This window comes from Peromyscus maniculatus, chromosome 21 (genome assembly GCF_049852395.1).
Source record: "Peromyscus maniculatus bairdii isolate BWxNUB_F1_BW_parent chromosome 21, HU_Pman_BW_mat_3.1, whole genome shotgun sequence".
Classification (NCBI taxonomy): Eukaryota; Metazoa; Chordata; class Mammalia; order Rodentia; family Cricetidae; genus Peromyscus; species Peromyscus maniculatus.
In genome coordinates, this window is record NC_134872.1 from 54939516 (window position 1) to 55011604 (window position 72089).

The 72089-nt window shown below is 37.5% G+C and overlaps 1 protein-coding gene across 3 annotated transcripts; it reads left to right on the forward strand.

The window, feature by feature from the left end:
* Positions 1–1422: 1422 nt before the first annotated feature.
* LOC102923699 (cysteine-rich secretory protein 1-like) lies at positions 1423–28607 on the forward strand. Of its 3 annotated transcripts, XM_076557869.1 has the most exons (9): positions 1434–1621; positions 12441–12495; positions 14022–14095; positions 16514–16630; positions 17750–17837; positions 20892–21037; positions 22591–22685; positions 25504–25592; positions 27845–28607. In XM_076557869.1, exons 3-9 carry the CDS (start codon positions 14024–14026, stop codon positions 27970–27972), a joined length of 735 nt encoding a protein of 244 aa, XP_076413984.1. In that variant the 5' UTR covers positions 1434–1621; positions 12441–12495; positions 14022–14023; the 3' UTR covers positions 27973–28607. The 3 variants fall into 3 exon arrangements, with proteins under 3 accessions (XP_076413983.1, XP_076413984.1, XP_076413985.1); XM_076557868.1 differs by lacking the exon at positions 12441–12495 and having other exon boundaries at positions 1423–1621; XM_076557870.1 differs by lacking the exon at positions 12441–12495 and having other exon boundaries at positions 1434–1641.
* The last annotated feature ends 43482 nt before the right edge of the window (positions 28608–72089 follow it).

Consider the following 72089-nt stretch of genomic DNA (forward strand, 5'->3'; position numbering starts at 1 on the left):
GAAATTTGAAGGACTGTTCTGTCTAATGGCAAAATTGATCCCTTGTTTTTCTCTGTGGCCTACAGAATATCTGGCTGTTTCTTTTGTGAAGCAGAAACCTGAAGGGCCATATCACCTTGTTTTGGCAAAGTTAAGTGGTCACCTTCCTATGTCCAGTTTACCAAGCAGTCCAGGCAAGAGCAGTTCCTTACCCAAACAGCTAGTTTTCCACATTGTAAGCGAACTTCATAATGGGTTTTTTTCAATACACCTCATCCTTTCTGAAATAATTGGTGCTGCCAAAAGGAGACATGTCTCAGTATCCAGAAAAGTCTAAGTTCTTAAAACATTTTAAATGTCATATTCTGTAGATCTTTGAAATGTTTGAAGATTGCCTGCTGAATTAAAATATTTCTTTGTATACTTAGAAACCTAACAAAATTATATGTTTGATTGTGATATATGATTAATTATTAATCTGTATTTCTTAATTATACATTGAATTTTAAATAAATTACATAAACATAATACCTTAAACAAGAATAGGAATATACATACAGTTTAACAAATTTGACTTTAAATTTATAACTATAAACCATTCCATATCAATGTCAAGTATTTTGGGACTAATAGTTGAGTGGATACAGCCCCACTTTCTCCTTTAGTTTTATTACTTAAAACATAAAATCATTTGTATAGTGGTTTTAGGATTCACTGACTTGTTCCATTATGCCCTCAAAATATTGATGGTCTCTGATGGTCTGGAAAAGGAAATAAGATGAATAAATTTTTTGAAAAAAGTAATATAAAACCTATGCATTTGAAAGTATTAATATTGATGAAATTGCTGAACAGAATGTTCTAACTAGACCATGGAGATGGAGAAGATGATGAAGATTGGGAAAGTACAGAAAAACCCACAAATGAGTTTGGGAACATTTTCTGCTCATTTTGTAGTGAATATATTAGTGCTTTTATAGGTATAAAATGCAAATTTGAAAATTAAGAATCAAGAAAAAGAATATAATTTCATATTATGGGTTAATCATTAGAGAATTATAAAAATAAGAAAGACAGGAATGTTGCAGAAATTATGTAGATATATAAATTAGGATATATACAAAGGTTTAAAATAGATTATAATATAATTTGATAAGAAATTTGGTTTTGCATATTATAAATTAAGAATTGCCCTTTTAGATCCTAATAGTCTGGCAACAGTGACCATGAGGAAGCATTCAAGGCCTCTCCTCCCCCGCCTAGTTAAACTTTGTCCACTTGCTCCAGGAGCTGTGATCATTGACTTTTATGATTATGACTTTTTAAGGACATTTTGGTTCATGTTGAGAAAACAGTCACGTATTTGACATTTTTTGAAGTGCAAATATAGACTGATGTAATCATTGTTGTATGATATAAAAATAAACTTTTTTCCTTGGAAAGAGAGAGAGAGGTATATTTTTTTCCATACACTGCTTCCCGAGCACACTATCAAATAACATATTCTTAGAGGCTCAGAAAAGATTCAAACAGCTGTCCGGCACAAGTTCTTTACATCGCCTGCTCCATCCACCCTTCTCCCATCCTGATCTCTGCTGCAGCTGGTGCCCAGCATAGGTGGTGCCTGAACAGGAGACCTGAAGTAGGATAAGTATTAATAAGGTGTTTCTGGTGTAGCGAGAATCCCACAAGGGTGCTGCAGACCACCTGTCAAAGAGTTGGGCTGGGTAAGAGTAGTTAATAAGAAAGAATTAATAAAGATCCCCTGGTCATTTAATAGGGCTGAAGAGAGTATATAAGAAAAAAGAAAAATTAATACAATGGGACAGGTGGAGTCTAAGGAAAGGAAGCTTTTTGCTGATATTTCAAAACATAATTGAAATAGAAAAGAATAAAAGCAGAGGACAGTCAAGTTTGTGAGTTTTTACAGTTTGTGCATGAGCTTAGTCCTTGTTTTCCTGATCAAGGCTCCCTAGATATTGATAATTGGGATAAAGTAGAAGAAGATATTAGATATTGGTATTAATCCAATGGATCACAGGCATGTTGTAGATGCTTTAGCTTATTGATCATTAAACAAGCAGGCTTTGGCTCCAATGGAACTTGGGGATTTACCTAAGTGTAAAAAAAAAATCTACAGAAACTTCTTCTCAAAATAAATCAATTGTTCTTCTCCTTTTTTTTTGTGAATGAAACTTTTATTTACACACTGTATCTAGAAGCAGATACATAATTTTTTATACAATTGATTTCCCAAAAATGTGCAAGAAATTACTATAATTTGCTTACAAACCAAAACACTTATTAAATCAATGGACTTTGGATAGTTCATTCTGTGGTGTTCTCAGTACAAACAGTACACACCTGATTTGAAACGTACAAAGTGTAAACTACAGCAATCTGGATTGCAGGTATTAATTTCATAGCACACCAACTATGAGACTTCTTTACCGCAACATGAATACATACTGTTAGGAAATTCTAAGACCTCTTCATCCTCTCTGGTTGGAGAATTTGGGTCTCTTTTCAAAAAAAGTACATATTTGCCTTGTTATATAATGACTGATCAATAAAAAGGATGTCATAAAAACTTTATATGATTAAAAAAGTATTAAAAGGAATCAAATTTTTTATTATTAACGTACCAATACCTTTATAATTTTAAAGTTATTTTTGGAAGTGGCAACTGTTCTTCATTAAAGAATATTCAACAAAACTGTCTATTGCTGGTAATGTCATTTCATTTTCTAATTAACACTTCACATTCAATGAAAGAAATTCAGATTTAAATCAAAATATATTATTTTGAATCATTCATAAGTTTCTTTCATTTATAACATGAAATGTACAGTAAGTAAAGTTGGCATTCCTGAAAGCAGTTAGAGATACTTAGCACTAGGAGAGAAACTGCATAAACAGGTAGGATTTCAATAACTGCCATCCTATTTCAGTAATACTGGCTCAGAAACTATGATATATACTTTGTTTTATCTTCTTAATTCCAATGAGTTAGCCTTTATGGCACATGATTTTATTCAACAGCAAGACGGTTGCCCTCTGTAGCTGGTTTTCTTAAAATTATTTTTTAGTTCTATGGTTATTTACTATGATATGTTACCTAAATTTTCAGATTATTGCACCATGTAGAAAGAAAACAGTCTTCCTTAGAGAAAACAAGGTACTTTTCAAGTACTTTCTGTAGTTCTCATATTTATAAAAATATGTTAAGTGTCTTAGGAAGCCCCAAAGTAACTTCCAGCCTTCAGCAAGTTTAGTGGTGAAATATTTGAGTAAAAAAACTGAATTACTTGTTACAAATGGATGCAGCTTTCCTGCTTGCTATTTTCTTGCCTTAACCTAGGAATTTTAAATGTGCAGATTTAAGAACGGCTTACAGGTTGTGTTTGTATCATCTAAGTTCAAAGAAACCCAGAGAGTTAACCAACTTCTATCTAAGCCAAGATACAAGACAAGGACCTACTCTTTCTCTTTCCATTTTTAACAGACACCATCCTACAAAGCCATTATTTCCCACTGTTTCTTATTTCTGTCAAATGGATGTCTTGGCTACAAAAAAAAAATACTGATAATACACCTTTCTGTGAATCTGATTTCTCAATAAATGCTGATTTTTATTAATAAACTATCAGAACCTGATGATTTCAAATTGAATTAGGACAGGTCATATGAAAAGTTGGTTTTTTGTAATATTAAGTAACAAAAGTTGTTTTTTGTAATAAAGATTGCCCTAAAAATAACACAAAATTTATTATTAGAAAGATTTAGATGAAAATCAGAATACTCTTGACATTTAATGGGTAGATCCAAAACATGGGGCACCATGAGAAAGAGTAGGAAACAAGCTATGTTCATGTGAGACGTGTTGGGGACAGTCCAGAGACTTTTGTGAGCCATGATCTTGAGAACATGTGCATGTTTCTCAGATATGAATCTATCTTGACATTCACCATCAATACGGTGACTATGTGACACCTGCCATCTGATGTAGATGCAGGGACTGTTCTTCTCTTTTTAAAGATCCATTAGGAAAGGAGGTTAGTAATGAGTAGAAAAGAGATAAGAAGAATCTGAGTAACTGAGAGGAAGAAGAAATTAAAATTTTAAGGAGGATTGGCCACCTGAGTATCTCCTTTTCAAAAGAAACCTAAAAAGAGGCCAAAAATGGACAAGGAGCCTGTAGGTTTTGCTGCTGCAGTTAGAGAAGGTGGCAGAGCAGGGGACCTTTGGTTAGGTGTTATCCAGTAATGTTTGATACAAATGATCAAGAGATGCCTGTGTTAGAGCTCCTTGTGCAATTTTACATAGTGAATCCATTGGTTCTTTATATGTTTTTGAGAGTAACAGTGGTTCATTTAAAAAATTTGCAAGCATTGTGTTCTTTCTAATTGAATTTCTTTATTATTATTATGATTATTAAAATTATTTTATTCACTTTTTATACCAACCACAGATGCCCCCTCCTCCCCTTTTCTGCCACCCAGCCGTCCCTCTGTAACCATCCCCCAATCCCACCTCCTCCAAGTCAAGGTCTCCCATGGAGAGTCAGCAGAGCCTGGGACATTCAGTAAGGCAGGACCCAATTGTATTACTTCTAATGTAACAGATGAGGCTTTTGATACATCAGGCCAACCATGTCGTATTTTACTTCCTGTTAATAATACTGGCAATTGGTATGCTAATCCTGCTTTACAGTTTATGAATAATGTTGTATATGCTTTTTGCAGAGGTAAACGTTGTGTGGCAACTTTAATTTTAGAAGTTACTGCATTAGTTGCTATTGCAGCTAGTTTTGTTTTTTTCTACTGCTGCTTTGGTTAAACAAATTCATTCAGCTCAACGTGTGAATTAATTATCAAAAAATGTTTCTATTGCCCTTATGATTCAGGAACACATGGATAGAAGTATGTAGGAAAGACAATGCTTTGGAAGAAGTAGTGCTTTATATAGAAATCAAATTCAAAATATTAAGGTTAGATTATCAATAGAATGTCACTCGCAATTCCACTGGATTTGTGTTACTCATTTATCACACAATGCTTCAGAACATTCTTGGGACAGGATTCAACTTCACCTTAAGGGAGTTTGGGATTATTCAAATTTACTTTGGATTTTCATAATCTACCTGAAAAAATTTCTACTATAAGTAAAACTCATATTGATTCTTTCAAAGTGGAAAAAGTGTCAACTTCTTTAGTTAAGGCTATTAGGAAATATATAGGTTCCACTACTGTTTGATCATTTTTTTTTATTAATTTGGAATTGATAATTTTTATTTTTTTACTTATTATTTTTCTTTTTCCAGTCATCTTACAATGATTGGTATGAGGCATCAGAACACTGTCAGTGGAATTTCAAATAGATCAACTAAAAAATAAAAAAGTGGAAGATGGTGGCGCCACTCACCATTTAGCTCAGTAGAATGTATGACAGTTGTGTGGCTAAGGAGACTGTGTAACAAAGCTCCAGTTCTCGTCACTTAGCTAAGGAGACTGTAGGACTGTTGTTTGGCTAAGGAAACTGTGTGACAAAGTCCGGTTTCTGGTTGAGTGGATACAGCCCCACTTTCTCCTTTATTTTATTACTTAAAAATTAAATCATTGGTATAGTGGTTTTAGGATTCACTGACTTTTTCCCTTTTGCCCTCAAAATGTTGATGGTCTGAGATGGTCTGGGAAAGGAAATTAGATGAATAAAATTCATTGAAATAAGTAATATAAAACCTATGCATTTGAAAGTATTAATATTGATGAGACGACTGACCAGTATGTCCTAACTAAACTGTGGAAATGGAGATGAAGAACAAAAATGGGAAAGTACAAAAAAAACCAACAAATAAGTTTGGGAACATTTTTTTGCCTATTTTGTAGTGAAGATATTAATGCTTTTATAGATATAAAATGCAAATTTGAAAACTAAGAATCAAGAAAAATATGATTTTACATTATGAGTTAATCATTAGAAGATTATAAAAATAAGAAAGATAGGAATGTAGTAGAAATGATATAGATGTGTAAATTGGGATATATATATATATATATATATATATATATATATATATATATGTGTGTGTGTGTGTGTGTGTGTGTTTAAAACAGATTATAGTATAATTTGATAAGAATTTTTGTTTGGCTTATTATAAGTTAAGAATTAGCCTTTAAGATTTAATTGTTTGGCAATAGTGACCATAAGGAAACATTAAGGGCCTCTCCTCCACCGCCTACTTAAACTCTGTCTACTTGCTCCAGGAACTGTGATCATTGAATTTTATGATTATGTCTTTTAAAGAATGTTTTGGTTCATGTTGGAAAAATAGACCTGTATTAGGTATTTTTTGAAATGCCAGTACTGAATGATGTAATCATTGTTGTAGGATATAAAAATAATCTCTGTGGCTCTGGGATAGATATAAACAAGTATTCTCTTCTATATACTGCCTCCTGAGCACAGTATCAAATAAAATATTCCTAGAGGCTCAGAAAAAATTCAAACTGTTGTCTTGTGCAACTTTTTTTTTTTTTACTGCTGCATCCACCCTTTTCAAGTCTGATCTCTGCTGAAGCTGGTCCCCAGAAAGGCAGGGATAAGCCTTACTCATACCACAGCAGTTCTGAACAATGTGTACAGTTGGTGTTTTTTCAAAGTAGGAAATATACTTGTCTAGTAAAGTGATGGTAAATTCTCTTCTAAGACCCATGACCTAACTAGCCCTAAGTTTCTAACTAGGCTAGGTTTCTAGTACCAAGCATAATTTACCCCTTATAGAGGGGTCTTTAAGTACAATTAGATGTTGGTTACAGCCTACAGAAGACTGCTACTACGAACCTTTGAGGATAACTTACCATGCTTGTCATTATTGTGGTTTATAGGCATAACAGCTGATTAGGACTACGGATTGCTATTCTCCACTGTCACCTTGCACAGCAACTTCTAGAAGGAAGCTTTCAGATGAGAGCCAGTGAGACAGAGCCCTGTATCTGAAGTGTGTGGTGTCTTCAGAAACAGGGACTTGTACAACCACTTTGGAAATCAATATGGCACTTTCTTAGAAAATTGGGAATCAAACTCCCCCAAGATCCAGCTATACCACTCTTGGGCATATACCCAAGGAATGCTTAATCATACCACAAGAGCACTTGCTCAGCTATGTTTATATCAGCATTGTTTGTAATAGCCAAAACCTGGAAACAACCTATATGCCCTTCAACTGAAGAATGGATAAATGAAATATGGTACATATACACAATGGAATACTACTCAGCAGAGAAAAACAATGACATCATGAGGTTTGTAGGCAAATGGATGGATCTAGAAAAAATCATCCTGAGTGAGGTAACCCAGACTCAGAAAGACAAACATGGTATGTACTAACTCATAGGAGGATACTAGATGTGGAACAAGGATGACTGGACTGCTACTCATATCACCAGGGAGGCTACCTGGAAAACAGGACCCCAAGAAAGACACAGGAATCACCCAATGATGGAGAAATGGATGAGATCTACATGAACAGCCTGGATATGAGTGGAGTTAATGAAGGGTGAGGGTCGAGGGAAAGAGAGCTTGGGGGAGCGGGAGATCCCAGCTGGATCAAAAACAGAGAGGGTGAACAAGGAATAGAAGACCATGGTAAATGAAGACCACATGAGAATAGGAAGAAGCAAAGTGCCGAGAGACTACTCTGGTGATGGGATGACCAAACACTCTAACTGTCGTGCTATAAACCCCATCCAATGACTGAGAGATCTGGATGCAGAGATCCATGGCTAGGCCCCTGGTGGAGCGCCGGGAGTCTAATTAGTGAGAAAGAGGAGGGTTTATATGAGCGAGAATTGTTGAAACCAAGGTTGGATAAAGCATAGGGACAAATAGCCAAATGAATGGAAACACATGAATTATAATAGTTTTAAAAATGTTTTTTCTCATCATAGATGAGAAAAATACCAATATGGCATGATTTAGTCATTCAGGTATGTATTTCTTAATGAACATATGAGTTATGCTTACATAGTTTCAATAAACAGCCCATTGATTGGAGCTTATCTATCTAGAAAGTAGTATTTGTTTTCTTCAGTGTTCTTGATGTTCTTCCTGACAGTTTTAAAACTAGCACAAAATAGATTTTAAAGCCATAAAAGTTAAGGGCAAAGATTAAGAAACAAGTTACAAAATGCATAAACCCATGGGCCTTTATATTCTCTAAATAATTAAAAGCAATCATCTATGTTCTAAAATATACAGAAAAAAGAAATATTTGTACAGTGGTTTTCTCTACAGATTTGCAAACTGAGGAAATTATAGAAGGTGATTTAGTGGTATAGACACTTAAGCCAATCTTGTATCTTGAATCAGTTATCATCCACCAAGAGAAAGGACTTATTTCTCAGTCTGGTTAATGAGCATAATTTGATAAATTAAAAAACGGTAAATATGAAAATTATTTTTTCTTTATTTAGATTACATGTTTAACCCAATACCTGAAATTTCTCTGACTCACTGTAACTCAATGATTCTTAATGCACAAAATGAGAAATGTGGTGAAACTGTGGAAGAAATTCCACTGAATATTTATGTATAAAGACAAATGCTATTATTCCCAGATACTACATGTTACATTGCCCTGCTGGACACTTCCTAGCTGCTGAGTAAGAGAAATTGGAAATAATTCATGTCATTTAATTATCTATTTTACTTAGTAGTGAGATTGTCTTTTGTTATAATTTTGTCTCAGCATACAAGTTATTTATTGCAATGTCACAGAATCTCTGTTTAAATATATTTATTAAATGTATAATACTTTGAATAATGGAAAAAGCAATTTTAATTTGAACCAACTGTCAAAGGCAATGGTGTAATGTAGAAGAAGTTTAAGGAGCATGTCCTAAAACACAGACAAAAATAATAAGCTCTGATATCTTATGGCATACAGAGGGATCACAATGATGACTTGCTATAGATATTAAAATAACTAGGAGTTGAAATAAAATAACTACACATTGAAAGCATAAAGTCATAATGATAAAGACAAAATTGCTGACTACTTTGATTTTATTATCTCACATTGTACACATTAATTGAGTTATCATACATTATCCCATAGACCTGTAAATCTAGAAGATATTTTTAAGGGGTTGTCTACAACCTTAACCATTTTGATTGGAGTAAACTAGACTTCACCTAAATGCATATTGTTTTCTAAATTTTTGACATTCCATGAATAGATTTATTCCCTTCATTATAGCTTTTTGCTGAATTATGATTCCTCAACAATCACATGCACTCAGTTACAAGTTTTATTATGACACTAATCCAAATACATATAGTGTAGACAAAGAATCAGTTTACTTATTTAACTTTCCGACTAAACAGTAAGCTGTAAGTTGTAGATTTTCTGGGGTCTACATTTAGGAAACGTGTTATGAAAAATTATCATTTGCTATAATATATTTCAACAAAGAAAAGGTCACAAAAATAAGTGAGAAATTAGAAAACAAAATCGACAAGTAACAACCCAATTGAAAAACTAATATCACTTTGATGCTTGAATTCATGTGTGTTATTTCATGAACCACAGCAACATTATATATTGTAGCATATTTAATGATCATAAAGTAATAAGTTTATGAAGAATTGTAAAGCAGGAATCATAAGCCAGAAGATATTTGCCTTTCAAGCCATTTTCATTCACTTTTTTGGGAATTTCTCATGGAAACAGTTACTCCATATTAGTTACTAAAGTCAACTTATTCTCATGTAATTCACAGATGTATAGCATACTTTTATTCAGGTAAAAAAGAAAAGAAGCATTGCATACACAAAGAAAGGCCTTGAAATTACATGAACATGGCAATGGATGATACGTACTATATCATCTAATCACAAGTAAACTAAACAGTATTTCCCCATGTATATATCAAAGTGGACATCATTATAAAAATTTCACCAATATTCATGAGAACCGAAATCTCAAGCTTATGAGAATTTGCTCACCATTAAGCAGCCTTCAGGGTGAGGATGGAGACTGTTCTGATCATGCTCTTGCCACATTCTTCCATTGAAAGCTGTAGGTAGAGACAGCATATCTGAAGGTAATGTGATTCAGGAATGTTATTTACTTACTTAGAGCTCATATTTCACTTGTATATCTATCTATCTGTCTGTCTGTCTGTCTGTCTGTCTGTCTGTCTGTCTATCTATCTGTTTGTTTTGACCGGAAAGGGTTTCTCTGTGTGTAGCTCTGGCTGTCACTGAACTCACTCTGTAGACCTGGCTGGCCTCAAATTCACAGAGATCTACCTGCCTCTAACTCCTGAGTGCTTGGATTATAGTTGTGTGCCATCACCACCCAGCTCTCACTTGTATATTTAAAAAATACACATCAGGGAGTAATGAAAGACAGGTAAGCAACCTGTGAGCCTTTAATTTCTTATGGTCAAGTCCACCCTGAGCTTTAAAGATTGTCTTAAACAGTGTCTAATATGTAAGCCTATTATTATATACAATTAAAGCATTTATTGAGTAGATTATCTTCTCTGGTATGTCTTTTTCACATAAATCAGTGAACTTAAAGATAAATAAGAAAATAAGAATCGATTATTGAATTATGTATGATATATTTCAATATATATGGCAGAATGTGCCCCACAAATGCCTCTCAGTGTTATGTATGTACTACTTGTGATTGTGTTAGTTATTCTTGCTTATTTATCAAAAAAGATTTCTTAACATCATTGCCTAGGAAACTTTCTGTTAGTCTATCCTGCTTCATTTTTATGTTGTCATCATAAGCTTATAAATCACAAAACTTTGTGTGGATCTTCACACTCAAATGATAAAAGTTTGATATGTTGCTCAATATTGTGTTCAACTTCATTTGACCAGAAAATAAAAGCTAATACTAGGGACCTTAAAAATACCAGAGAGCTCTGGGTTTCTTTACCAATATACTGTGTAAAGCACTATCACATTGAATTTACAAAGGTAAAGGACACAATTATTTTCTAAATCAAATTGGTCCAACAACTAATCAGAGATGTTTTAGATTTCTGTGTAGACATCTTGAATTCTCTAGAGATCATGAAAAGTATAATCTAACACTTATTCTCAAAAGAATTATTTTTTTAAAATTATGCATATTTATGTATATATTTGCTTCTGTGTAGAGGTATCTGCATGCGAATAAAGTGTTCAGGGAGACTAGAAGGTGTCAGGTCACTGGAGCTGGAGTTACAAGCAGTAGTGAGACAAATGACATGGGTGGAAGTGAACTCAATGTTGTCTGTAAGAGCATAAGTTACTCTTAACCACTGAGTCGCCTCAGCAGCCCCCTTAAAAGAGAGAAATACAGCTCTGATAAGATGAAAGTGACTTGGTTAGGAGCATCTACTGACAAATATATAGATACATTATAACATTAGATGAGCACTCAAGAGCTAGTAAACTTCTCTAATAATTTGTTTCTGATAGCCATATACAGAGTCACCATATGATACCAAAATTTCAGTTAGATGACAGCTATAAAATCTACCATGACAGATCTTGTGTCATACCTTGTTATCCAAGATGTGCTTGCACAACCAGATTGTGTCAAAGCAGGAAATAGGTAGAGTACATAGAGACAGTTCCAACTCTTGTCTGTCACCACCTTTCTCCTTCCAGCAGAACAAACATTTCATTTTGCTCGGACATCAGCAGTAAGTAGTACTATTTTTTTTTAAGATGAATTGCCTGATGCCAGTGCATTTATAACTTATCGGTAGCAAAATGTTATAGTTGGTTCTTGCACATCTGGACTGTTGACAGTCCTTGTCGATAATTTTATTGAATACATTTTTTAATTTAATCTCTAAAGCTAAGTATACATGATTTCAGTTTTATTTTTAATCTGGAAATGCTTTTGTACAGAGATGTGAGAATGAATTTCTTTATTCTAAAATATCTGTGACTTTCTAAAGTAGTTATATTAGAGGTACTTTTATTAGAACTACGATTTAGAGGTACAGGCATTTTTCTGTGCACTAATGCAAATATTATTAGATTATGGATGAGAAGGTAGCCTTGTTAATGATTTTAAATTGTCCAAATCAACCTTATAGCTATGAACTTGAAATAAATGTGTTATTGATGATCACCAGAATATATAACTGGTCCATAAAATACAATTAAAACAAGCAGAAAATAAAACATTTCATTTTTCTGATTCTAGGTGAATATACTCAGGTAGCTTGTAGGTTCTTTACATGTATAAATGGTGTATAAATTCTATATGAAAAAGCAGTTTCCCTCATAGATATTTGTGTTTGGGGCAGAAAGGAAATGACTGGAGAATATTAGGATATTATGATACTACTTAATATCATTTAAAAGGGAATTATATGACTTTGGGGAAGATTGTAATTCCAAAGGATATTTATTCATACTTTTTTTTTTTCATTTTTTCCGAGACAGGGTTTCTTTGTGTAGCTTTGCACCTTTCCTGGAACTCATTTGGTAGCCCAGGTAGGCCTAGAACTCACAGAGATCCGCCTGCCTCTGCCTCCCGAGTGCTGGGATTAAAGGCATGCGCCACCACTGCTCAGCTTATTCATACTTTTCTTCATGTGTTTAAATGATATACTAGACTAGTCAACATCTGAACCTACAGAGTCTGCCAATCCAGCTAAACTTGTGATGTTGGATTCAAAAGCAGTGAAAGTTATGATGAGTGTCAATCCCTAGGGCTATTTGATACTAGACTGCCATGTGGTAAATCTCAATCCTTGAGGTGAGACAGCTCATTACAAAAGACAGAGGTAAGTTGCTTAAGTGAATGTCAGAAATTTCAAGTGGTGTAGATCAGGTACAGCTCAGAATTCCAGTGCCACTCCTTAGCAAATTCAAGGAAACAGAGGTATTCACTCTTGGAAAATGAAAAAAAAAAAAAGAAAAGAAAAGAAAAGAGAATGCTTTTCAGGAATTGACAAGGCTGTTTTTCTTACAGGATATTTGTCCAGATTGTGTCCATAATGACTTCTATCTGTTCTATAGAATTTATGTTCTGTGCTGACTGCTTCCTAGCTCAGAGAAACGTGACAAAGCAAACTGAGTGATGATTTAATATGACATTGGAATTTAGAAAATATTACAGTAGATACTCAGGAGAATGTGACTAGCTATCATGTGATTCTTCCAGTAATGCACTCACCCCAGGCACCTCTGCTGGGGTTTGATTGACATATTTCCTTGTTTACATAATATTCTAAATCACCGGAGCCTCTGGCTCTCAGAACTGAAGGCTATGATGCCACACAGCCGGTACTGAGATTTCATTTTGCTCCCAAAATTTTTATGACGCGTCAGTATGAAATCTCTAACACTGATATTATTCATGTGTAAAGTGGGATATTGAGTCACAGTTTTAACTGCTAGGTTTTTATGAGTTTTAAACCAAGCCCAAAGAGAGTCACATAACAAGTGACACCAAACATAGTCTATGCTATTTTGTGTGTCTACATTGGGTCAAAGGGTACCTTGGAAAGTTTTATGAACTATACCTATTTATGCATTATATCCATCTATATATATGTCTGTATTAATTGTAGAGTAAGAAAAACTTCTATCTGGTTAGGAGAAATTATTAAAAGCCCGCTGTAGATGCTGGCAGTATGACTCAGTAGAGAATGCACTTGTTATGCAAGCATGGGCACCAGAGATTAAGTCACCAGAAGCAATGTAAAAGCCAGGTGGATGTGGCTGCATGCTAATAACTTCAATGCAGGCAGAAGGTAGAGACAAACAATACCCAGAGCAAGCTGTGTAGCCAGACTAACTGAAATGGCGAGTTTGGGGCTCCCTCACAAATTCTGTCTCAACTTATAAGGTAGGGAGCAATTGGGAACATCTAATGTCTGCCTCAGGTTCTCCTTGTTATATTGCTAGCAAATCCAGGAAATTAGTCTCATTACTTCCCCCTGCCTTCTGTGTTACTCAGAACTCCTTGTACTAAACATTTAATGCAGATCTTTTTTCTCTTCTTTGTTTTCTAGACATGACATTATTCCCATTGTTGTTGGTCCTGGCTGCTGTATTGGCCCCATCCATTCTTCAAGAACACTGTAAGGTATGGGTCAAGTTTAGTATCTTATCAGAAAAATCTAGGCAACCATGAAGGCTAGGAAGCTATAGGATCACTATTCAAATTCTGGAAGGCCAGAGTGTGGAGTAAGTCACTTAGATCCTTAGCAACACACACACACACACACACACACACACACACACACACGCACGCACGCACGCACACACACACACACACACACACACACACATCCCAGAGTGGTTAAGTATATCTACTATGCAAACAATAAGTATGTACATGAGCCAAATATTTGTTATTTATAATATGTTCTTATGCTTAGACAATTCCAGATGAGGCTCAGTCACCTTTTTAATGATGGAATGTGTAGTACCAGAAAAATAACTCTCCTCTTAGTTAGAAAGCTACTAAAAATTAGAAGCACTGGGGGTTGCTGTAGCCTTCATTCTCTTCTCTTGGCGCCTACATTGAAGACTACTATAATTGCTCAAGAGTACCGAGTGCCAATAACTGGTTAAACCTGTTTTGGAATATACATTATATGTCTTTTGTTACCATAATCAAATTAGTAACTGGAGATTATTGTCTAGGTGTTCTTTCAATTTGTTTGCATTCCCAGTTTCCTTCTTAAATTGATTGTATTTTACAGAACTTTTGAACCATCTATTCTCTTTCCCTTCATCCCTTCCCCCTCCCGTCTCTCTTTGATCCATTGATACTTCTTTATAAATTTTCAAGATTTAATAGCAGAGAGATTCAAGCCATGTTTTATGAATGAGGGCTTCTTTGAGAGTTACCATGGAGAACTGATTCATCTCTCTGAGTCACTTATTGTTTTTTCTCTTGGTTTTACTTTGTGGTGTTGTAATTATTAGGTCACATTTCTATCCAAAACAAACCTTTTAACATTATAAACTCACATTTCCGTGTTTCTGGTATGTGTTCTTTAAATCTGTACAACTTTCTGCTAAGAAAATGGAAACACGTGTATTGTTTCATGGAATTTTTAGCTACCAGGGAAGGTAGCATAACAAGCAGAAAATAATAATGGCTTTCTCAGAAGCCATATATATTGTCTTTGGAAACAAAACCTCTTTAGGTAGATTTTTCAGGTTTAAATGAAAAGTCTGGGGGTTGGGGGTTGGAGAGATGGCTTCGTCAATAAGAGCATTTACTGAACTTGAAGAGGACCCTTTGGTTTCTAGCGTCCACCTCAGGAGGCTTACATCAACTTGAAACTCACACTCCAGGGAATCTGATACTCTCTTAAGGCTTCCACTGGCGCTGCACTCATTACACAAACCCATATTCTACTCAAACATATACACTTAAGTATAAATGTTTTAGAAAATGATGCCATTCCCTTAATAAATAAACATCTGGGGATATTGTTACTTTATATTAAAATAAAATGTGAGGATTTTCAAGCAATGACTTTAACATGTACATCCTTTCTGCCATAGAAATCACTAGCTGTGAGAGATCGTTTCACACAAGGCTGTCATTAGTGCTTTCAGAACATAAATCATTAGGGAAAAATGGACATGTCGCAGCCCCTGACAATGCAATGTGTTTAGATCTGTGGGTGCAATATCTGCAAAATCTTGAGGGAAGTAAGACTGCAGAAAGGAGAAAAAACAGATTCCAGCACTAAGAAATGAATGTGAGAGTCAGTCCATCAATAGTTATGCTGTAACATTTTGCTCTACACTATAAAACAGCACATTTTGGAGTATGTTTATATCAGCAAGTGGCTCTTATATCTCTGCCAATTCACATAATATCACTCCATCCACCTGTGCCACACAAATGAAAAAGGTAAATTTAAACATCAACATCTGAGCTAACTTATCAGGGTTATTACTGTCCAGTGAAATGTAAAGTCAGTAATGCTCAACTATTTTCAAGAACCCATTGTCTCCAAATTGACTTGGATGTTCTATTAGATAAAGCTCTCTTCGGAGTGATCACAAAACCCCGTTTCATATAAAATTCTACAATGCACACATGTATTGGCTAAGGACCTACACATTATCTCACAAGCTTTCAAACTCCTGGTCAGATGGCTATTGCCTCTTAAGGTCTATAGTAAATTATATTTCTTCATCCTTAGCACTTCCTTGCTACAGCCTAACTGAGTGTGAATGACTTAAGGTTCTCTACGGTTCATCGCTATTATTATAGATCTCTCTTAAATCAAAATTGACATTTGTAGCCTCAGAAGAGTTTTTATTTGATATGCCATAAATTCTATTTATTCTCAAAATTTATATATAAAGTACTTTTCATGAAAAGTCATAGATTGTCTTAAATTTATTATCAAGGCTTAATGACTAACATTGGCCCGAGTACTTTAAAATGACTTTCATTCACCTTAGACAACTTATTCACTTTTTAATGCAACCTTAACATACACTAACATGACTTTAATTTTTAATTTTTCAGGATACGAATTTTGAGGATTTGATAACCTCTAAAGAGTCAGTCCAAGAAGAGATTGTAAACAAGCACAACCAACTGAGAAGAATGGTTTCTCCACCTGGTAGTGACTTACTAAAGATGGTGAGGGCTCACAACAGGAAAGTGCATTTGGAGAGCTGTGTTTAGAGCCTGTGGATAGCATCTAGCTTCTCCTGTGTGCTTCAAGAGGGTCTGCCTCTATTGTAGATTCTATTTAAAAACGAAATGTATTCATTGTTTTGTTGGTGTGCATGTGTGTGGGTATGTATCCATGTGCTATAACATGCATGTAGAGACTTAGTTGGTTCTCTACATCTCTACTGTGTTTAGTTGTGCAATGATCAGAGTAGAATTCATTAAATTTCTTTTATAACAGTGACTCATTGGTATTATGGAGCTATATCAATTATAGTTACTGAACTAAAATCACATCTTTTGAGTTTGATCTCCATTGAAAAGCCACGATGTTATTTTGGCTCACTCTTTTCTCCTAAGGTCAGAAGATTTCTCCTTTAAGGTCCAATGACCTTTCATCTAAATAGTCTACTCTCTGGATCCAGATCCAAAGTCCATGTGTCTCTTAAATTTATTCAGTGAGGTAAAAAATGAAGCTAGGATTTATGAGGCAACTTCTTACAGCTGTAAAAATAGTCTTAGTACTTCAACATGGTTAGTGATACTCACTCTATAGCAATTACCCAGTCTTTAATGATTGATGTTGTGATTTCAGTAATTTTAGACCATTAATGGTTTTAGTACTTTTTTGTGGCCTTGGGAAGACAGACTACTTGTATTTATTTGGTACAGAACAGTCCATAGATAAGAGGGAGTATCTTTGGACATAGGTTATGAAACTACTAAGAAGATCAATGTGGGGGGTTGAGAAGGACTATAGAAGGCATGGGAAATGGAAGGAAAGAGAACCTGTGTGACATCAAATGGAGGCTGTGGGTGAGAGGGCATGCATGGGAGGATGGGCAGGATCAGGAAGATGGGGGGAGGAAAACATGAAAAATAAACTTATTTATAAATGCCACCATGAAAGCTGATAATATACATGCTAAAATAAAATTTTAGACATATACTAAATTATATATTGATTATGATGAAAATCAGAAGGCTCCTACAGAAATTTTGCAATGATATCAGCCTGTGTGCAAAGATCATGTGACTCTGCTGTTTGAGTGATTCCATGGATATCTTCCTTTTTTTCCTCTTTAGCATTGGAGTTATGATTCCCAAGCGAATGCACAGATTTGGGCAAGCCAGTGCAGTTACCAACACAGTCCTGCAGATTCCAGGACCACCAGTATGTAAACTAAAAATCACTTAAGTTTTCATGGAGAGTCACACAGGAAAGCCCATTTTCTCATATTGTGCTAACAAAAAATTGTAAATAAACACCCACTCTGATGCTGCCTGTTTTAAAAATTAAATATTTCTGGGCCAGAGTTGGCTCTGAAAGTCTGAAGTTTGTGCTTATTGAATGTCTTATATTTTACACAGTCTTTCCTGAGGCCAGTTTTGTGCCTTGCAACCAGTTTACAATTGAAACAAGATATGGATCATCTCTTTCTCTGCTTTGAAGATTAGAAACTGATATCTGGATGAAAATAATTACTAATTATGGCCTTATAAAGGAAATGTGAAATTAGAATCTCTTTTTAATTTTTATCCTATTATGGTTTTGTTTATGTGTATGTGGGTCATGTATATTTATGCATGTGTGCATGTATGTAAGAATGCTTCTAGAGGGCAGAAGAATGCACCAGACCCTCTGGAGCTTACAGGTTACAGGTGGTTGTCACAGTGCTGTTGTCACAGGCGGTGGTAAGCTACACTGTATGGATATTAGGAGTTGGATTCAAGTCTGCTGAAATAGGGAGGTATACTCTTACATGCTCAGCCATTTCTCTAGCACTCTGAAATTAGAGTTTCTGTTTTTAACCCAATTTTTAATGATATGGCTTTTTGTGTTTCCAAGATATCTTTTTAATTATAAAAACTATATTTAATTTGATCAACTAATTCTTCATTTTTCTCAAGAAATATCAAATATCTTAGTATTCAAATTTACTATTTCCTTCATTATTTTTGATGGGGAGGAGACAGGTCTCACTGTATGTCCCTGCATATCTTCAAATTTCTGTTCTTTCAACATTCGCTTCCTAAGTACTGGGATTTTGTGTGAAAGTCCCAATATGTGCACACCCAGCACTTCCTTCATTTTGTGTGAGCTCAACTTATGAAAGCCTAAAAGGACACATTATGTTAAATTAAAAATAAACTACGATTCCATCCTGCCCCCGACTTCCCTTCTGGACCAGAGGTGAGTATCTGAGCCCAACCCGGACGCCATCCCTGGGCACCAGCCACTCTGGGAAGACCTGCCCAACTTGGCCACAGGTTCTGGCCACCGGGCAGGTCCCCGTCTAGCCCCACCGAGAGGGATCCCCTTCACCAAGTCCACCAGCAGCCCCTGTAATCTCCACGCCCTGCCCCCACGCCCATCTGCCCGAGACCCCAGACACCTCCTGAGACTTAGAGACCGGCCCCCATCTCCCATCCTGCTCCTGATTTCCCTTCTGGACCAGAGACTTCCGGTCCAGATAAGAGCTTCCATCCTGCCCCGGAGTTCCCATTTGGACAAGAGAACTCCCTTCTGGACAAGAGAGAGAGACTTCCTGAATCTGTCAGCTCTTTCTGAACCAAGTACATTGATAAGACCAAGAAGGAACCACAAGGAGATGGGCAGACGTCAAGGCAGAAGTACATACAACAAAATGAAGAGCAATACAGGATCACCAGAACCTAGCCCGCCTCCAACATCTAGACCTGAACATCAAAAAATGGAAGAAGCAGAAGAAAGTAGCCTTATGAGTAATATCATGAAGAAGGTAGAGGCTTGTGTAGAGGAAAAACAAGAAAATTGGAAGAACGCTGTAAAAAAAAATAAACTGCGAAACAATATTTATATAAGGAAGTGCAAAAATGATAACAAAATTAATAAATGGACCATGATATATTTCTTAAAACATTAAAAATGATCACCTTTGGCCCAATTTAAACTTAATAAATTAATAATCTCTTTTAAAGGTTTTACTTCTTAGACATTTCTAATTTAATAATATAATGAGTAAAAGATAACTTAAAAGGTTATAATATTCAGTTAAATTTAAAGTATTTTTTTATTTACAGACCTTATAAAAAATACTAAGCTATTTTTGGAGGTTAAAAGATTTTTTCCCCATTTTTTAAAGAAAATCTGGCCCATGAAGTTTTAATATTCTAGTTAAGACATGACTGTAACATGAATTGCTAAACAGTCTTATTAATAAAAAACCTGGAGCTATGAATTGGGGTAAAAGCTGAAAGATCAGAGAGCAAGCCAGCCAAGTCTTACTTCTAGGAAATCATCAGCCAAAGAGACAACTACTTCCTGTACACTCATACCTATATACCTTTCTGAGCTCTGTCATCTTTCTTCTTCTCTCCACCCAGCTGTATCACTTCCTCTTCCCTTCAGGTTCTATCACTTCCTGTCTGTCTGTATAGACCTCCAGACTTCTATGGTCAACTAGTGCTGGGTTTAAAGGCATGTGTCACCATGCCAGGCTCTGTTCTCAATGTGATCTTGAACTCACAGAGATCCAGATGACTCTCTGCCTCCTAAATGCTAGGATTAAAGGCATGGGCTACCACTGCCCAGTCTCTATGCTTAACATAGTTTCTAGCTTTTTCCTCTGATCTCCATGCAAGCTTTGTTTATTAGAGCACAAATAAAATATCACCAGAGATGACCATATATACTTTGAAAATATAATCCTTTCTTTTTTTTTGCTTTGTACTTGTAGTTTTTTAAAGAATGACTGTAATGAAGGCTCACACAGAGCAATAATCCTAAATACATAAAATTGTTATAAAAAATCTCTAGCTACTCAGGAGAGAAATGAAAGGAGTTAATCTTGGTTTTTTCAAGACTGCAAAACCACATTTGGTACACTTGAGGCACAGGCATGCACACACACATACACATTGCACACAGGTGTGGAGAATTTAATGTGTGGATGAATGAGTTTGAGGGCAGAAGCTACTGAAGAAAAGATTTTTCTATCTACTTAGTGCTCATGGTGTTTAGCACACACATCTTGAATACATATGGCTACTGTTCAGCTAAAGGTTCCTCAGGTCTGAATGATGTTTCTTAAGCAATATTCAAAAGGAACTGTGAGTAATAACATTAAAAAGCAGGGATTCTGTGCGCGTGCAAGTGTGCGTGCGTGCGTGCATGCATGCGTGCGTGTTTGTGTTCCTCTTTTTTTCTTTATTGCTGTCTTTGTGAGTGGTCTGTCTTTTTCCTTAGAAATAAGATGTGGTGAGAATATCTTCATGTCAACTTATCCAGCATCATGGTCTCATGTAATCCAAAGCTGGTTTGATGAAGGCAAATATTTCAACTTTGATTCAGGCCCAAATCCACCTGATGCAATAGTTGGAAATTATACTCAGGTAAGAAAAATATTCTCTGTAAGTGCTAGGCAAGGGAATATTTTTAATTACTTGACTGATTTCAATAAAGAATTTCGGGGCAGAGAGTTTTTATTTTCTTTTTGAGACACGGTCTCACTCTGTAGCCCAGAATGGCTTTGAACTTCCTGTCATCCTATCACATTCTCCCAATTTCAGGGCGTATAGAGAGAGTGCACACCATCTGTACACCTTGGGGAAGATCTTGAGTGGTTTGTTGTTCATTGGTCTTGACATTCATTTGCTATTTGAGCTGCCAGCTTTTAATGGCTTATCTAATCTTTGTAAGGGAACATACTTGATTATTTTCCTAACCATAATTTCTTGACTCAAGTCCCCAAACAGGGGTAATGGCCTATATTCTAAGGCACCTCCCCAGACTTTAACAGGACTGTATATCAGTTGTGTATGGCTCCTGAGTGAAAAAGGGAAAGTCTCCTGGACTTTTATTACCAGAAAACCTGAACAGCTACCTTCCTGCTGGATCTAAAGGCCAGGGCCTTGGGCCCTTTCCTATCAAATAAAATGACTCTTTTAGCAAGAATTATAAGATTGTGGCTCCTTCCTGTCCACTGTCAAAGAAGGCCTTCCATAACTAGGAAGTAGGTGATATGGGGATCCTGATTGGCTGGGTAAAGGAAAGATCCAGTTGTGATACAGGCATGGGTCAACTCCCAATCTCTGACCTGATCAGATCCTGTAGGCTGACAGACTTGAGCTTAAACAGAGTTTTAGGAGGAAACTAGGATATTCAATGCCAGAGCTCCACAAAAGAGCATCTACCACATACAACGTCTGGGAAATATGCTGAGTGCTGGCCTTCCATCACGATGAACCAGAAAGGTTTGCAAGCCACTCATGATCCCTGTCCACACAGATAAGAAGATACTCATGATCACAGCTTAGAGTATCAAACTGAACAATCTCTTCTATGATACTGGGAGAAAGTTCTGGTTCATCTTCCAAGGCCAGGGTTCTATGGACATAGGACACTTGTTTTTGCAAAGGCACTTCAGAGTAGTCACCAGCAACATCTTGGTCAGTTTGGTGTCTGACCAGGAGTTGACCTGATATCCAGATTACCCTTTAGCTGTTTATGGTCACATGCCTGTAGAGCTGAAACTAGTGTCAGAGGAGTTAAACATCACACCAGTGTCTTCCTAGTGTCCATAGATTCTTTGATGCCTTTCATTTTGACACAACGCTCTTTGGCCTCATCCCAGCTTTCTGTATCCTCATCATCATGGAAACTGTCAAAGATGACAAAGAAGAAGAAAGCTTCTCTGAGATGGAGCTGAAGCCACTCTCAGCCTTCATAAACTCCACTGAGTGCTTCCCGAAAGTTCTGCCGGACTAGCTGACCAACAGCAGCTCCTTTGGGAGGTTCTCACATCTGTAGTTTGATTCAATCACTTAACTATGTCTATAAGGCATATAGAAACAAAGTATACCAATGGTGTTTCTAATTTTGTATTTGTTGTTCTGCATTATTTTTCTATCTGACCTGTTCCTTGTCTTTGTCTCTGGGTGTATAGGTTGTTTGGAATTCATCTTTCCAAGTGGCATGTGGAGTTGCTAAGTGTTCTCACCAATTATTGCCATTCTTATATGTTTGTCACTATTGTCCTCCGTAAGTATCCACTTCAAAGTTTATTTTCAGCAATGTCAAATGCAATTTGACATTTTTAAATTATCATAGTATAAAAACAAATTAAAGATGTATTTTTACATGGAGAGGGAAATATAAACTTCTAAATATTTCCTAGAGTTGAAACTTATTTAACTAAATCTTTGAAATGTCCATCTCATCACTTCCATAAATCAAACTCAGAAGCATTTTACTTATCTTTAAAAATAATCTCTCTTCCCTCCTCAATTGCTGTTTTCTAGACTAATGGTGACCTTATGAGTACCCAAGTATGAGGATTGTAAATTGCTATTGTCAGTTCATGCTATGTTTGTAGGCTACAAAGCAAGCTTTTAATAGTAGACCAGGAGTGAACATGAGTGAATTACACAGGTTAGTGATTGTGGTGCTTCTAATTAATTGATCCTACCCCTGATTATATAGGTTGTTGTATCTGTTTTTAAAATTTAATTGTTGAGGTGTGGTAGTGTTTCACACTTTTAATCCTAGGACTTGGGAGGCAGAGTCAGGCAATCTTTGTGAGTTTGAGGCCAGGCAGGACAACACAGTGAATAGTTTCCCAAAATTCCAAAAAAAAAAAGTTTGTTTTATTTTTTGTGAATTTCATATAGGAGTACTGTATTTCCTTCATTTCCATACTTCCCTCTGCTTGAAATCTTCTTATCCCACACGTCCTCACAAATTCATGATCTCATCTTTGTTATTGTACTCGCACAAAGCCTAAAATGGACAACCATAGATGCAGATGTAATTAAAGTATTTTTTTTAAAAATTCAGTTAACATTCAGATTATGAATATATATTCATTGTTTTCATGGGAATTTTTTTAAGAGTTCAAACAGCATAGAAGGGAAGTAAATTTCTAGTTTTAAAATCAAGATATAATAAATGAGTTTTTCAGAATTTTTTAGTAAATTCTAAGGAAAAAGTGTTAATATTTTAGCGTTCTTAACTATTTGAAATATATGAAGGACCTCTCAACCAGTCTTTGATGTTTAAGACTTAGTATATTCTTACAGGTATAAGGTAGCAACATTAGGGCTATAGAGATGACTCAGTAGTGGAGAATTATTGCTGTTCTTTCAGAGAATCAAGGTTTGATACCAACAACTATGTCAAGTAGGTCATACCTATTTTTAACTTTAGGACTAAGGGCCTATTCTGGCCTTTGTGGGTGTATGGGTGTTCACATGCATAAATAAAGCAACGGAAATTAATCTTGGAAAAATAGCAAGCAGGCTAGTCATTGTTACAGTTTTGCAGAAAGATAAAACTATTGGTTATTTTCTCCCATGGCAGCTTATATAGCATCTTCTAATCCTATGAGAGCTAATCTGCAGGAAAGAGGCTTCCAGGTCAATTCCAGCTCATTTTCTCCAATTCCTGTGTCTGAAGTTGGTGATGTTTTTAACAATAGGCTCTTATCTTTGAGTTCATGGAGGCAACCAAGTGTGTTAACAAAAGATTATATTAACCTGGATAAGGAACTATAGGTAATCTATGGGTGTTAAGAAAGGATCAGTTTTCTTCATGGAGGAGACTCCTGATAAGTTATCCAAGTCCCAGGTTGTCAACCCTAAACACTTGTGAGGACCAAAGTCATCATTTCCCCTGGAACTGGAGTTACAGACATCTGCAAGCCACCTGAAGTGGAAGCTGGGAACCAAACCCAAGTCTATTAAAGGGGAATGTCCTCTTAAGTCCTGAGGCATCTCTCTAGCTCTACTATTCTTTTAATACAAGAAACTTATACAACAAGAGGCTGAGGGTCTTCAAATCAAGTCTTTCAAATCATTCCTTTCTAATCTGTTTGTGGGTTGAATAGTAGGATCCTCAAAGAATTTTCAAGCATGATTCTGTTGGCATTAATTAATACAAAGAAGGAAGCCACTGGACTCCATCCAGCTGCCTGGTCAAGTAAGCATCTAGAGCCTGGTACCTAGAAGTGTTAGATGGGTAATGAGGAGGAGCAAGTGAAAGATCTTGTACAATGCTTCCTGACTTTTTCATTTTTAACATTGCTTGTACACCTAGAGCAGTGTTCTGCATATAGAGGAGAGGTTCTGCTGAAAGCCCTTGGTCATTGCACACACACCCTGCCACCCTTAGTTCAATGGAGAATCTGACTTTTCTAATTTCCTGTGATGATCAGCTAAGTGATGCTCCGACTGAGGCATTGGTTGGCACTTTCAGAATACTGCACACTTCAGATAGTTTATACAAATAGTTTTTTCTCATTAATATTCTCATTTTGATAAGCATAGAAGTCTCAAACCCACACGCTACCTTTAGGAAACCATAAACATTCCTAAGACTTAGGACTTTAACAATTACACACTAAATACTTGAAACTCAGCACATCATTGGTACCTCCTCCACACTATAGGAACCACAGCATTTTCTTGTATCTAACTTTCTCTATAGGAAATATCTTTTATACTTAAGCAGCATTCCTGTCTTATGTATTTTCCAGGTTTATCAGGAAAGAAGAGAGTGTTTTAGCAATAAAACATTTCTAAACCTTTAGATTCTTATTTATTCTATTTCAATTGCTCAGGTTCTGACATGATGGTTGAGGGAAAATGTGAATGGATTAATTATCCCATTATTTCACATTTATATCTGAATACTCTCAGGAAATGTTAGTTGTTTTTGTATGGCATAACTAAAGCTTTTAATAGGATTCCATATATATATATATATATATATATATATATATATATACACATGTGTGTGTGTGTGTGTATTTGAGTATACAGGAAAAATTAAAAGTATTTGATGTTTTCTATTTCAATTTCAGTGGTAATATTGAAAGATGGCAATACATCCCTTACACAATAGGGAAACCGTGTGCCCTTTGTCCTGATCACTGTGAAGATGGACTCTGCAGTAAGTTTTATTAACATATTAATATAATAATATCAAATCTGTTTTAAGATTTAATAGCATGGCCTTATTTTCAAAGAGGATTTAGAATTACAAATTTTCCTGTTTAGGATGTATGTACTTTTGACATTGAAAAACAGGATACTCTATGTTGTCTAAGGAAACATCTAAATCAGTGCAAACTTGCAACTGTATTGGTATTATTGCTATTGGAGTCTACAGAAATATTCCTGTGGCTATAATTCCACAAATTTCAAGTGAATTTTCATATCCTCAATAATAGTAGGATCTTAAGGTTGGCATTTTAAGAAGACAAAGCAGTATAAATCTAAGTGGTTGAGATAATAGTACACAGATCAGCCCAGAGAAGGAAGAAATATACAATTCTTTGCCCACCAAGGAGCTTAATACAATAAATTCTTAAGCTCCTCCAGAGCATCATTTGAATTTTGTGTTGCATTTTTATTTATTTGTGAAAGGGTATTTGTGTCACTCTGTATATGTACAGACACATGCATGTGTGAAATGTCTTCTGTGTGTGATTGTGTGTTGAGGTTAGAGGACAACTTGTGTGAATTAATTCTCTCCTTCCATAATAAAGGTATGAGAGATTTCATCACAGGAAGGAAGTTAAATGAATGTCATAGTATCTAATTTTCAGTATTATTATGAATATAAATACAAAGAATTAATGTAACCCCAACATTCTGTGGGCAGAGGAAGGAGAATCAGGAGTTCAAACCCAGGTTGGAATATTGATCAAACTACGGGTAAGCCCAGGCTACATAAAGGAAATGTAACAGCAATAAGGTATTTATAAACATGGAAAATAACATCAAATTTAATGTAGAAAATTTTGGTGGCAATTTCTGGGATTTTTGTGCATTCTCCAGTGAATTACAGAATTCTTTATTGTGCATTTGTTTAAATAAAGTTCATAGTACTAATGATATGAAAACATGTCTTCAATTGCTGTGTACTTGGAACTGAATTAATTGTTATCAGATAACATTTTCCCCCAAAAATTGTGCTGGACTTAAACATGGCTAATATAAAATGATCTCAGCCAGACTCTAGAAGTCCTGAACCAGCACTGTTACCCTAAAGTCAGGCTGACTTTCATTCTTATCTCTTCATGGATCATGTTTTTTTTTTTCCTCCTGCTGGCTGTAAAGCCTGCAGTGAACCACCACACAAAGTGAAAGAGGACTAGCCATGTGGCTGTAGTGCTGCTTCTCTGGAGGTGGAATTAGCAGAGGTATATGATTGTATGGGCTAGATTCTAGCCTAGGCAACAAATAAGTATCTCAATGAAAGGTACCAAAAGTACAGGGTATAAACAAGTTATTTTGAATGATTTGGTAATTATGAGTTTCCAATTCTCTGAGACTGTGTAAGTTGAACGGAGGTTCATGAGCTCTCGAAATACATCAAAGACATGACAAAGACTGTAGGATGAATTTCAAATGAGTTTGCTGGGTTTCTGGTCACTACTGTACATTTGAATATAAATATTTAATAATCAGGAGAAAATTTTCCACTACCTACTATTCCAAGCCTCTGTTTTCACAAAATTAGCTCCTCTTGTATGAAAAACAGAATCAAAGTCTAGGGCAATCATGGACAACAGAACATTCTGGAATGACTTAATGGTCAGTATTTTTACATAAAGAGACTGCTAGGAACAGTAGCTATAAAACATATTTATGAAACTTGTTTTGCTAAGAATATAGAGTTTAAATATGAACCATTCACAAGTTTAGAAATTACTTGCATAATGACTGACATTATAAATAGTGGGGTTCTTTTTTAGTATTTATCTTTATCTTATGTTTATAAATGTTTGCGTGCATTATGTATTTATGCACACACATTTGAACCCAGTGACCACGGAGGACAGAAGAGAGCATTGGGTCCCATGGAACTGAAGTTACAGGTGGTCCTAAGCCCTGATGTGGATTCTGAAAATCAAAACCAGGTTCTCTGCAAGAAGAGCAAGGACTCCTAATCACTGAGCCATCTTTCTAACCTCTAGATAGCTTAGTTCCTCAAAGAACCACTGAAGTTAAATTTCTCCAGCATTTTGTGAGTGAAGAAATACATTAATTCATATCAAAGAGATGTCATAAAGCTCTAATTTTAAAGGACATCCATTCATTTGCTCAATCCCCTTCTCGCAATTTATGTGTTTTATTTTGTCTCTGTTAATAGAGGAAAATAATAACAAAATAATGGATTCCTTTGTTTTTTTTCAGCAAATAGTTGTGAATATGAAGACAAGTTTTCTATCTGTGAAGAATTGAAGGCTTCACTAACCTGTGACTATCCAATGGTTAACCAAGTGTGCAAAGCTACATGTAACTGTAAACGCAAAATTCATTAAATTTCTAGTACAAATGAACAGGGCCATGTGAAGAAAGAGCACCTCCTCTACTTGGGCTGGTCACATTCCACTAGAAAATCTGAGGTATAGATACATTGAAATGATTCCAAACAGTAAATATTCTTTTCTTCTCTATTGTTCTATTTAGTAGAAATATTTTACATCCAAAGATTTTGAAATAACATAATCAATAATCCCTTTGTACTTTAACCTCTGAATTCTGTGACACATTTATGGAGTTAAGTCAAGCCCAAGGTTATACTCTTTGTCTGTATGACTAAGGTCACTGAAACTCCATCCTGAAAAAAAGAATCAGGTTCCCAGAGCACAACAGAGTAAAGGAACAGCCTATACTTGAACTGTAACTGTCAGTCATCTTTCCTAGCTCTGCCTAGCTATTATATCTGAAAACAAATCCCCATTAGCTTTCTTTGATTTCTTTCCACCATTTGCTCTTCTTCACATGCGCTGGAATTAGTGGTTCAAATTCTAAACTTCAATTTACATTTTAGTTGTTGAGTTTTTCAAGCACCTTATAAAAATGAAATGTAATGAACAGAATTTGCATATTCAGGTGCCTGTGTTGACCTTGATTGTTTGAAGAAATTTAAATAAATCTTACTATTTGCATATTACTCCTCTCCTAGGATTTGTTTGAATTTCTGATTTGGAGTTTGTTTATTCCAGTATGGTATTATAATGTTTATGATACAGTTATTTAATTTTTATTTACATTAAGGTTCTTAGTCTTCACAAGTGTTTACACTAATTAGTACACACTTCAATTAATATGCAAGAGTGGAGCTGAGTTTGATAAATATTCCTGATCCTACTCCTGGCGTATCTAACTTTCAGTCCTAACCCAGATCTTATATCCACTGTGCCCCCACAGACAGTGAGTCCAGTGGACCCTAGAACACCTGAATAATCCCAACTGTAAGACATCCTGTGCACTGGGATAACTCTGATGCACCATAGAATCTAATAACAGACATACAATCAATGAAAGAAATCCACATTTGCTGGTCAAATTACTAAATAGTTTTTATTTACATTAAGGTTCTTAGTCTTCACAAGAGTTTACACTAATCAGTACACACTTCAATTAATATGCAATAGCGGAGCCGTGTCTGATAAATTCCTGATCCTACCCCTGGCATATCCAACTTTGAGGCCTAACCCAGATCTATATCTGCTATGTCCCCACAGACGGTGAGTCCAATGGACCCTAGAACACCTGAGTTCATCCCAACCTTAAGACATCCTGTGCACTGGTAGAACTCTGATGCACCATAGAATGTAACATCAGACATACAACCAATGAAAGAAATCCACATTTCCTCATCAAATTGCTAAAACATAATATTTACAGCCCCAACAGTGTGACCCCATTCCACCAAATCCTCTAATTTAACAGAAATATTTTACAATGAGAATGAGCCTCAGGGCACAAAATCTTTAAAACATCACAAAATTTTATCGAAGAATTTGAAGATTTAAGGAAGACATTGTGCCTGAAGGTTTTCCTATGCTCTGCCCAGAGGGCAGTTGGGAAAAGTCTTTCTCACTCATATCCCTCAAGTAAGCACACAGAGGCTTATATTAATTAAAACTGCTCAGTCATTCGCTCAGGCCTAGCACTGACTAGCTCTTACACTTAAACTCAGCCCATTTTTGTTAATCTATGTTTTGCCATGCATTCCATGGCTTTACCTTTGTGCCATTGCATGCTGTTCTCTGGCTGGTGGGCTGATGTTTCCTTACTCACCCTTCCTCTTTCCAGAATTATCCTTGTCTGCTTATCCTGCCTATACTTCCTGCTTGGCTACTGGCTAATGAGCGTTTTATTAAACCAGTATACAAAAGCATTATCCCACAGCAAGACATTAACAAATATCTCAAATAACATAAAGATAGTGCCTGAGTGATGTCTAGTGTGTGTGTGTGTGTGTGTGTGTGTGTGTGTGTGTGTATACATGTGTGTGTATAATATATATATATATATATATGCAAAATGATGAAGACAATTCAGAATTTGAAAACTATATTCAGGAAGAGACAGAAATATTAAAGGTAACTCCAGATGAAAGAATGGTGGAGTTGAAAAAGTCACCAAAGCTCAGGGGAAGGAGATCAAGTAGATGGATGGAGTAGATGATAGAATATCAAGACTTAAAGAAAAGTCCAAAGAACTGGTCCATTCTAGTAAAGAATTTAAAAGAATAAACAGGCACATATAGGAAAGCAACATGCAAAAGTGTGGTGTGCCATGGAAACATCAAATCTTGAACTTCTAGGCGTAGAAGAATGAAAATATTTTATTCTCCTTCAGTTATTCAGATAGTTTTGCTGGGAACAATAGTCTAGGTTAGCATTCATGGTCTTTCAGAATGTGAAATACATTGCTCCATGCTATTCTTGTTTTTACATTTTACATTGAGAAATCAGCTGTTAATCTGGTTTGCTTTCTTCTATATTGACCTGTGGATTTATTTTGCAGTTCTCAGGATCCTCACTTTGTTCTTTTTATTTGATGTTTTAAATATAACATTTTATGAGTGTCTCTTTTCTAGTCTTGTCTATTTGGAATTCTTTGTGTTTCTTCTGTCTGTTTGAGTAAGTCTGTTCTCAATTTGGAGAAATTTTTTCTATGATCTTTTTGGAAATATGTTCTATGTTATTGAACTGCAATTATTTTTTCTTCCCTCACCCCCAACCAAGTCCCTCCTATGTGCAGTCTACTTGCTTGTTCTCAAAAATAAAATAAGTAAAATCTCTTCAGAACAGGCTCTTTTTTTATGGATGACCTTATACTTAAGACATAAGAAAATTATACTGAATGTATGTTTAGGCCACTTTGATGAAGAGCTAAATCCCCTTTTTTTCTGAAACTTGAGTCACTGTTTTGAAATTACTTTCTACTAGAAAAATGCTCAAACCCCCATTGTGTCTATATTTTAAATAAGTTTTTATTAAAGCATCAACAATAACAATTGGTTAATAATAATGATAAAGAAGTTATATAAATTCTTTTTAAAATGTACTACTAGAAATGAAGGCACCGACCGATTATCACTAATAATAACCTAATAATAAAGAGGTGATTTTAATACCACACTTTCTCCAATAGAAGTCACGTAGAAACATCAGAATTACATAGCAAGAAATATCAAGTAGACCTAAAGTATTTCTGAGGAATATTTCACTAAACACAAAAATATGTACATATTTTATTTAGCTTCTCTACAAGTGACATCACAGTGGGACACAAAACAAATTTTAACAGATTCAGACGAACTGAAAGAACTTAATGTATTATACATAACTCATGCATTAGAAGATTAAATTCAACAGCAAGCAATGCTTTATTAATTACATAAACTCATGGATATTAAATAACACAATATTGTCTTATTCCTAATGATATTCTGCTACACTCATAGACTGATTCATAGTCCAATGATTATCAGAGAGACTTCACCCAGCACCTGATGGAAACGATGCAGACCCAAAGCCAACATTATGGGGAGATCATGGACTCCTGTGGAAGAGGGAGAAGAAAGATTGTAGTAGCCAGAGGGGTCAAGGACACCATGAGAAAACCCATAGAAACCATTAACCTGGGCTCATAGGTGCTCACAGAGACTGAACTGCCAACCCTTATATACCCTCTGCATGTATGTTACAGTTGTGTAGTTTGATCTTCTTGTGGACTCATTACAGTGTGAACAGCAGCTGTCTCTGATACTTTTGCCTGCTTTTCTGACCTTTTTCCTCCTATCAGATCACCTCATGCTGCCTTAATACAAAGGTAGGTGTCTAGACTTACTGCAACTTGATATGCCATGTTTGGTTGACATCCATGAAAAATCTGCCCTCTTTTAGAGATAAATTGAGGAGTAGTGGATATTGGAGCAGAAAAGACGTGGGGAAGGATTGGGAGAAGATGAAGAAGGAGCAACTTTGGTCAGGATGTAAAAATTAATAATAAAATAATAAGAACAGAAACTTCACCAACAAACTTAATCTACAAAGCTGGTATTACCTAAAACAGAAACCAGGCAAAGTAACAACAGCAAGAGGAGGAAGATGAATAGGAGAAAGTGAAAGAGAAGTAGAGGGAGGGAGAAAGTGAAAGAAAAGGAGAATGATATTGATGATTATGATAATTCTGGCCAATATCCCTAATACACATAGGGGCAAATAACACCAATAACTACTTGTAAACTAAATATAGGCATATATAAAAAAATTAATCCACATGGAATCCAAAAGGTAGGATTCGTTTAGGAGATTCACAGGAGGTTTATCATACATAAGTCAATATATACAATAATTACAAAAAAAAACATAATATCTTCTCAATAGATGCAGAAAAGACCTTTGACAAAATGCAGCATTGTTGCAGGATAAACCTTTGCTGTCATTGTTAATAAAAAGCTGACTGGCCAATGGCTAGGCAGGATTTTTGGGGCAGAGTGTATACTGGGGAATAGAAGGGTAGAGTTTGAGGAATCATGACGAGTTGCCATGACATGCAGAGAGCAGGATGGGATGTATGTATGTGAGGTAAATAATACTCAGGGCAGCACATAGAATAATAAAATTGGATTAATTTAAGTTATAAGTGCTAGATAAAAATTAGTCTAAGCTATCAACCAAGCACTTATAATCAATAATAAGTCTCTATGTGGTTATTTGGCAAATGGCTGGTGAAACAGAAAAGTCTGCCTATATATGGCCCCCAAAGAGAGGCACCTACATCCACATAAGACCTGAAAAAAGCTTTAAAATTGGTCCTAAACACACAAAAATAGAGCCAAACATGGCTTCCTTGTGTCATATCTCTCATGCTAACTACAATACAGAGATACATCTCCCAGCTGCTGCCTTCTGCCTTGAGCTGCCAGTGTGAGTACTGCCAGAGAGAACTCCATCAGAACACTATGAACTAAAATGCCTGGTGAATTTAAGTTTTGCTCATGCAGACAGAAAAGTTTATAGATATGCAGTAAGGATATATGCAGACAGAAAAAAAAATCTCTAAGTGGTTTACAGTGTGTTTAAATATGTACATAGACATGGGAGAGAAAAGAAAAATGGCATATGCAGTCATAAAATAAATAGTTCAAAGATAATAAAGTAAAGTCTTTAAAGAAAGAAGAAAGTAATACAATGGAAAAAAACCATGCGAAGATAGAAAACAAACAGGAAGTCTGGATCTTATATGCTATTGTGTTGTCTTTAAATTTTTTTGACTACTGATAAAGAAGCAATAGCTACTAAGAGACATTTGATTATGAAAGCATCCAGATTAAACCAACCAATATATTTAAAAAATATCTTGACCTCAAAATGAAGGTCAAAAATATGTTACATTGGAAAAGTGGTTATGCTTTTATTTTCTCAGGAAATGAGAGGCTGTGGATTCATTCCAGGTTGATATGGACCAGGTTTGATAGGGGCAGATCCCCTTGAAAATCCTCATTCCATACATAAAGAAGCAAACCTAGAAAACTACAAAACAGGTAACATATATTTGACGTGCAAACACACAGGTGCATGCACACATACACACAAGTTATGAAGAAGAGTCTAGGTTACCTCACTCATGATGATATTTCCTAGTTCTATCCATTTGCCTGCAAATTTCATGATGTCATTGTTTTTTGGTTCTGAGTAGTACTCCACTGTGTATATGTACAACATTTTCTTTATCCATTCTTTGGTTGAGGGGCATTTAAGTTGTTTCCAGGTTCTGGTTATTATGAATAATGCAGCTATGAACATATTTGAGCATGTGTCCTTGTGGTATGAATGAGCATTCCTTGGGTATATAGCCAAGAGTGGTATAACTGGGTCTTGAGGTAGATTGATTCCCACTTTCCTGAGAAACTGCCACACTGATTTCAAAAGTGGTTGTACAAGTTTTCATTCACACCAACAGTGTAGGAGTGTTCCCCTTGCTCTACACCCTCTCCAACATAAGCTGTTATTAGTGTTTGTGACATCTAGGTGTAAGATGGTGTCTCAGAGTTGTTTTGATTTTCATTTGCCTGATGACTAAGGATGTTGAGCATTTCCTTAAATGTCTTTCGGCCATTTGAGATTCTTCTGTTGAGAATTCTCTGTTTAGCTCTGTAGCCCATTTTTTTAACTGGATTGTTCAGCATTTGATGTTTAGTTTCTTATATTCTTTATATATTTTGGAGATCTTCCCTCTGTCAGATGTGGGGTTGGTGAAGATCTTTTCCCATTCTGCATGCTGTCAGTTTTTCCTATTGACTAATGTCCTTTGCCTTACAGAAGCTTCTCAGTTTCAGGAGGTCCCTTGTATTAATTGTTGCTCTCAATGTCTGTGCTAATGGTCTTACATTTAGGAAGTAGTCTCCTGTGCCAATGCATTCAAGACTACTTCCTGCTTTCTCTTCTATCAAGTTTAGTGAAACTGGTTTTATATTGAGGTCTTTGACCACTGGCACTTGAGTTTTGTGCATGGTGACAGATATGGGTCTATTTATAATCTTCTACATGTTGACATCCAGTTATGCCAACACCATTTGTTGAAGATGCTTTCTTTTTTCCATTGTACAGTTTTGGCTTCTTTGTCAAAAATCAGTTGTTTATTGGTATGTGGGTTAATGTCAGGGTCTTCAATTCAATTCCATTTGTTCACATGTCGGTTCTTCTGCCAATACCAAGCTGTTTTTATTACTATACCTCTATAGTAGAGCTTGAGGTCAGGAATGGTGGGGCCTCCAGAGGTGGCTTTATTGTTCAGGATTGTTTTAGCTACCCTGGGTTTTTGTTTTTCCATATGAAGTTGAGTATTGTTCTTTCCATCTCTGTGAAGAATTGTGTTGGTATTTTGATGGGGACTACATTGAATCTGTAGATTGCTTTTGGTAAGATTGCCATTTTTACTATGTTAATCCTACCTATCCATGAGCATGGGAGATCTTTCCATTTTCTGATATCTTTTCAATTTCTTTCTTCATGGATTTAAAGTTCTTGTCATACAGGTCTTTCATTTCCTTAGTGAGAGTTACTACAAGATATTTAGTATTATTTGTGAGTATTGTAAAGGGTAATGTTTCTCTGATTTCTTTCTCAGCCCATATATCATTTTTATACAGGAGGGATACTGATTTTTAAATTAATCTTGTTTCCTGCCCCATTATTGAAGGTATTTATCAGTTATAGAGGTTCCCTGGTAGCCTTTTTGGGGTCACTAATGTATACTATCAATCAAATCATCTTCAAATAGTGAAAGTTTGACTTCTTCCTTTCCAATTTGTATCCCCTTGATCTCCTTTTGTTATCTTATAGCTCTAGCTAGGACTTCAAGTACTATATTGAATATACATGGGGAGAGTGGACAGTCTTGTCTTGTTTCTGATTTTAGTGGAATCACTTTGAGTTTCTCTCTATTTAATTTGATGTTGGCTGTTGGCTTGCTGTAATTTGCCTTCATTATGTTTAAGTATGCTCTTGTATTCCTGTTCTCTCAAGACCTTTATCATGAAGGGGTGTTGGATTTTGTCAATGGCATTTACAGCATCTTATGAGATTATCATGTTTTGCTTCAGTTTGTTTATATGGTGTATTACAATGACAGATTTTCATATGTTGAACCATCCTTGCATCTCTGGGATGAAGCCTCATTGGTTATGGTGGATAAATTTTTTGATATGTTGTTGGATGATATGTTTTGTGAATATTTTCTTGAGTATTTTTGCATCAATGTTCACAAGAGAGATTGGTCTATAGTTCTTTTTCTTTGTTGCATCTTTGTGTCGTGTGAGTATCACAGTAACTATAGCCTCATAAAAGGAGTTTGGTTATGTTCCTTCTGTTTCTATTATGTGGAACTATTTGAAGAGTATTGGTATTTTCAAAGAGTATCTTCTTTGAGAATCTGGTAGAATTCTGTGCTGAAACCATCTGGTCCTGGCCTTTCTTTTTTTGGTTGGGAGGCTTTTAATAACTGTTCCTATTTCCCTAGGGGTTATTGGTTTATTTAAATTGCTTATCTAGTCTTGATTTAACTGTAGTATGTGGTACCTATTATCCATTTCTTTTAGATTTTCCAATTTTGTGGAGTACAGGTTTTTGAAATATGACCTGATGATTCTCTGTATTTCCTCATTGTCTGTTGCTATGTCTCCTTTTTAATTTCTGATTTTATTAATTTGGAAATTCTCTCTGTTTTTTGGTTAATTTGGATAAGAGCTTGTCTATAATGTTGATATTCTCAGAGAACCAATACTTTGTTTCAATGATTCTTTGTGTTGTTCTCTTTATTTCTATTTTATTGATTTCAGCTCTCAATTTGATTATTTCTTGGCATCTATTCCTTCTGGGTAAATTTGCTTCTTTTTTTTCTAGAGCTTTCAGGTATGCTGTTAAGTCACTAGTGTGAGATTTCTCCAACTTCTTTATATGGGCATTTTCCCCTTAACACTGCTTTCATAGTCTCCCAGAAATTTGGGTATGTACTATATTCATTTTCATTGAATTCTAGAATGTCTTTATTTTTTATTTCTTCCTTGTTCCATTGGCAATTCATTTGAGCATTATTCAGTTTCCAGGAGAGTGTAGACTTTCTGTAATTTTTGTTGTTGAAATTTAAATTTAAGTCATTATGGTCTGATAAAGTACAGGAAGTTATTACAAATGTTTATATCTGTTGAGATATGCTTTGTGACTGAGTATATGGTCAGTTTTAGAGAAGGTTCCATGGCATGCTGAGAAGAAGGTGTATCTTTTTTTTTGTGAGGATGGAATGTTCTGTACAGATCTGAGTTATAACATTTGTTAGTTCCTTTATTTCTCTGTTAAGTTTCACTCTGGTCTATCCATTGGTGAGAGTGGGGTTTTGAAGTCTTCCATTATTAATGTGGGCAATTTGATGCATGATTTAAGGTTTAGTAATATTTCTTTTACATATGTGGTACCCTTGTATTTGAGAGCGTCAGTACTAGAGAGACAAAGCCAGGTGCATCTCTGTGAGGTCGAGGCCAGCCAGGTCAGAACCCAAAAACGATATCAAGAATCAGGCCAAATATGTATGCAGGCATGCTGAAAGAGTCATCCAAGTCAGCTTTGGTCAGGGGTTGGTTCTGGACGCGATGCAACATCTTTTCACTTAGGGAGAGAAAGTGGAACACTGGTAAAGTGAAGCTCAGGACTGGGATCCAAGAATCCCTTGGGGACAGGATAGGGGAAGAATACAGACAAGCCCAGGCCCGATCAACCAGTCATCTATCCATACCTCCCCAGGATCTTAGAGACCTCAGGAAATGAAAATGGCTGTAACCTAAAACTGTTTCCCTTAGAATGGACTTGGAGGAGCATCTGGATTCCCACAGTCCTGAGAGACTCAATCAGAATCTATGGTGCCATACAACTATTATCTGTCAGGCAGTCAACCCTCAAGGGCATATCTGTCAAAGTCACCTACCTCGGGCCTGGTGGTAAGCTTGCTGGCTCCCCACACTCCGAATCATATCCATCAACCACCGCTTTGCTCTGAGTGGTCCAACCACAGTGACTCGAGTCTGGCCTGAGACTGTAAACCACCTCTCCAGTTGAATGAGGGTGTTGCTGTGTAGCTCGATGCTTCTGAGGTATAAGTCCTCATGGCCTGAACACACAAGATACAATAAAAGGATTTATAAGCCACTAACACTATGTGAGGAGGCTGGAATTGGGTGGCCGTTACCTCCAATATTAAAACCTGTTCTGAGTGAAGCTGTAAATAAAGACAGTGGATGTTTAAGAAGAGATAGAAGAATAGGGTGTGGTGGTCATTGTGGTGCACTCCTTTAATGCTGGCACCCAGAGCACACAGACAGACACATCCTTGTGAGGTCAAGGGCACCCTGGATTATAAAGCTAGTTCCAGGCCACACGGGGCTATATAGAGGGACACTATCTCAAAAAGCAAAAGCAAAAATCCAGTAAAATGTTTAAGAACCGGGCAAGGTACACACTCCATCCTGAAGGAAAGCCCCTTAAGACAGAAGAAATAAGCAAGTTCTGGAAGCCCCTCAAAATAGATCAGACCTCACCAAGTGCACTTAAGCTGACTGGGAGGTGATCAAACACACCTTTAATCCCGGCACTCTGGACGCAGAGGCAGGGGATATCTTGATCTACAGAGCAGATTCCAGGACAGCCAAGGCCACACACAGATACCTTGTCTCAAAATGACAAAACAAAAAGGGTAGGTAAGCAGTAAAGACTGTCAGAAGTCAGGCTGAGGTAGACAGAGCTGGGGAGAAACACAGTCCAACAAGTCTGAAAGAAGAAGAGACCAGCTGAGCCCCTAGGAAAGATCACACAATGGCATGTTGAGTTGCTTGTGAGCTGTCACTCATGCTGTGTAGGTTCAGTGACACAGCTGTCTTGGAGTCATTTCTGCTCCTGTGGGTAACCCCTCACTACTACCCCTAAGGAGCCCCAATAATTCTCATTGGTTCACCAATTTCTACTGATGGCTTCCTTTGCTGTTATGGGTTCCCTCTCAGGGGTGAGTACATACTTGCCCACATCTCCCCAGGAATGGTGTCACACAACAACTAGGAATCTGGGACAGACTGCATAAAAGGAGAAGATTGGAAAACCATGAGGGAAGGGAAGAGGACATAGGAAAGGCCACCTACCAAATATGTGCTCTCCCTGGGCTTCATCTATGAATGTCACAAGTGGGACATCAAAGTTTTCAGGCAATGACCACCATCGTTGAAGCCATCTATATCCATCAAAAGATCCATTTCTCCCACTTCAGAATAAGGCAACTCCAAGCAGATGACTGTCCAATGTAGTTGTGAAGAATGGCCCAGGTTCTGGCTTATATACTCCCTCCTAAAACCCAGCCCTTGACCCACCTTAGGGTAAAGGATTCATCTCTAAGTTTCCCCTATTAATCCAACCAATCAGCACTTGGCTTACTCTTTTAATACAGTGAGGTCATCACTAGTCCCAAGAATACTAATTTTCTTCTAGGTAATCTTAAAGGTGCGTGAGGAAGTCTCCGGAGTATCAACTAGAAAAGTAGATGAGGTCCAAGTGGTGTTGGTGCACGCCTGTAATCCCAGCACTTGGGAGGCAGAGGCAGATCCATCTCTGTGAGTTCCAGGCCACCCTGTGCTAAAGAGTGAGTTCCAGGGCAGGCTCCAAAGCTACACAGAGAAACCCTGTCTCAAAAAACCAAAAAGAAAAAATGGATGAGGGACAAATGTGCAGGAGCACGAAGGTCCTTGGTGGGTGCTACCTCTGTTTATTTCTTTTTTGTTTTATCTTGTTTGCTTGGAGACCAGGTCTCTCTACATAGCTCTGGCTGTCCTGGAACTTACTATGTACATCAGGTTGGTCTCATTCTCACCCATCTCTTCCTCCACAGTGCAGGGATTAAGGACCTGAGGCACCATGACAGCACCCTAACTGCCCTTCTTATAAAAACAGTGTTTGTGGGTTAGTCTAGGCTACATCCCTAGTTCCTATAGGGTGGTGGCAATTATTATTTATTTGATAATTTCATAGTTTAGAGCTTAGGGGATAGAGGAAAAATGCTGAGCTCGTACATACATACATACATACATACAAATATATATGCCTGTGAAGACAGCTAATAAAATCGGCCAGAATTTGAAAGAGGTCAAAGAGGGGTATGTGACTGGGTTGGAATGGATGAAAGGGAAGAGATAAAATGATGTAATTATATAATACTCCCCAAAATAAGAGAAGTAAAGTCAGAAATGGGGGTACATGGCTTTAATCCCAACACTGCGGAGGCAGAGATAGGCAGTCCTGTGAGTTTGAGCCCAGCCTGCAGAAATTCAAGATGCAGACAAGGTATTTCTCCTTCAGTGAAGTTTCACACCAACCATTATCAAGTCAACATTTTTTTCTCCAGGCTGCAGTGCAGGTCTCTAAATTCCAGTCTGAATGTTGTGTTATGTCAGCATCTAGATGCATGGATGTTTGAAGCAACATTGTAAAAATGGCCTGCTTATTATAGTGCAGCTTTTTCTGATGCTTGGTCATCTCTGGCAAGTTACTGATTTCTTAGGGCTCAAGATTTATCAGGCATGAGTTATATCAATGGTAACCACCTTGGCCACGATAATTTCCTTTTTTCTCTTTAACTCTCTTTGTTTCTTTGTTTGTTTCATGTCATATAAGACTGGGTCTCTCTAATGTAGGTCTGGCTGTCCTGGAACTCACAGGGTACCTCCTGACTCTGCCTCCCCAGTGCTAGGATTAAAGGTGTGCGTCTCCACCAGCCCTTCAAGAAATGTTTGTGTTTGATAGAAAAATTTAGTGACGACAAGCTCTTGGGGAATATTGTCATTGTTCACATCTAATTTCAATTTTTCATTTTATTATTAAGTGTTTGTTTGTTTGTTTTATTTACTTAATATTTTGGTTTTTGAGAAAGAATTGCTCTGTGTAGCTTAGTGCCATTGCTGGATCTTGCACTGTAGACCATGCTGGCCTCAAAGTCACAAAGATCTGCCTGCATCTGCTTCCTGAGGCCTGTGATTAATTGTGTGCAGGACCACCCACTGCCACGCTGATTTTATTTATTTATTTATTTTTTATTTATTTATAATTACAATCATGATAATAATTACATTCGTGGTATTTATGGATTACATTCACAGTATTCATTCAATAATTATATTTATGATATTCATGAATTACATTAATTTATTGATTTAATACATTCATGATATTATTTCTTGATTCTACTCTCCATTTATGGGACTTTTCCCTCACACAAAACAGACATTCTGTCCTTAGGAAATCATTGCTCTTTATTTCTTTCTTCTACATCTTGAGATAATGTCTAATTTTTCTGTCTCCATGATTTGTATATTCTATATGTTACTTTAAACAATTCAATAGTGTTTGTCCTTTTTTTTGAAGGTAAAAAAGATTTTATGTACAACAGTAGGAGAAATAATACAGATAGTGTGAACATAAAAACAGGTTATTCTTGAAAAGTCCAGGATTGTTTTCAACAGTACAGTATTTTCTCGGTAGAATATAGTAAATATGAGCCTGGCAGTGGTGAACACCTTTAATCCCGGTACTCAGGAGACAAAGCCAGGTGTATCTCTGTGAGGTCGAGTCCAGGCAGGTCAGAACCCAAAAATGATATCAAGAATCAGGCCAAATATGTATGCAGGCATGCTGAAAGAGTCATCCAAGTCAGCTTTGGTCAGGGGTTGGTTCTGGACGCGATGCAACATCTTTTCACCTAGGGAGAGAAAGTGGAACACTGGTAAAGTGAAGCTCAGGACTGGGATCCAAGACTCCCTTGGGGACAGGATAGGGGAAGAATACAGACAAGCCCAGGCCCATCCACCCAAGTCATCTATTCAAACCTCCCCAGGATCTTAGAGACCTCAGGAAATGAAAATGGCTGTAACCTAAAACTGTTTCCCTTAGAATGGACTTGGAGGAGCATCTGGATTCCCACAGTCCTGAGAGACTCAATCAGAATCTATGGTGCCATACAACTATTATCTGTCAGGCAGTCAACCCTCAAGGGCATATCTGTCAAAGTCACCTACCTCGGGCCTGGTGGTAAGCTTGCTGGCTCCCCACACTCCGAATCATATCCATCAACCACCGCTTTGCTCTGAGTGGTCCAACCACAGTGACTCGAGTCTGGCCTGAGACTGTAAACCACCTCTCCAGTTGAATGAGGGTGTTGCTGTGTAGCTCGATGCTTCTGAGGTATAAGTCTTCATGGCCTGAACACACAAGATACAACAAAAGGACTTATAAGCCACTAGCACTATGTGAGGAGGCTGGAATTGGGTGGCAGTTACCTCCAAGATTAAAACCTGTCCTGAGTAAAGTTGTAAATAAAGACAGTGGATGTTTAAGAAGAGATAGAACAGGGTGTGGCAGAAGAACAGGGTGTGGCAGAAGAACAGGGTGTGGCAGAAGAACAGGGTGTGGCAGAAGAACAGGGTGTGGCAGAAAAACAGGGTGTGGCAGAAGTCCAGGGTGTGGCAGAAGTCCAGGGTGTGGCAGAAGAACATTGTGTGGCTGTCATGGTGGTGCACTCATTTAATGCTTGCACTCAGAGCACAGAGACAGACACATCCTTGTGAGGTCAAGGGCAGCCTGGATTATAGATGAAGAACAACAGATAATTAAGGCTATGGAGAGAGAGAGAGAGACAGAATCAGTCTTTCCCAAGGATATGCCTCCAAGTGCTTATCCAATGCCAAATTGTCAGCTCTACAAAGTTATAGAATCACATATGAACTTAGTGGTTTGTATATATATATATATATATATATATATATATATATATATATATGTCTATGTCTATATGCACACCGTAATAATAATAAGTTAGAAAAAGAAAAAAAAGACAAAAGGGATAATTCATGAAAGTAATTAGAGTTTGAAAGTAAAGGAATGCAAACAGTGGAAGGGATACAGGATATGATGACAATTGGGGATTGAAGGTGATCAAGCAGCAGCATGTGAGATGTCACAATGAAACCCATTATTCTGTTCAATTAATAATTGCTAATAAGTCAGGCTAATTGATATGTGCCTTTATTTCCATCATTTGGAAAGCAGAAGCTGGTGGATCTCTGTGACTTTAAGGGTGTCCTGCCATACACAGAGTTCAAGAATAGCCAAGACTTTGTAGAGAGATTTTTGTCTGAAAAAGCCAATAAATAAATAAAACAAAAATAGTAAATAATGGATGCTAATGAAATAATAGAATAAAGAAGTAGAAACCAAATATTTCATTAATATTAACATCCATTTTTCATACGTACTGTACTAATTTGAAATTGATTTGTATGATGTGCTTAATTATTATTGTACCTTCAAACTAAGGAAGTTCTACTAGTTCTTTTAATTTTTTTTTTGTAAATTGATATATGGCAAGACTGTAAAATCTTCTGGTGAATGAAATAAAATCTCAGAAATAAATACTTCAGATTTAACTAGACTAGAAAATAAAATAAGAATGTAAATTAAAAAATAGTATATGGTGTTAAGATACCTGGTAAAGGTAAAAAAAAAAAGAAAAGAAAAGAAAAGAAATTGAGGAAAGATAAGACATTCCAAGACAAAACCAGATTTAAACAATATCTATCCACAATCCAGCCCTACAGAAAGCAATAGAAGGAAAATCCCAACCTCAAGAAATCAGATGCATGCACAAAAGCACAGGCAGTAGATAACTACATAGCAGTAAATCCCAAAGAAGGGAAATACACACACACTACCACCAAAAGATAAAAGGAATTAACAATCATTGGCCATTAATATCCCTTAATATAAATGACTCAGTTTGCCTACTAAAAGATACACGCTAACTAATGAATCCAAAATCAGGATCCATCTGTCTGGGGCAAAGAAGAAACACACCTCTACTTCAAAGACAGACACTACCTCAGAGTAAAACGGTATGAGAAGACTTTCCAATCAAATGGACTTAAGAAGCAAACACGTTTAGCTATCATTATTTCTAAAAAAAAAAAAAAAAAAAAAAAAAAAAAAAAAAAAAAACCTAAAATCAGTCAAAAGAGATTTGTGGTGGTATTCTAATTGTACTGAAATGTGATTTTGATTGTATGTTAATAAATAAAGTTGCCTGGGGATCAGAGCTATTAGAGCCATAGACAGAGTGTGGCAGTGGTGGCTCACACCTTTAATCCCATAGATCTCTGTGTGTTCAGGGATACAGCCAGAATTGGAGACATATGCCTTTAAGACCTAGGGGGATGTACATACAGACAGTGATGAGGCAGTCACGTGTTTGGGTTTACAACCAATGAGAAGGCAGAATGACTATGAAACGACTTACACACATGGAAATAGCTCTCTTTTGGGAAGCTGGGACCACCGCAGGAGGAAGGGTGAGATTTTAGCTCTGAGCTCTGACCTCTTGGCTTTCTCTTTTACATTGCTTCTGCATTACTTATTTAATAAGATGGTTGGTTACATCTTCATCTGGCGCCCAACGTGACAAGAATCCATTAAAAACCGCTTGGCTTGGCGGCAGGTCCGCTTTCCCGCAGGGGCTGCAGGCTGGGCGGTTGGCTTCCTAGCCCGGGCCTAGGTCTGCTTGACCTCAGGCCGGACTAACTGTGAGCTGCTTGCTTAAAGCCTGCTTGCTTAAAGCCAGTGCTACAAACAACTCAGACCTGCCCTGCCGAACAGGGCCCCACCTGTAAAGCCAACGCACTTGGTCAGAGCTTAAGGAAGGCAGAGCCAAGCCTTGACTCGGCTCAAGAGGGAACACGTGGCTGGATTTAAGCTTTAGCCAGCTACACTTTCTTGCGTGCTTTCTTTCTTTCTTTCTTTCTTTCTTTCTTTCTTTCTTTCTTTCTTTCTTTCTTTCTTTCTTTCTTTCTTTCTTTCTTTCTCTCTCGCTCTCGCTCTCGCTCTCGCTCTCGCTCTCGCTCTCGCTCTCGCTCTCTTTCTCTGGATTTACAACTCGGACACTAGGTGGCTGTTTTGAAAATCCCCTTGGATTTCTACTGTTCTACACAGATTTGGTAAGTCACAATATATCAGATATTTTAAAGGAAACTATTTAAAAGAGAATTTTTTCCACATTAAAAAAATGGGTTTTATGTGTACGTTGGAAGAAAATTGGGTTTTGTTCGAAATTTTAGGCAGTCTGACAATGGAACAACTATATGAGAAGATTAGTATTGTTGGAATTATGCAGTTTATCACTATGCTTATCCTCCTTTTGCAGTTTAAAAACATAATCAATTTAAGTGCCAGGATGACAGCTTTAGAAAAACTTGTTAAACCTGTAAAAATTCAGACAGAAGAAATTAACAGCAAAGTTGTTTCAAGTCTGGATCATAAGGTTACAGAAAGCAAGCCTGTTTTCACACAGTCACCCTTAATTTATCCTGTAACCGTACAGCAGATGCCTGATCAAATGGCTACACAAAATATTTGGGCTCCAATTGAAATGCTGGATTTAAAAAGGTTTAAGGAAGCAATAGTATCTTATAGCATGCATTCCCCATATGTAAAGCAAATGTTAAACTATTGGTCAACATATAATAGGATTGTACCACAGGACTGGCAGGACTTTGCACAAGCTGTTCTGGAACCCAGCCAGCGATTTCAATTTCTAACGTGGTTTAAGGATGAGGCTAAAAACAGAAAAACAATGGAGGGATAAAGGAATACAAGTTTGCCAGGATCAGCTTATTGGAGAAGGCCAATATGCTTCAGTACAAACACAATGTTTATATGATGTCCAAACCCTAATTTTATGCCTTGAATGCATGGGACAAAGTTGAGGAACTAGGAAAAAAATCTGAGTCATTTACAAAGGTTATGCAAGGCCCAAAAGAATCTTTTACAGATTTTTTATAAACACTGGCTTCAGCAGTAAAGAGAATTCAGGTCTCGGATTCAGAAGCTAGTAAGGCAATAATTGAATCTTTGGCCTTTGAGAATGCGAATGCAGCATGGAAAAGAATAATCAGGCCATTAAGGGCAAGATCTGCACCTTTGGAAGATTGGATTAGAGACACAGTTAATGTTGAGGCTGATGAGCATGATGATATGTGGGTGGGAGAAGCAATTTCAAAAGGTTTGAGGAGTGTTAGATGTTTTGGATGTGGAAAACAAGGACATATGAAAAGGGACTGTAAACAGGTCATTCCTAGAAACATTGTTTCTTCAAGGAACAATGGCAACAGAATGCCCCTTCCATCTGGAGTATGCAGAAGGTGTGATAAGGGAAAACAATGGACCAACGAATGTACATCAACAAAGGACAGACAGGGTAATCCTTTGCCTCAGTCTTCAGGAAACTCCCAGAGGGGCCTCGCGCAGGCCCCCATTGCAAATCCAGTTCAAACCTTTCCTGCAGCCATAGAGGAATTCCCTGCTCTGAGCGATTAAATAACCAAATGCCTATTGGAATAAATCATGCTGGTCAGGATGATGAAACAGAGAGAATAGCAAATTCAGGAGAAAACATAAAGAAAATTTTTTGGCAAACTTCTATTAATGAACAAAGACCAAAATTAACGATAAAAATAAATGGTGTTTTGTTGTCTGGTCTGGTAGACACAGGTGCGGACGTTACCATAATTGCACCAGAATTTTGGCATCCAACTTGGCCTCTTCAGGAGGTAATCGTTCAACTGTTAGGAATTGGGACATTATCTCAGGTGAAACAGAGTACAAGATGGCTCAAATGTATAGGTCCAGAAGGACAGAGAGGAAAATTAAAACCATATGTGGCTAACATAACTATGAACCTGTGGGGTCGAGACTTGTTGCAATAATGGAATACTCAGATTAACATCCCTCCAATCTCGAAAACAAATCATAAACTAGCACATGTTACTGAGAGAAATATTAGAAGATATTGTTCTAATGAGTGGTCACCAGCCATCCATATTATACAAGAACAGGACACAACAACTGATGATCTTCCAAAGAAACCAACAGCTCTACCTTTAAAATGGTTAACAGACAAGCCTGTATGTGTCCAGCAATGGCCTTTAACAACAGAGAAACTCCAAGCTTTAGAAGAGCTGGTAGAAGAACAGTTAAATGCTCAGCATATTGAAGAATCAACCAGCCCTTGGAATTCTCCTGTATTTGTTATTAAAAAGAAATCTGGTAAATGGAGAATGGTAACAGACCTTAGAGCAATTAACAAAGTAATTCAGCCAATGGGCTCTCTACAATCTGGGATGCCTTTGCCTACTCTGTTACCAAAAGGATGGCCTCTCATAGTTATTGATTTAAAAGACTGTTTCTTTTCAATACCCTTACAAGAAAAAGACAGAGAAAGATTTGCTTTTACAGTGCCTACTTATAATAATTTTCAACCAGTTAAAAGATTTCAATGGTGGGTCCTCCCAAAGGGAATGTTGAATAGCCCAACTCTGTGCCAATATTTTGTACAACAGCCATTGGAAGTGATAAGTAAAAAATTTCCTAAATCTATTATTTATCATTATATGGATGATATTTTACTAGCTGACTCAAATGCAGATACTTTAGAAATAATGTTTGAAGAAGTAAAGAAAATTTTGCCTTGCTGGGGATTACAAATTGCTCCTGAAAAGATACAAAGAGGAGATTCTATTAATTATTTACGATATAAAATAGAGCTACAAAAAATTAGACCCCAAAAGGTACAAATTAGGAGAGATAGACTACAGACTCTTAATGACTTTCAAAGATTATTTGAGACATTTCTCATCTATGAACAATTGTTGGGGTAAAAAAGGATGAATTGAATAATTTGTTCAAAACCTTAGAAGGTGACAAGGACTTAAATAGTCCAAGAGAATTATCACCCGAAGCTGAGAAAGAATTGGCCTTGGTAGAAAAGAAAGTGCATGAAGGACACGTGGATCGTATTGATCCAAAGCTGGATTGCATTTTGGTTATTTTACCTTCTAGGCGTTCTCCTACTGGAATATTAATGCAGAGGGAAGATATTATATTGGAATGGATATTTTTACCAAATAAACCAAATTAAAAATTAAAAACTTAAGTGGAAAAAAATCTCTGACTTGATTTGCAAAGGAAAATTGACACTTCGTCAGTTAGCAGGAATAGACCCAGCAGAAATTGTCGTACCATTAACTAAGGAGGACATTGAAAAATTATGGACAGAAAGTGAACCTTGGCAAAGAGCTTGCAGTAATTTTTTGGGAGAAATTAACAGCAAATATCCCAAAAGCAATAGAATTGATCTTATAAAGAGAGCTGATTCGATCTTGCCTCGAATTGTATGGCAAAAACCCATATCTGGAGTTCATACATTTTATACAGATGCCAACAAAGAAGGAAAGGCAGGTTACAAATCAGAAAATTTAAGTAAAGTGGTTCAAAGTCCTATAGTTCAGTTCAAAAATCAGAATTGTATGCTATTCTGTTGGTATTAATGGATTTTTCAGAACCTCTCAACATAGTAACTGACTCTCAGTATGCTGAAAGAGTGGTGTTACATATTGAGACTGCAGAATTTATCCCTGATGCTTCAGAATTAACTTCACTATTTATTCAATTACAAGATACAATCAGGAAAAGGAATCATCCTTTATATATAACTCACATTCGATCCCATACTGGTCTGCCAGGCCCTCTAGCACAAGGCAATGATGAGATTGATAAATTATTGATAGGAAATGTGCTGGAGGCCTCAAAATTTCATAAAAAACATCACGTCAATAGTAAAGGCTTAAAAAGGGATTTTTCCATAACCTGGCAACAAGCCAAAGAAATAGTAAAGAAATGTCCTACTTGTTCCTTCTACAATCAAATGCCATTACCAGCAGGATTTAACCCAAAGGGTACTCAGAGGAATGACATCTGGCAGATGGACATGTTTCACTTGGCAGAATTTGGAAAATTGGAATATGTACACCATACCATCGATACTTATTCAGGATTTCAATGGGCAACTGCTTTGAGTTCTGAAAAAGCTGATTCTATAATCACTCATTTGCTAGAAGTTATGGCCATCATGGGTATACCTGCACAAATCAAAACTAACAATGCTCCATCATATGTCTCTGTTAAAATGAAACAGTTTTTTGCTTATTACAATATAAAGCATATTACATAATCCTACAGGTCAAGCAGTTATAGAAAGATCAAATAGAACTCTAAAGGATATGCTAAATAAACAGAAAGGGGTAATAAAAACCCCCAGAAATAGACTGCATAATGCTCTTCTAACTTTGAATTTTCTCAATGCCAACGAGAAAGGAACAACAGCTGCAGAGAGACACTGGATAATAGAAAAAACTACAGAATTAAATCAGCCTATATACTTTAAGGATGTGCTGACCTCAGAATAGAAACCAGGGTATGTATTACATTGGGGACGAGGTTTTACTTTTGTTTCTACAGGAGAAGATAAGCTGTGGGTACCATCAAAATTGATAAAGGTTCGATTTGAACAAGAGAGACCTCTTAATTAGAGGAGGTGATAGTTCATCAAACAGCATGAACATCCAATTTAAACTAACTTGTACCAGTAACACATGCCTTTTCATTTAATCAGATAATAACTTGTCAAAAGGAAACATCCCCAAAATTAGTCTTGGGGAAAGGTTTTTGTTTTTGTCTTTTAGGAGAATGAAGGTTAAGGAATCTGAAGAACACTGGACAAATGAGAACTGAAGAAAAGGGGCAAATCATCTATCCCAAGAAACAGAGTGAAACGGTGTATGGGTATATATTATCTAAAAAAATTTATGTCTTCCTAAATGTTTGTTTCTTCTTTTCTCTAAAGATTTAACACTATTGGTCTTCTAATAGTCCCAGTTCAATTAAAATTTAAAGCTGACTTTGGAGTTGGAGAATGGCTCTCTCCTTCTTTAAACTCAAGCATGTTGTTAAAAGGAAAAATGCAAACTCCCTGTATCATGCCAGAATAAAAGAGACATCTTCTGCTATGGGACAGGACAAAAGCAAAATTAATTAAGGGACTATCCTATTACTAATCTCAACTCTTTGATTCTATTCTGATTCTTTAAACTTTTCTTAAAATATGAATTTTATATCAAAATTTATAAGATTAACATATATAGATATATATACATTTTAAACTTTGTTAAGATATGAATGGTCATATAGAGTACTAACTAATTAAAAAAAAGGCTTCAATTAACTGCATATATATGTCTTTGTGTTCGAGTCTCTTATCAGTTTTCTGCAGGAAATCACGGCCAGGCCTAACATCAACTGAAGTCTCCAGAAAGAAGATGGGGCCCCACAACAACAACAATTCCACGTGGACAATAATAATATCACTAAGCTGACAAACATCATCTACAGATCAGCTTTGAACTACAAGGTGCTCAGAGCAATTTTGAGAGGATTAGCTGAGATGATCCAATTTCAAAGACTACTTGAATAAGGACTTGAGATAAGCCCTGAACTTGGCATTATACACAGACTGGATAATGAAGGATATAGTTACCTCTCCTAGAATTTGACAATTAACCTAAAATTTTTCTTTCAGGATAAAGAAAACTTCGCCCATACCCATCAGGAAGCAATTTTAAGAATACGACGCCCACATTCCCAAAGAGGTGGTGTGGGGTGGGTGGTTTTTTGGTCTTTTTAATGGGTTTTGGGTCTGGGATAACTTTCAATGTTTAGGGGGGTTTGTTACAAGTTGCTGTCAAGGGAGATTAGATTTAAGGTTCTTGTTTAAAGAAAGAGAGAGAGAGAGAGAGAGAGAGAGAGAGAGAGAGAGAGAGAGAGAGAGAAAGGAAGGAAGGAAGGAAGGAAGGAAGGAAGAAGGAAGGAAGGAAGGAAGGAAAGAAAGAAAGAAAGAAAGAAAGAAAGAAAGAAAGAAAGAAAGAAAGAAAGAAAGAAAGAAAGAAAGAAAGAAAGAAAAGAAAAGAAAAAGACAATTACTAATTTTAAATACTTTACATTGGATTGGATTGTTTTATATTGTATACAAATTTGAAATTGATATTGTTAGAAAATGCTCTATGTATATTTCTAATTGTATTCATACCATTCATTTAACAATGTAATGCAATTTTCTGATCCTTGAATGTCATTATTACCAACTATTAGGATATAAAGAAATGAAAGTTAGTAGTTAGACATTACAATAGAACTTGTAGTCATAGTAGATATGTTTTAAAAATTGAGCAGAGATGTTTTAGACAGGTCATCTTCAAACCCTTCAGAGATCTACAGAATATGGCATTTAAAATCTTTTAATAACTTAGAAAATTTTTCTTTTTTGAGACATGTCGGCTCCTGGCAGTACCAATCTACTTCAGAGAAAATATGGGCATTGAAGAAACTGCATATGGAGTTAACTTTCATTGTGGCAAAAGTTAGCCACTGGACAACAAAGTATCCTCAAATCAACAAGACAAAATGGACAGACAGAACATGAAACAAAAAACTACTGATTCTTGCCAAAACAAGTGTGGTTATGGCTTTATCAAAAGGCATCTTCTGAGGCCAGGACAATATGGCCCCATCCCTGAAGTGGCCTTCACAATCCAGAAAAGGTACAGTGCCCCTTTCTTCAAGGGCAGCTTAACAGGCAGAGGGTGGATGGCTTCTGTTGTACAATGGAGCAGCAGCTGAAAGCTCATGCCTCTCGATAGTAGACTGGCATTTAATAGAGGGATGTGGAAAAGAAGGGGATGCTGAGATGAAGCCATATATACACAGCCAAGAAGAATGGACAGCTGAATTCAAAAACTGTCAGCAATTTCCAGAATTTAAAATCCTGAATCATGACAGGACACTAGTGGAATTCAGGTGTTTCTGATACGTGGACTGCTCTCACCCAATGTGAGGTTGAACTGTTGACCTTGTGTACATCCTACTTCACAAATGAGTCTGTCAGATATGATAAGCCTATAGGCTGAAGATGATGCCCAAACACTGTGGAGAAACCTCAGGTAACTGTCCAGGCAGCTGGCTGTTTCTCTCAACTCACAAATTTTTTAGAAGTTGCTTGCATGCACTTCCTGTGTTTATTTTTGTTAGTTAATATTATTTCCTTCTTGGGTCTCTGAGGGAGTTGAAGATTAGTTAGTTATGGTTGAAGATTAGTTAGTTATAGTTGAAAATTAATTAGGATAGAAAGTGCGTTAGATACATCTTGGATTTACCAAAATAGGATAGATAATGGAATTATTTTTTCTGATTTGTCAAATACCTGTTTAGGTATTTATTACTTGTATATATTATATATAGTTATTGTACTTTTGTATATAGTTTTTCTTTTGTTAGTTATAACCTTTTGCTTTTTTTCTTTTTATTAAAATAGAAAAGGGGAAATGTGGTGGTATTCTAATTGTACTGAAATGTGATTTTGATTGTATGTTAACAGGAAAAATTCAGAGCAGCCAAAGATCTATGAACCATATTGGTATAATTCATGAGTCATGGCTATAGAATAGTTACTAATATTTAAACAGTTACTAATATTTAAACAGTGTACATTGCATTTTCACTGGATTAATAGCAGGAAGGAATATATCTACATAGGATGCAACTACAGGGATCCAAACTGTGGGCTCAAATGTGGGACTGCTGATATAAATCAGGGTTACAACTAACAACACAGTGTTCCTGTTCATGGGGAGACCTGGTTCTCTAAAGCTCTAGACATAGGCTTTGGTTTAGAGGAATATATTGGATCTGACATAAACAATGCCTCTGCGGCTTTGGGTACATAGGAAGACTGGACATGAAATCACTAAAGCATGACGGACATATCTAAAGTATGCTGACTTGGTGGAGGACAAAACACAAATGTCAGACATATTACCACTTCTGGCCCCATCAGTTCAGTTGTCCTATACACATACATAGATCAATCTATCTGCTCAACACATGCAACTACACATCAGAAAACATTAGGAAACGTTTCTAGTTTATGCATTGTTCCTATTGGAGGCAAGATAGGCACTACTGTGAGCCCACATGGCAACTCTTCCCTTGTTATATTGTTAATGAATTTTCAGCCAAAGTTCCTTTGGCATAACTTCTATCAGTTACTGTCTGTATCCTATGTACTGCTTAATTCTACCAGGCCTTTTTCTTTAATTAGTTCATCTATGGCTTCTTTCTCAGGGATGCTGTTTCTTATAACTCTGCTGCTGCCATCTATGCTCACTGAAGGAAAGGTAAGTTTAAAAACGATAATCATCTCAGATCTACCTGACAACTATGTGAAATGGTACACTACTTGAGAGTAGAGAAATCCAGAGGGCCTGGTATGTAACAGCATTTGCATGGGTCTAGGATCACTAAACAGGGTTATGGAGATAAAAGGTAAGGCGACACTCTTCACCACTGGCATCTATAGTACCCACTAGTGACATGTGGGTACAGGACATTTGAGGGAGGTGCAGCACAAGGATATGGTCCAAACCAGACATCAAATTGCACATTAAGATGCATGCCAGTCAGTGCAGCATGAAGAGTTGAGTTCAGATATGAAGACTGTCTTTAATTGGAATGTTCCCATTGTCAAATGTGAGGTGGGGGCTGAGGAATCCAGCAGTTAACAATGGAACTTGTATCAAATAAAGTGGGATCTGAGGACCAACAGCCAAAACTATTTACTAAACTCTATAACATATGAAGACTGCCTTACTCTCAAGAGAATTATAACCCCTCCTCCTTCTGTAACATAAACATGGTTCCTAATTAAGTTTGATGACATACTGTCCACTCAACCTGAACTCTTAAGATGTTATATTTTCTACATTATTCTCAATAACTTCTTAAAATTTCGGGACTCCTAGTATAAGCTCCAAAAATACCCCTTAGACAACATCTACATTTCTTCAGAAGACATTTTATATACAAAACAGGATAGCATAAGAAGCAGAAAATTCCTGTTACTAAGAAAACTCATTTTTGAGTTTTGTAATGAATTTTCTTTATACTTGGTTTTGAGTTTAATAGAAATAGGATGGGAGTGACAGCTTTTGCTTAGATAAAATACTGTGACTCATTGTTTTAGATGGTTAACATGTGCACTCCTTCTACAAGGAATTGGTAAGTGTGTTGGTTCTATTTGGTCAAGCACTCACTAATGCTCTTCTTCCTGGGAAAATAAAATAGATAGATACACACAGAGAGTAGACAATTGCCATACTCTATGGTGAGGTCTATGAGGCTAAATACACAAGAATCTAAAGAAACCAATCTTTTGTTATGATGGAGTAAATAACTCACTAGAAATATCAGCAAAAATACATAATGACACTGTGTCTGTTTATATGTGCTTAAAATATAGCTCTCAGCCATAGGCAACCATACTGCTGTGTAAATCCAACTTACATCTTGTTCCAATAACTCACAATCACTGTTCTACACTTACACTTGATGCTCACATACACACTTCTACAGATAATGTGTAAGTCTGGAACAGTGCTAATAGCTCATCAGTTACATTTCTACCACTAACCTGAACCAAATGAGAATCCCTTCAGTAGATCAATTTACTCTCCCCAAATAAAATGAAAGAATTTCATTGAGTTAATATCTGAAAGTTGGGTGTTGAGCAGTCCTGAAAAATGAACTCCAAATATGTGAAATACTCCTAGTACTGCATGGAAAGTCTGCCCTTGCCCTGAGCCAAACTCTCTAAATGTAGATGATATGGAGGCAAGTATTCCCTATATAATCTTGCATATTCCATGAGCACCCAGTCGATTCCATCTTACTGGATCTAGTGCACATGCAAAGGTTAGGCCTTATATTTCTAACTATAATTCTTGTGAGAAAAGTCATTTCTACTTCAGGTTTCTGACAGATTCAGAAATAGTCTATCCTATCTGCCAAAGACAAGACAAATGTGAAGGCTGTCTTGAGCAAGGTTGATGACAAAGGCACAGGAAATATCTTAGAGGTCTTGAAGATGAAGTTCTGGAGATTCTACCAAGACTAAACATCATTGGAAATCCTGACTAATGTCATACAACACATGATAGACTGTCTTGAATGTCCTGAGAAAACCTTGTGCTCACGAGCATCAAGTCCACCCAATAAGTTTCCAGAATGTGACCATTATGTTTCAATGAACCAGAGCTAGACACCATCAAGTCAGTTTGATTTTCACATTCACAAACTGGAGGCAGTGGTGGCCCATGTCTTTAATCGAGCACTCTGGAGGCAAAGGTAGGTGGATCTCTGTGAGTTCAAGGTCAGCTTGGTCTACAGAGTGAGTTCTAGGACAGCCTAGGCTGTTACACAGAGAAACCCTTTCTGGAAAAACCACAAAAACAAAACAAAACAAAATATAACAATGTTCAGGAATTCTTGACCTTAGTAAGTACTGTATTGATTTCCAGATGTTAACTAGGAGCCACTTGGTGACCTATTCACTGTGCCCATTATTATGTTCTCATTCAAGTCCTGTTTAGTCAAGTACTAGGGGAATGGAGACTGCAAATAAATATAATAAACAAACTAATCAGTCTCTCTGCCTATAGGCATTGAAAAGGTGTTCTGAACAAGTTGTGGATGGAACAGGCATCTCAGAATTAGCATCTCTTCAGAACTCATGGTCTAACTTTTCTTTCCTTAAATTAGTAGTTCTCACCTTCCTAATGTTGCAATGCTTTAATATAGGTCCTCATATTGTGGTGAACCCCAACTATAAAGTTATTTTCCTTGCTACCTCATAACTGTAATTTTGCTACTGTTAAAAAACATAGTACTTGAAGTTCTAGCCAGAGCAATAAGACAACATAAGGATATTAAGGGGATACAAATTGGAAAGGAAGAAGTCAAGCTTTCCCTATTTGCAGATGACATGATAGTATACTTGAGTGACCCCAAAGATTCCACCCAGGAATTGATAAAGCTTATAAACACCTTCAGCAACTTAGCAGGATACAAGTTCAACTCAAAAAAATCAGTAGCCCTCCTATATACAATGGACAAAGAAGCTGAGAAGACAATTATAGATACATCACCCTTTACAATAGCCAAAAATGACATAAAATACCTTGGGGTAACACTAACCAAGCAAGTGAAGGACCTATATGACAAGAACTTTAAGTCCCTGAAAAAAGAAATTGAAGAAGATGTCAGAAAATGAAAAGATCTCCCATGCTCATGGATAGGCAGGGTTAACATAGTAAAAATGGCAATCTTACCAAAAGCAATCTACAGATTCAATGCAATCCCCATCAAAATACCAACACAATTCTTCACAGACCTGGAAAGAATAATACTCAACTTCATATGGAAAAACAAAAAACCCAGGATAGCTAAAAGAAACCTGTACAATAAAACAACTTCTGGAGGCATCACAATCCCTGACTTCAAGCTCTACTATAGAGCTACAGTAATAAAAACACCTTGGTATTGGCATAAAAACCGACATGTGGACCAATGGAATCGAATTGAAGACCCTGACATTAACCCACACACCTATGGACATATAATTTTTGACAAAGAAGCCAAAAGTGTACAATGGAAAAAAGAAAGCATCTTCAACAAATGGTGCTGGCATAACTGGATATCAACGTGTAGAAGGCTGCAAATAGATCCATATCTGTCACCATGCACAAAACTTAAGTCCAAGTGGATAAAAGACCTCAACATTAATCCAGCTACTCTAAACCTGCTAGAAGAGAAAGTAGGTAGTAGTCTTGAACGCATTGGCATAGGAGATCACTTCCTAAATATAACACCAGTAGCGCAGACACTGAGACAAACAATCAATCAATGGGACCTCTTGAAACTGAGAAGCTTTTGTAGAGCAAAGGATACGGTCAGCAAGGCAAAGCGACAGCCTACAGAATGGGAAAAGATCTTCACCAACCCCACAGGTGACAGAGGACTGATATCCAGAATATATAAGGAACTCAAGAAATTAGACATCAAAACAACCAACAGTCCAATTGAGAAATGGGCTTCAGAACTAAACAGAGAATTCTCAACAGAGGAAACCCAAATGGCTGAAAGACATTTAAGAAATTGCTCAACATCCCTAATCATCAGGGAAATGCAAATCAAAACAACTCTGAGATACCACCTTACGCCTGTCAGAGTGGCTAAGATCAAAAACACTGAAGACACTTTATGCTGGAGAGGTTGTGGAACTAGGGGAACTCTCCTCCACTGCTGGTGGGAATGCAAGCTTGTACAACCACTTTGGAAATCAATATGGCGCTTTCTTAGAAAATTGGGAATCAATCTCCCCCAAGATCCAGCTATACCACTTTTGGGCATATACCCAAGAAATGCTCAATCATACCACAAGAGCACTTGCTCAGCTATGTTCATATCAGCATTGTTTGTAATAGCCAAAACCTGGAAACAACCTAGATGCCCTTCAACTGAAGAATGGATAAATATATTGTGGCACATATACACAATGGAATACTACTCAGCAGAGAAAAACAATGACATCATACGGTTTGCAGACAAATGGATCGATCTAGAAAAAATCATCCTGAGTGAGGTGACCCAGACTCAGAAAGACAAATATGGTATGTACTCACTCATAGGAAGATGCTAGATGTGGAACAAGGATGACTGGACTGCTACTCACATCACCAGTGAGGCTACCTGGAAAACGAGACCCCCCAAAAAAACACGGAGAAATGGATGAGATCTACATGAACAACCTGGTCATGAGTGGGAACAATGAAGGGCAACGGTCGAGGGAAAGAGAGTGGGAGATCCTAGCTGGATCAAGAAAAGAGAGGGAGAACAAGAAATAGGAGACCATGTTAAATGAAGACCACATGAGAAGGGGAGGAAGCAGAGAGCTAGGGAGGCCCAGGGAGATCCACAAAGATACCCCCACAAAAGACTGCTGGCAATGGTCGAAAGACGGCAGGAACTGACCTACTCTGGTGATGGGATGGCCAGACACCCTGTTAGTTGTGCCATAAACCCCATCCAAGGAAGGTCTGAGGAATCTGGATGCAGACATCCACGGCTGGGCCCCTGGTGGAGCACTGGGATTCTAATTAGTGAGAAAGAAGAGGGTTTATATGAGCGAGAATTGTTGAAGCCAAGGTTGGATAAAGCACAGGGACAAATAACCAAATGAATGGAAGCACAGGATCTATGAACCAAGGGCTGAGGGGCCCCCAACTGGATCAGGCCCCCTGAACGGGTGAGACAGTCATTTGGCTTGATCTGTTTGGGAGGCAGCTGTGTGTTGGTGCCGGGTCCTGGGCTCGTTGCATGAGTTGGCTGTTTGAATCCTGGGACCTATGCAGGGACGCTTGGCTCGGTCTGGGAGGGGGGGACTGGACCTGGCTGGACTGAGTCTACCAGGTCGATCCCGGTCCTCGGGGGAGACCTTGATCTGGAGGAGGTGGGAATGGGGGGTGGGGTGGGGGGAGGGGGAAGGGGGCGAGAGTGGGAGAACAGGGGACTCTGTGGCTATTATGTTGAACTAAATGATGTTGTAAAATAAATTTACAAAAAAAACCATAAAGTAAATATCTGATATGAAGGATAGCTGATATGCAAACTCTATGAAAGTGTCGTTCAAATTCTGAAAGAGTTTAACCAACAGGTTGAGAACCACTGTCTTAAATGTACATGTCATTTCATGGCAGGATTCCCAGTAAAATTATCATGGGCCTCCCATTCTTCCTATCTGTAGTCTGATCACACTTGAATGGAAATGCTTTATGCATCAGACTATGAACATTTTGATTACAAACAGTAACTATAATGTGTTTTTTGTTTTATGTTATTTTTGGTAATTTCATACAAGTATATGATACGTTTTTATTATGCTCAGATCTCGGTTTCTCTTTTTCCCTCTATCTCCCATGAACTATAAACTCACTTCCCAATACACTCTCCTGTTTCATGTCTCATGCTGTTTTTGAGTTCACTGGATTTAACCAGGGCTACACACATGATCATATGTATGAAGTGATCCTGGGAGCAGAGGTAATCACCAATGGCTAAGCCTATTAAGACAATGATTTCCCCACTTCAGCAGCTTTCAACTGCCAATGTCTACCTAGAGAGCACCCAGTTCGTATGAGTCCCCTTATCTATTACTAAATGTTTATAATCCCAGTCTTGTCCAGGTCTTGCAGTGACAAACATATGTCCCTTTCTTCCTGTTTGAAAAGAAGAGAAAGTCTGAGCTGTATCAAAGTCTTTGGGTGTACCTGTTCCAAAACTGCACCCGTGGTATGCAAAAAACCCCACAATGTCAGCAAGAACCCAACTTCTATCTGATGGGTATTAGGCAAGAAACACATGTGTTTTGATGGTATCTTTTTTTAAAATACTTCATTGTGTAAAATCTAATCTCTTTCTTTGTTTTTGTCTTTACACAGTTCTATATAGTCCAAACAGAAAGCTTGCATTTGAGGGTCACATTTCATTTATGGAATAAGCAATAAGAAGTAGTCATTCTGATAACACTCATGAAATCACATGGTTTTTCTTGGATTGAAATGTTACACTGCCCATAACCATAGCAATGCTTGGCTGTCAGCCAAGCTCCCTGGTGAGCCTGCAGGATGCACATAGCACTCAACTTTTCTACATTTTCTTGAGGGACAGTTACCTTAAAAGCATCCCAGGGCCTAAAGAATAAATAGTTAGTTGGCTGAACTTTGAGTCTTCTATCATAAAACTGAGATTTAGGAGTTCATGCAGAGAGTCAATTGCTGAGAGAATATGTTCAGGGAGTTATGTCTTTAATGTTATCAGCCAGAGTTTCTCAAGGGAAGAACTGGCCCTAAATTTGCTTTATGCCTGACCTTGGGTCAATAACCAGACACCTGGGAATCTGTCCTTGTGCAATTCATTTGCAAAGGCAACTAGTGTATTTTGAATTTGCTCTGAGTCTTTAATCAGCTAATTGTGTAATAACCTATCTTTGTAGCTGAGTATACTGTTATTTTCCTGTCAGCGCAAGCTATCAAAAATATCCTAATATTATTTCTATTTATCAAATTATACAGCTTAAGAAGAAATCATCTTTAGACAGTCCACAGAATAAATGTCCAAAGTTGAGATGTAATTATGATATTACATGTACACATTACATGAAAATGCATGGTAATGGGGAGTTTCCATGACTGTTTTTGCACATGAGAAGTTATAGATAGAATCAAGCAGTTTTCAGAGTCTGTGTCCTCATAAGCCTTTCTTCATAAGGTTTCTCCATCAGAGAATTGTTCATCTGGTAGGTTGACCATATGTATATAAGTTGTCATTTACTGTAATATGCCATGGACCATGGCAGAGCTATATGTTCATATATATTCAAGTCATTTAAGCATTTAGGAAATTCAGATAAGGGACTGGTGAAGTACTTTTTCTTGAAGACAGGCCTTTGTAAATAGAACAGCATTCACTCTTATATTTCGAAATTGCTGGAGACCCCTCCACTACCACCAACTTCTTCTGGAGGTCTGGTGGGGATATTTCCCCATAAATTTTCCCTGTTCATACCAAGTAGAGCACTTGAAGGAAAGCTATGAAAGTGTTGAGATCTTCCTCAGAGAATGGATCTCCTTGACACTCTTTTCACAGAAGTCCTCAAAGCAGATGAAAAATTCATAGTCTGGTACTGCTTCTCATGCAGCTGTTGATGGTGGGCATTTGCTGTTTGAATTTGTTATCAACTATATCTTGTACCCAATTCTTATTTGTCATGATGTAGTGATTGTTGTAACCGTGCAAGAGACCCCCAAAGAGACCACCAGAGACACGAACTCACCAAAATGCAAAAGCAAGGTTTATTTCAATTCAAGCCATGGCAGGGACCTTGATTGAGCACCCCGACACAGTGGAAGCTGGAGGAGATGCCTGGCCCTCTATAAGATCAGTTTTTAAAGGCAAAAACTACAAGGTTACATCATTTAGGGGTGCTAGTATGGGCACAATTCTGATTGGTTCAAATTTTGGGGGCTTTCCAGAATTTCTGTGTTATCTTTGTAGTTTTAACTTGCTGTTTGTCAAACTTTATAGATTACCTCTGGCATTGGGGCATTATGTGAATAATCAATTTTTACAAGATAGTCCTTCAAACATCATGACTTTGTCCTGGGACCTATGTCAGCAGTTCTGAGAGTCTTGAAACTCAAGACTGTTTCAAGCTGGGGTGAGGGGCTTGCTTGAAATGGGGGTGCTTTGGTTCTTTATTTCCCCCTTCTCATGTGCCTAATGGAACCCAATCATGGGTTCCTAATGGCCAGCTTGTGGGTGTCCCTTGTCTCTGTGGGTATATAACACGAGCTGAATTGTACCCAGCCTCTGTCTTATGTATTGGAGCAGCCAGTTGAGGATACAGGGCCTGAGGGTTAGTACCAGAAGCAAGACTGACTGTTACTGGGCCTATTAGGGTGGAAATTGAAGTAGTTAATAATGGCCATTTTGCCTCTATGTCAGGGAGTTTCCATTTGACTCAGCAGTTCAGCCTTATTCTGGACAGGGAACATGGGATGACTATTCTCTTCTGGAACTGCTTCGAGCTGGCATTGGGGTTCCATTGTCAGGGCTCCCCAAAGACTAAAAGGGGCATTTGTCAGAAGCATGTGGCTGTCTGACCCAGGAGAGACAGGGAAGAATAATGTTGGCTGGGCTAGTCCATGCCAATCAGCTTTTAGCAAGTCTGGAGCTCACAATCTTCTGGAGTAGTGTATTCAGCAACTGAAGCTTGGAGGTGACTGCCAGCCAAGTGGAAATCTATTGAGACAAACTTAAACTAGGAACAAAGGTTAAAATTTATGAACTTATATGGAACTCTTAGTCCCATACCCTTTGTAATTGGAAAAAACAGGAGTACCAAGACCAGAAGAGAGGAAAAATACCATCCTTAGGAATCAGCACTTATCTGGGTCCTTCCGATCCCTGTGAAGTAGATCCAAGTTTTATGACTCTTAATCCTCTGAGGCCAACACAAACTATCTTATAAAATGACATAAAAGGTCGGGCCCTCGGGAGGCAGAGACAGGCGGATCTCTGTGAGTTCGAGGCCAGCCTGGGCTACCAAGTGAGTCCAAGGAAAGGCGCAAAGCTACATAGAGAAACCCTGTCTCAAAAAACCAAAAAAAAAAAAGACATAAAAGTTGTAGATACATTAGTATTACCAATTTGTACTGAAATCAATATTGTAGACAAAGCAGGTAATAGGTATCTGCAAAACAGCAGGAGTGGACTCATATCTCTGAGTCCCAATGAGAACAACAGATTTGGGTTAAAGCAGGTGCATTTTCCTTCTGTCTAGAATGCCAGGTATAAACTGGACAGAGATTTTTGGCCTGATGAGAAGTACTTTTAGGTTTATATTTAGACATATTTAGATGACATCTAAAATAAATCTAAAATGTTGAGCTTGTGGCTCAACAGTAAGTAGTCATTGTTCAGAACTCTATTAAATTCTAAACTCTCATAGAACAGGAAAGCAATCTGAAACTTTTTTTTATCTTAAATCATTTTTTGAGATCTTTAAAGCTTTGAAGCTTTTTTATCTTTAGACCATTCTTAGATGGATATCTGAACCTTTATTACTTATTTAAACTTTTATATCTTAGAACATTTTTTAAAAGTGAGCTAACAAGCTGGCTATAACCTTGCAGAAGGATCTGGTTGTCTGATGCTGCCAAGCTGACAAAGTTATAGTTAACCTAGATGTCAGTACTATCAGAGATCTGAGAAGGATAAATTATATTTGAGTGCAGACCAAGAAGCTTCCAACCCTGTAAGTGCCAGGGACCAGTCCATACACAGGTCTCCATAGCATTGGAGGCACCAGTCAGAATAACATCAGTCTTCTTCCACCATCAGGCCCATAATGCAGAGTATTTTTCCTGTGGAATAGGGACACAGAAGACTCATCTTGATTTGTCCAGGCAAAAGGGTGCAATCAATTCCAGTGTCCTGCTACTTGTCCACAGTCTGGGCTGGGTCCTGGTGGCACGCCTTGCATTGGGGCATCTTGCCCTGTGATCAGTGTCGCCATAATCCAGGCAGAGATGTTATGGTATGTATGTAATCTTCTTTGGAGACCTTGAGTCATTGCTAGGATCTGGAAGTCTGGATGATACAATAAGCTTTTAGAGCAACATTTAAATGCCATGGTCTGCAGATCACTAAAGTATGAGGGCTGTCCAGGTATATCTGAGTAGACAAACTTTGTTTCTAGTTACTTATTTCAAGCTCAACCCTGAAAACATATGCAAGGGACTGAGTAAACTTATCCATATAATATTACAGCAGTTCTTACTTAACCTGACTATAATAAGCCTGAATGTACCTTGGGAAAGGAAAAACATTCTCTAAGTTACTGGTTCTCAATTTTTTCAACATTATTTTATAACTGCAGTTTTGCCATTGTTGAATCTCAATGCAAACATCCGACATAGAGGTAGTCCTAGGCCACCCTTGTAAAACAATTTTTTAACTCCCAAAGGGTGAAAGATTCATGGAGTCAGAAGCTATTTTAAGCCCATTGTCAGACTCCTTAGGTCATTGTCTTGCTGCATCACAAGAAATGAACATTTCAGTATCTGGTTAGCATTTGGAGCTTATGGCTCTGACCCAATCCTTGGCAGCATATCCATAGCCTGTCTGCTTTGTTTCTTTATGACTGGTGCTTCCAATGATCATCATTTGGCACTGACATTTTCAAAACTGCTAAGGTCCACCATTGTAACTAGACTCTTTTTGAGACTCTAGTTCTGCCACACATTTGCAAACCTCAGCTGTTTCCTATGATCTTTTTATGTCTTTAAAAACTTATCATTTTATTACATGGGTAAATCTTAGATTATAAAGTTTAGCTGCCAGAGCAAGGTATATTCCTATGTATAAATTCATTTAAGTGCAGTTTTAATATTTATTAAATATCTTATGTATTAAACATATGCTGCCATCTATTTAAATTCTCTACAAGCTTGTTGCTAAACACTTGGTAAAGACATAAGTACTTAGGTGTTAACCTGAGTAGATCTTTATAACCTTAGTAAAAGATAGCTGCCATTCACATGGCTGCCCATGAGGTCACCACGTGGTTGCTGTTTAAAGCATGTTTTTAAACAATAATTACTTGAATACATACATACAGTTGGATCCAAGTTACATACACATAAATACCGTTAAAGCTAGCTTACATTTACAAATACAGTTAAATCGAGTCACATACCTGTCCGCATACATGCATACATAAGCATTTTGCAGAATCATTAGCCATTTTTAAAATGAAACCCAACCAGAATTAACTTTTAAATTCAGTATTTGCAGATATAAGAAACCATAACAAACATAGTTTATATCGCAGCCTCTCTGACTTTTTATAATCTTTTATGTACCCTAAGTCCTTTTCTTTGATCCCTCAGACATTTATTCCAGATAAATTCACTTTTTTTAAACATAGAAACTCTTACCAAAGTCTTTCTTGTGATTTCCCTCAGTAGTTCAGAATATATTGTAAAATTATATTTTAGACGAGAACAGAATTACATGCATATATCATAACAAGAATAACTCTTTTTTTTTTGTTTGTTTGTTTTGTTTTTTCGAGACAGGGTTTCTCTGTGTAGCTTTGCACCTTTCCTGGAACTCACTTGGTAGCCCAGGCTGGCCTCGAACTCACAGAGATCTGCCTGTCTCTGTCTCCTGAGTGCTGGGATTAAAGGCGTACGCCACCACCGCCCAGCTAGAATAACTCTTAAATTTGCGTCAGTACTGTACCACAGACAAGAAACTCTTGGTTAGCCTTATAACATAGTCGTGGTAACTTAGCAACCATAGGCAGTGACATTTTATTCTTGGAGCCAGACCTTGATAAGGTTTTAGCCCCAGGGCAGATCTTGGGAGCCACACCCAATAGCATGGGAGAGGAAGAGGATGGGGAAGTGCACACCATGAGGACAAAAGATTGTTGTTAACCTCAGATTTTCAAGTGCAGACTGGAAGGGACTTCCAGAGAGTGGCAGACTGGAAGGGACTCCCTGTCCCTGGCTGGGCCCACAGACTTGTACGCCACTCTCAGCTGTGACTCTGGATGGGCAGTTAGTTCTCCACCAGCCCCTGGTCATTCTTGGGTTCCTCGTGGCTTTACCCAGCAGGTCCAAATAGAGGATGATCAGGACCACGGGCCTGAGTGCAGGTGTCTGAGATGGTCTGCACTGGGCTGTGCTGGGGGAGGAGGTCTTTTGCTCCACCCCTTGGTGTCTCTATAAAAACCCTGGGCCAGAGACAGTCGGGGCCCGTTGGATAGGTTCTAGGCCCTCTCGAGGCTATCCTTTATTTTCTATCTGTTTATCTCCGAGATATTCTCTGCAATAAATCCTTCTATCTAATATTTCCTGCTGATTGCACTCAAGAAAACTCTGGGGAACTATGGGGGTGGTGGGTCAATGCCCCACAGAATGTCGCCAGAACAGGGACTAAAGAAAAAAGAAAAAAAAAAGGGACTAAAGAAAAAAAGGGGGAACAAAAAAAGGGGGGATGGACTAAAGACAAATGAACAGGGACTAAAGACAAAGTAATAGGGACTAATATAAAGGAAAATAATAGTTTTATTACAGAGTTTTTGGTGAAAGTGCTGTCAGCTCTGCCAGTGGAAAGGCATGCAGGTGTTATAGAAAAAGTATATTTTATATATATTTTTTGGGAGGCAGGGGTTTTATCCTCGAGAGAAAAGGAAAGTGGGCTGGAAGGATGTCCGATGCTACAGCGAAATTCTCTTCTGTCAAAATTTTCTATCTTCTGTTCTTTTCTCAATTTCTATCTGTGAAAAATAAGTAAGGTATAGGGTAGTAATATAGTGTAGGAAAAACTTAGTAGTGTAAGATTGTGTAGGAATAAGTAAGGCAACTAGACAGAAAAACTCTTCAATTTTCTAACTTTGGGGATTATGAAACCAAAATGGGGGAAAAAAAAAATCTATCTTTGGGCTTTTCGGGTAGTAAAAAAGCTCTTCTTTGAGCTTATGGGGAAGAAAAAGTTTCCTATGGAAGCTTTTGACCTGGGGACAGCTGAAATGCTAAGTCCAAGTGGCAGGAGAAAGTGATTTCTCCCTGAGGCAAAAATGGGGGTGTAAGAAGTCAAAGTTTAAAGTTGAAGTTTTGGGAAAAGTTGGTCTTTCTCCTGGGGGCGGGGAATCTTTCTCTTAAACTAAAAGCTTTTCTTGGAAAATTGGGGGGGGGGAATCTCTCTAAAAAGCCTTAATCTTTCTCTCCTAAGAAACTTAAAAACTAAAGCCTTTAACTCTCTTTCTTAGAAGGACTAAAATTAGAATCACCTGAAGATATTAGTATGGGGACCACCTGTGATTAGCTCTAAGGGAAAACAACAAACCTAAGACAGCAAAACCTCTAAGTTCTCTTTCAAGCTTTAAAAATCCTCCCTGCAATGCAGGAGGCAGGGACAAGTTTCTAAAAACCTCTTCTAAGCTCTGTCTCTTCAAGCTAGTAAAAGACAGTGGGTCAGAGTACCCTGAGGGAAATGCTTGGGAGAGTGGGGTAAAGAGCTACAGAGAGCCCCAAAGGGCTGGAAACTTTACCTGAGAAAAGCAAAAAGCCAAGCTTTTCAGTTACAGCCAAGCTGAGGCATCAAGGGTTTTGTTTCTGAGTGAGCATTTCAGAATGAAAAGGTGCTCCTAATCGTCCTAATGCAAAGATCCCCTGAAGCAATGCAAACTGTTAGCACTGTATCTTCGCTTCTGACCAAAAACCCAGGGGTGACTGGCCAGTGTCTCTGAGTTGGAGTGCATTTAGGGGATACTAGGGTTCCTGCAGTTGCAAATTTCCTGGAGCACAGAGCTGAGGCAGGAAGGTGCAGGACCCAGGGGAAAACTGCTAATAAACAAAGCTAAAGCCGGTGGGAACAGCACAGTTGTCTGCTTTCCTACAAGTCCCGGGTTTATAGGTCCACAGCTGCAAAAAGAAATCTGAGAAAAAGCTTTCCTATCAGAGAAAGGACCTTTCTGGGAAAACAGTAAAGCTGAACTGTGTCTGAAGCAGTCATACTGCTGAGTCAGAACGCTGTCTGGGGAAAGATCCCAGCCAGGGCAGAACAGAACTATCCAGGAGTAAAGCTTTCTTTTCTGTCAGAGAAAGCATCTCTTTGATAAAGCTTTGTTTCAGTGAGATGAGGGAGTGTAGCCCTGAGGGCTGATTGCCTCTGGCATAAGGTCTGTCCTTGAGCACCCAGACAAGCAAATGCAACCCACTGGGGGACTGGGCCAGGTGAAGGCCTGATGAGGCAAAACACCTGTCCTAATGGGAGTTTAGAAATGGCAAAAACCTCCCTTGTTTTCAGTCTGGACACAAACCACACAGACCCCAAAAACAGAAAAGGACAAAAAGCCCCTACCTTCAGTAGCAGGGAAAGCCGCCACTGTAGTGTCGGAAACTGTTTCTGGGGTAGAGGGCATAAACTGAGACCAAACTGGGAACTGTCTGGGAGAAAGACTCGGAAGAAACAGACGGGACAGATTCCTCCCCAGAAAATGCATGACATGACAAAGCTGCTAGAATTTGAGGTAGATTCGGGGGAGAAAAAAAAAGACCCTTCCTCCAAAGGCAGCTAGCAGAGGTACAGAGCCACAGACAGATAGCTGAAGCTCTGCATCTGGGGGAGAAGGAACAAGCAAAATGAGAATAAGATCAGTGGGAGAAAATCTCTCTGAAGGAGCTATGGAAAAGCTCTGTTGCAAATGATCTTGTTTTTCACTGACTGGCTAAGGCAAACACAAGCCCTGAGGAAAGTTGCTATCAGGAATGCCAGCCTCAATGCTGGCTAACGAGGCAGGGGCAGTTCTGATCTGGGGCCAGTGTCAAATGAAGGAGAGACACCTGTTAAAGCCAGCTGAGGAGAGACCAGAACTTCCCAATGTGCCATAGCTGAAAATGTAAAATGCTTGTTCAAATCTCCCGTTGCAAAGGCAAGAGACTTTGTTCAAACCTCCCGGGCAAGAATTTGTAAGCAAGTCTGGTAAAAAAGAACTTAGAGGTTGACTCTCAGACCCCAAAAGAACTATGAGAAATGAAGTCCAAAAGGTAGCTTGCAATAAGGGAATGATATAAGGGACTGATATTATTATGAACTGATATAAGGGAAATGCATTATGGGAAAGGTAGTTTTTCCACTAAAGATGGCGACATTGCCCTGAAACACTTTTGTCAGCTCTAAAATTAAAATACAGCTTTTAAAAATAAGGAGGAAAATCATCTAAGGGTTTAAGTGTCAGTTCCAATGAAAAATTGAAAGGATAGGGAACTAGGTGCTTCACAGTTTGGGGCTCCGTTGGTAAAATGCCTTATTTACCTTAATAGCTGTGCAAAGTTTTTACAGTAGTTAGGTGACAAAAAGCTACCTTTAAGAGCAAACAAGCCACTTTAAAATCCTTAAAACAAAGGAAAGCAGTTTATACACTGAACGTTGTCTTAGATATGAAGAAACTTATGTTGAAATTAAAGTTCTTTGCCTTTTGAACAAACTGCCTGCAATGAGTAATTCCTTTGCAAATCTAATAAGGAGACAAGGAAACAGGCATTCAAAAAAGAAATGACTGCTTTCTAGATGGGAAACAAACTTCAGAAAATCTAGCTGTCTTACAAAAGAGTTGCTTTACCTGAAAGTTCCCTATAAGAAATCAATGCTAAATATCACCACTGCTAATAACATCAGCAGTTAAAGCTAATGAAGTGAAAATACTAAATCCTGAAACTCAAGTGAAATGGAAAGATCCCTACTCGGGATTATGGGAGGGTCCCGATCCTGTATTAATATGGGGTCGAGGACATGTTTGTGTTTTTTCACAAGAGGAGAATGAAGCTCGGTGGTTACCAGAGCATCTGGTAAGGAGCGTGGAACTAAGAAAAGTCAGCTCCAATGACGTTCCTATAAAGAAAGCAGAATGAGAGTGGCTCGATTAGTGTTTCTGAAGTTTTGTCACTGGTTAATGCAAACAGTGAGGAAACAGAGTTCAGAGCTGTGCCACTTTTGGCTTTACTCCTCCTTTAGAAAAATACTTTATATCACCTAGTAGCTGTGCAGTATGTGGCGACAAGCTTTACAGCAGCTAAATAAGGTAATTTCACCCTCAGCGTGAAGTGAAGTTTTTCAGTAGAACAAACCAAAAACACTGCTGTAATAGAAACGTTTGTCTGAGTTGAAGCACTTAGGGGACTATTATGAATTTGGGTGAAGGAACAGCCTCTAGTTAAAAACCGTCTACTGTTGACAGTGCATCTCTGCCGGTCCGGAACGGCTGAGAGAACTGGCAACTTTGGAGTGTGGCGTCGTCCCGAGAATATTACAATCCTCTAGCAACAACTATCACAATTCTATAACAACAACACTCACTAAATCCCAGTGCTTTATAACAAAGCTGACTATAAACTCTAAACTTTAGAAATGATGTACGTACTTCCTGTCTAGTTAAGAGAATCTTTCTAATAGAGATGGTGATAATAATTAAGAGTAAGAAGTAGAAAGACGAAAATAAGATATGTGAGTTTGTAAAAATTCTGTCTTGTTAGATCTGTGTTAAGAAATCTTTAGGTGTTTGCTAAGTTAGATATATGCTAATGGTAGCCTATATTAGTTTGTAAAATAGATCTATAGAGTTCCTTTAAGAATATAAGCTTGTAAGAAGTATCTAAGGTAGTCTTAAGACATGCAGTAATAAGCTTATAAGATGCTAGTTGTAAATGTAAGTTTAAATAAGAAATAAGATGGAATGAATATAAGTATATAAGAATTAATAAGAAATATATTTGCTAAAGTAGTTCTATAGTTTCCTTAAAGTATAAATAAGTAGATGTTAATACATTATATGTGTTTGTAAAAATGTGTAAATGTTGAGTGAGTTTATGCTTAAGCACATGTAATGTGAGTTTGTAAAAAAGTATAAATGTTAAGTGTGAATCTATTCTTAATGTATATGGTGAAAGAACCCGAGACATAGAAGGTTAGTGTCCCAGTAGACTGCAAAGTAGGCAGTCTGAATGGTTTCAAAAGCTCCAGAAGCCACTAAGAAGCTAAGAATGGTGGACGCCAGAACCAGCATAACAAGGCATTCACAGCTGAGATCCGTGGAAAATCGACGCAACACAGAAAAACCTGAGCTAACATCAAAAACAGTGCGGTTTAGAATACTACTGTACCTAAAAAGGTCTCTGGCTTGAGAACAAAAGTTCAGAGACGCTTTTTTAAACAAAAATTATTAACTGCAAAAAGTTTTGGTTGAAAAATGTCTCTTCATATTTGGAAGTGAAACCCTGATACCAGAATTTTTTTTGTTTGAACTTTTTGAACTTAAAATGAGATAAAATTACAAAACGGTTTTGGTTATGGATTTCTCATATTTGGGAGGCTAGTGCCAGAATTTATCATTTGAATTTTAAGACTTAAGAAATAAACAATAGAGATTTCATTGCAATGGGACAGTCTTGAGTAATGACCTAGGAACGGTTTTCTGGAATTGGGTCAAAAATGGAACTGTTTAAATGAAGAAATGTATTTCTACTTAGAATCAAGATGCAATTTTGTGTATGCATATATGCTTTATTAACTGGTGATTTATGAATTATTTTGTGGAAATGTTTATGTAAAAATGGAATTACTTATGGAACTGGTTTTGTGTTACAAATGGAACTGTTTAAACAGAAAAGTTTGGTTTTTCTAACTAGGCTTGAGATTTTGCTTAAAATTATAAAGAAAAGGGAGAGTTAATATTCCTTAGTCTATTTAATTTAAATTGTTGTTTGAGTGGATTAATGTCATGTTTTGTTAGTAAGAAATGCAAATGGGGTATAAGAGATTACTTTTAAAGTGTGTGAAGAGTTTTATTAAGAAACTGCTTTTGGATGTTTTGCTAAAAGTTTTCAAAGCGTTAATGGTTAGGTTGAGAATAATGCATTTCAATATGGGTTGATAGGAACTGTAAGTTTGGGTTCCTCTAAATAGGTTTGAGTTTTTGTTTAAAAATTATAAAGAAAAGGAGGAGCTATGAGATTGAATTATGTTCGCAGAAACCTATTGATATTAATGCACCCTGGTTTTGTGGAGTTGAGGAAATGTTTAAGTTTGATGTGAATACATCAAAGTTTTTCCTATGTTCTGTTAACAAGAAAATTCAAATGACTGAGTTAAAGTTGTAAGACGGAGAAAATTGTTAACTATATATAACACCATATATGCTAATTCAAATGGTTCTGTTAAGAGTTTGCTTTGAGTTGTAAGACTGAGAGAATTGTGACTATGTATAGCAATATTTATGTTAACCTGTTAATGGTAATGATGAAGCTAAGGGATTCTTTAAGTTTGTAGTCGCCGAGTTTTTGGTTTAGAAAGGGCTTGAGGCAGCTAAGACTGCTGTGGTCACCTTGGACCTAATTCAAAAGAGAAATGCCATCTATATCATCCTCTACTCCCATACTGGGAGGTGTAACAGCTATGGAGATTGCTGTAAGTCATTAATAGTTATTTTTTTTATATATTAAGAAGGGGGGAACTGTGGGAGCCCGTTCTTGGGTTCCTCGTGGCTTTACCCAGCAGGTCCAAATAGAGGATGATCAGGACCTCGGGCCTGAGTGCAGGTGTCTGAGATGGTCTGCACTTGGCTGTGCTGGGGGAGGAGGTCTTTTGCTCCACCCCTTGGTGTCTCTATAAAAACCCTGGGCCAGAGACAGTCGGGGCCCGTTGGAATAGATTCCAGGCCCTCTCGAGGCTATCCTTTATTTTCTATCTGTTTATCTCCGAGATATTCTCTGCAATAAATCCTTCTATCTAATATTTCCTGCTGATTGCACTCAAGAAAACTCTGGGGAACTGTGGGGGTGGTGGGTAAACGCCCCAAACAACATACACACAAGCTCAGGCATAAAACACACATACTTGTGGCCACATTTTTTACATACTTATGCATTCATATAGGTAGGACATTCCAACAGAAATGCAAACAAAATTTTTACAACATAAGACAAGACAACAAAACAGCTCTCCTGGTGCCTGCAGACAAAACCCCTGTGTCACGGTCTGCAGTGTCTTAGCAAATGAATTATGAGAAGAAATATAACAAATTATATTGACGGACAAGACAGTCAGACCAAAAGGAAGAACAAGGGCCCTTTACAGAATTCAGTGGACAGATGGTCCAGGCAGGTGGGTGTCCAGAGAGGGAGCCCAGGTTATGCGAAAGACCTACAGATGGGATGGGGACAAGTCTACAGAGTCTCCCAATCCCCAGATACAGACGGGACCCTTGTGGGTTCCTGGCAAAGTGGCCTCATACTGGAGACCTTTGCCCAGACAAGGAGAGGGGAAGTCTCCCAACTCCTCCAGGTTCACTTTTATGGTGCAGAACCTCTCAGATACAGATAGCTGCTGGCAGCAATCAAAAAGGAGAAACAGAAAACAGAAACAACAAACAAGCAAGACAGACAGACAGACTCACCTGATCAGCTAGTATAATTATTTGAGGTTCGGGGTCTCTAGGTGGTCTCTGAGGTCCACCAAAATCCCAGGCAGGTCCCCAAATGTTGTGCCACTGGCGAGAGACCACCAAAGAGACCACCAAAGAGACCACCAGAGACTCAAACTCACTGAAATGCAAAAGCAAGGTTTATTTCAATTCAAACCACAGCAGGGAGCTT

What these genes read in the sequence shown, in the direction of transcription:
- LOC102923699 (XM_076557868.1), top strand. Translation starts at nt 14,024, where the DNA reads ATGACATTATTCCCATTGTTGTTGGTCCTGGCTGCTGTATTGGCCCCA. An exon ending in TGCAGATTCCAGGACCACCA is followed by an intron (nt 17,838 to 20,891) that starts GTATGTAAACTA and finishes CTTTTTCCTTAG; the next exon opens with AAATAAGATGTGGTGAGAAT. An exon ending in TAGTTGGAAATTATACTCAG is followed by an intron (nt 21,038 to 22,590) that starts GTAAGAAAAATA and finishes CTGGGTGTATAG; the next exon opens with GTTGTTTGGAATTCATCTTT.